Source organism: Hirundo rustica, chromosome 4 (assembly GCF_015227805.2).
Source record: "Hirundo rustica isolate bHirRus1 chromosome 4, bHirRus1.pri.v3, whole genome shotgun sequence".
Classification (NCBI taxonomy): domain Eukaryota; kingdom Metazoa; phylum Chordata; class Aves; order Passeriformes; family Hirundinidae; genus Hirundo; species Hirundo rustica.
The window spans coordinates 63,596,601-63,657,548 of record NC_053453.1 but is presented as its reverse complement, the minus strand read 5'-3'; the positions used below and the strand labels follow the sequence as shown (position 1 = coordinate 63,657,548).

The 60,948-nt window shown below is 46.4% G+C and overlaps 2 protein-coding genes across 3 annotated transcripts; one reads left to right on the top strand and one right to left on the bottom strand.

Moving 5' to 3' along the window:
- Positions 1-209: 209 nt before the first annotated feature.
- On the top strand, positions 210-21,189 carry CREBL2 (cAMP responsive element binding protein like 2). Of its 2 annotated transcripts, none has more exons than XM_040063256.2 (4): positions 210-421; positions 7,914-8,111; positions 9,186-9,333; positions 10,052-11,223. In XM_040063256.2, coding segments are annotated over exons 1-4 (363 nt in total). In that variant the 5' UTR covers positions 210-406; the 3' UTR covers positions 10,054-11,223. The 2 variants fall into 2 exon arrangements, with proteins under 2 accessions (XP_039919190.1, XP_039919189.1); XM_040063255.2 differs by lacking the exon at positions 10,052-11,223 and adding an exon at positions 21,026-21,189 and having other exon boundaries at positions 248-421.
- Positions 21,190-22,441: 1,252 nt separating this feature from the next.
- LOC120752016 (probable G-protein coupled receptor 19) lies at positions 22,442-32,360 on the bottom strand. The gene is made up of 2 exons (XM_040062628.2): positions 32,229-32,360; positions 22,442-23,801 (listed from the first exon to the last, which is right to left on the bottom strand). Exon 2 carries the CDS (start codon positions 23,785-23,787, stop codon positions 22,549-22,551), a length of 1,239 nt encoding a protein of 412 aa, XP_039918562.1. The 5' UTR covers positions 23,788-23,801; positions 32,229-32,360; the 3' UTR covers positions 22,442-22,548.
- Between the last annotated feature and the right edge of the window lie 28,588 nt (positions 32,361-60,948).

The following is a 60,948-nucleotide window of genomic DNA, read 5'->3' as shown; positions in this document are numbered from 1 at the left end:
CCAAAAACCCAAAATACCAACAAAACAACAAATTCAGTTGTTGCTGCGAGGAGGGGGAGCTTCCGCAGCCTCCTGGGAAATGTAGTTCGCGCCGCCGGCGAGGCGAGGACCAATCGCCGCGCCCCACCTCTGCTCGGTCTGCCGGGAGTTGTAGTTTTTCCCGGCCCCATCAGGGCGGCGGCCAAGGACGACGGGTTCGAACAAGACTATACTTCCCAGCGTGCACCGCTCTGCCGGCGCTACCTCGCTCCTCGTCTGTACACAAACATGGCGGCTGGTGATGGCGGTGGCCGCGGGCGGCCCTGAGGTTCTGTGAGCGCAGGTGTCCGCCGGGGCTGCGGGCGGGCGGCTCCGCCTGCTCCTCGTGCAGGGGCTGCGGCGAGGCGGGTCGGGGCTGGCGGCACACATGGATGACAGCAAGGTAAAGGGCTGCGGGGCCCACCCGGGAGCTGGAGCCGAGGGCGGCCGGTGCGGCTCTTGGCGCAGGGAGCTTTCTGAAATCTGCTCTTGAAGGGCTCTGCTTGCTGCAGCCTCCAGAAAGGAAGGGTCGCCCCCTTAGTTCTTGCTTGCAGCACTTCGGTATTGCTTCTGGCGTTTCCTTAAAGCTCCAGGCATGGGCCAGAGGCTGGATACCACCAGTGGTGTGTGGTGCAGTGGCTCATGCTCCCAGTAGCACTCTGAATTGATTAGATAAATAACGCTTGTGCGCAAATACTGTGGTACGAGGGTAGCAGCGTGGGTTGCAGCCTTGTGCTGGGTGCTGGAGCCTGAATTCGTCCAGCATTGGAAGAATCTTATAAAAGCAGCACGGTGGCATCCCTGCAGGTGCAGGGCTTCCACCTGAGCAGAGCCGAACGTGAGAAGATGCACAAGGAACGCAGCTTGTGCCCCTAAAGCCTGCAGGGACAGCTGCTGTGTCCGCTCAGTGCAGCGTTTTGCGGCTCACACTCTCAGCTGAGTTTGGGTGTTTCAGCTCTCTGGAGTGCTGGCTATGGGTTATCCTGGCAGTCGTGCTGGAGACACCACTGGAATTTTACTAGAACAAAATTACACAGCCTATGGTGATCTGCCTTAACTCAAAGGGGGGGGAAATGCTTGACACAATTTCTTAGTAATAAAGGAATTTAGAAGCGATCAGTAATTAGGCAATCCATGGAATGGATGGTAAGGCTGTGAAAGGATTATGGTGATCGGCTATTTTAACAGGTATGCCATTTTATTTCATTAAGGCCTTGTCTGAAAGGTGTGAAGGAGGTTGAGGGAAATCTGCAACACCGATGTCTCTCAACTCTGGGAACTGCATGAAAGTTTGTGTAATTAGGGCAGTAATTTAGAAACCCCAGAAGATTTAGTTCTGGAGGCGTATATGGTTCATGAGCATTATCTGATTTTTATTTCCTTTTGTGTTCTTCTCTATGAGACTTAGGCTGTTTGTACTACCCAAGTTCCAGACTGTCATTTAAAAGTAATTTTTGGTGTCATGTGCAGTCCTGATAGTCTGCCTTTTTTTTTTTTTTTTTTTTCTGAAACATTTTTTGACACATTTACTAAATAAAATAATTTATTGTTATTTATGGTGAGTTGAAAAGGAAAAAAACCAAAAGAGTGGAATATTCATTCTTCTTGCTGTCTTCACTCCCAAGTAGAGTTTTTATAGTTCATGAGGCCGCAGGTGACCCTGAGGGCTTGGTGACTGTTCAAGAGATGCCATTTCCCTTGGGAGGGCTCTTCCCTTTGCAGGGTGCTGTGTCAGGATGAGGCAAGCACTGTTTATACCTTGCTTTATGGCCACTGTGGTTACAACTGGAGCCAGCATGTCCTTGAAATCTCCTAAAAATTCCACTGAGTCATGCTTTCCTCCTTGCTGAGGGGGTTGGCCTGTGAAAAGACTTTGCCTGCAAAAATCCAATCAATGAAATTGTGTTTGTAGTGTAGTAGCCATTCTATAACTGCCTGCAGCCAAGTTCAGCATTTGCCTTCATCTATGTGGCACAAAGAATTTAGAATTGAGCTTGCAAAGTTTTCCCTGATTCATAGTGCACTTTAATTTAGCCTTATCTGGTTTAAGAGAGCATTAGAGGAATGGTTCTTGTTAACACATTCCTGAAAATTGGAAGGAAATAGCAAGAAATAAAGGGAGAGGTAGAATATCTTAATATCAGATCTAGAAAATTTTCATGTTTCGTTTCGGAAGGATGTTCTAAAATTACTCACGCACACTCAAAAAGAACTAACCCAAAATATGACTTTTTATCCCTTTCTTCTATAGAACTGCTTTTAAACAAGGGTGAGGTACTGGCCTCACTTCTCACTTGGTTTGAGCTATTGGGTGTGGAAGGGAAGGAGATAGGGATGTAGCTGTTCCTTGGCAGTTAATTCCCGTTAAAACAACACTTGTGCATCTCTGAAGTATTTGGACAGAGGAAAAAGGAGATCTGTTTTAGTGGTTTCAGCCTTTACAGATGAAATTTCTTGATTAGTTTACAAGACTACACATAACATATTATGGATTTGTTAAATGCATTGGGAAGCAGAAAATAGGGACTAGGGTAAGAAGGTGATAACTCTTGTTAGTCAACATCAAAATACAGTTTGATACATCTAACTGCAGTCTTTTGTGTTAATTACTGAGATTTTTATGGGAGACACTGACAAGACTTATTTGGGTAATTAACTTTTCAGTTTGTGGCTAGAAATGAGAAATAAAATTTTGTAACGTCAGATCACTTTTGTTATTCCAGTGAAGTTAAAAAAAAGTGTACAAAAACCAGACCCCCACCAAAAACGGTTGGGGTCGCTCTCTTTAATTACGATATTCTTGCCTTGCACAGAAAAGATACTGTATTACTATTTTTGTGGATCCAGCAGCTGTTGATGTCTTTCTGCGGTCTTCATGCAGCTTTCCTTCTCGAGGGAACACTTGGTGTTAGAGCAGGGAAGGCGCTCAGCAAAGGGCTACACCCAAGGAGCTGGGTTGCTTTCCACACAGCCTGGCTGTGAGACATCAAATACTCCTCTGTGGTCCTGAGTCATAATAATGGGGGTGCAGGTGTCCCTTGGAGGGAGTGATGGAGCAAGCCAGGTGTGAGATCTTGTGTTTCAAACACAGAGCTTGAGGGGTCTCTGGCCATGAGCTGTCTTGTGGCCTGTGACCCTCGCTGGGGCTGACAGGGATCAGGGAGAGAGAGATCTCCCAGGCAGTCCTGGAGTCAGCCCTGGGTAATGCTCTGAGTGCCACAGCAGAGACAGAGCTATGGTGGAGATCACCTCAGTTGTTAAGGAGGTGGGTTGCTATGTTTTCACCCTTCAGGGCTTTTTCAGAGTTTGCAGGTTCTCAGTGTGCTGGAGAAATCTTCCACCCAGGATCATGTCCAAACATAAAGCATTCTCATTACTGCTTCCTTGGAAATACAAAACCTTAACAGCTTTGGTTATAATTTGATATGAGCAATTTCAAATCATTAAATGTTTTAAGAAGCTCCTGCTCAGCATTGCTCAGATGACATGTCTGCTCATATTTGCAAGGAGTGAGCAAAATGGAGATTAAGGCCTGCAAACGAGAGAACAGTTTCCTCATTGTTACAGTGGGCTGGGAGGATACACGTGGTTAGAGTTAGCTGACCATCCCAGAGCCAAGTTCTGACAGAGGCAGGTTTAGGAAAGTGTCTGGTTTCTGTTGGTGTCAGCTGAGAGAATGTGTAGGGTGTCCACCGTGGTGGACATAATTCCTGTGTGAGGTTGTGAGTCCTTCCTCAGGGAAGAGCAGGGTTGTCACCTCTGGAGTGGCGAGGTGGCATCTGAGGGACTGCTGCCCTGAACTTTAGCACTTACCCTTCTGGGTGCCTGCATAACACCTTAGGGAAACTTGATATTTAGTCCTAGCTCAAGCTTCTGTAAAACAGATGTTGCAGGAAAGACAGACAGTATTCTTTATGCTGAACATGGCATTCTTATGGAACATGAAGCACTTGGTATGGTGAGAGTTTTAGGACTAATTTCAGTTGACACATCTGCTTAAGACTTAGATGGTGTTTGCTCACTAAATAGGATCTTACATTTTTGGATCATTATTGGATGTATTTTGTCTGCCAGTAAAAGTAAAGTAATTGTGTTGGGCATATAAAATGTCATGAAATGGGGGAATAACAACCATGCTCTCTAGCTGGGCTTTGTACTGCTACTGTGAGTGGTCTGCTTTGAATTGGGAGGTCAGAAAACTTCATCTTTATTTGTTGCTAATCATTTTTATAGTTTTATATAAATTCTGTTGATGATCACCAGTTCCATGCTGCATTAAATTCTGCAGCTATACCTTCAGCTGCCAATGCAATGAATAGTCTGTTTAGGATGGATCTCAAGTACTGGTTGATGGAGCTGCTTGTTTATTGGTAAATGAACTCATCTGGGAGATGCTGACCTGCTCAATGTGATCAGCATTGCTGGTCAGTGCTGCTGAGCAGTGCCTGGATAGTGTTGCTTTAATCTGCTAAATTGATTCAAACTTGCAGATGTCACGATGAGGCCAACTTTATCCCAGTCTTCTGTCTGAGGGGCTCAGCTCCTCAGTGCTGTGAATGCTAGTAGCTGTATTATCTGTGCATTTCCTTCCTGAGGAGGACATCTCTGCTGTGTGTTCTGGCAAGGATTTTGGAGAGATCTGCTGCATGCTTCTAATAAAAAAAATCCAGAAGTCTGAGGAATTTTCTATATCACGTCAAGTAATTGCAGCTATTTCCAATTCCAGGTCAAATAACTTTGTGTCTGAACACTGATGGGACGCAAGAATGAGGTTATGATCTAAGCAGGGTATTAAAAGGAAACTGTGGAATCACAGAATAGGCTGAGTTGGAAGGGACCCATCGGGATCATCGAGCCCAACTCTGGCCCCATGCAGGACACCCCAAGAATCACACCATGTGCCTGAGAAAAGAGTTATGTTCTTCTATTTTCTGAAGTCTGAGTGAACTGAAAAGGGAACTTGGTCAGATCTCTAACTAATGCATGCCTTTATTAATATTTCTGTGAAAAGTTTTATGATTAATGTTGTTCTGAGTCCCGATTGCGTATGACTCCCTGAAAAAAAGCCAATTCTCCACTGCTGAATGCTAATAGATCACATCCCTTTATAAACTCCAGAGGAATACAAAGGGACAAAAAATGTTTGCTTGGTCTGTTGCCATGTTCAACATCAACTATCACTTCTGCTTTGTCTTCTTTCTGTCACATCAGCATAGCAACTGGGCAGGCAAACAGCACTAGAAGCCAGGGAGATATGGTAATGCTGGAATGGTGGCAAAGGATTTCTCAGGCCTTTTTTTCCCCAGCTGGGTTGCTTAAGGTTACAGCAGGAGCTTCTAAATATTGGTGAGGAAAAACTGGCGAGGATGCAGGATTTGATTAAATTGCTTACCATTGCTGCCTTTGCAGGGTGCTGTGTAATTGTGTGCTGAATTCCAGGAGCCAAGAAGACACTATGAGTCTTTGGGGTTGGTGTGGAGGCTGATTATTAGGGTGTTAGTGCTTAGAGCCAAAAGGGAAGGAAGCTTTTTCATTTTCTCCATGGTCCTGGTGGTTAAAGTGTTGTCAAGTGATCATGGTTGAATGGTTGAAGAAGGTTGAAGCCTTTTTCCTGCCCTAAGGGACCTTGTGTGCAGGGCTGCTGCAGTGGTAAAAGATCTTGGAGGGAGAGCAGTTGACACACCTCTCTGTAGAAAGCTGTCTGGAATGACCAAAGGGAAAGCAGTTTATGGATAACGGTGGATCCAGGATGCATTTGCCATGTGTTAAACAATCTTTAACTTGCTGATTGTGTGAAATGGTGTGGTGGGAACCATTCACCCACATGAGACTTTGGGGAGAGGGCATGGCTGTCAGTGCTCCGGTGCAGGATTAGGACTTGAGATACTTCACACAGCAATATGGGGTGTGCTGGGGCCCCAACCTCGAGTGCCAGCTCACTCTAGTTCTAGAGGGTCAGAACCCAGAGCGGCCAAGGTTTTTTAAGAGAGCTGCGGTGTATGTCTCTACAAGACCTTATCTAGCTCTTGAATTCAAAGATTAACTTTGAACTACCTGGCATTAGCACAGAAAAATCTCAGGTGCTGTAAGTCTTTGAGAACTGAAGTACTTTGGCTGTAGTGTGTATGACGTAATGTCCATCAATCTCCCAAGTGCAAGTAATAGTAGATAGCAAATTGTGAGTGCCTACGAGCCCATCTGGGCAGATTCTGTGTAGTTTTACCTTCTGCTGAGCTGGGAGAATGGATCACAGCATCCACAGCCAGGAGTGTGTTTCCATGAGGGGACAGACCTTGTCATGCCTGAATGAGGACAGTTGCTTTCCCTTCTTTAGAGCTCTTGCTAGAAAATCTTAAAGGGGAGCACCTTGATGAAGTAAAGAATTATTTTAACTGTATTCAGTAGTTCAAGTATAAAAGAACTTCATTTTTTCCCTTTGCTCTTCTGAATATATTGTGTTTGTTTCATAATCATAGATGTCCATTAAGTACTTTCTGTTCTTTCATTTGCTTATGGTAGGCAGCTACTCCTGAATAAATCAAGAGGGACAATACAGAGAGGGTAGGATTATGTTGGCATGTGATTGTTGACTCACTTTCCAAAGAAAGAATAGGCTCAATTGTATAATCCTTTCTTTTCCTCTTCATTCTGGCACATCAATTCACTATGTTATTGTTTTTGTTGCAGCTTGCTAAGTTTGCAGAACAAGTGACTCCTTTGAATGTTAAAAATGACTTATTTTGTAGCTTTTCACAGTAAAAGTGCCTTTTTTAAAAATGATGAACTCTGATATTTTGAACACTGCCTATTGGAAAAAGTCTGTATCCAGGATTGTGAAATACTAAGGCAGCAGTGAAATTCCTATATGCAGGTGTGTGTGTTAGGTGTATTTCTCTACACTCCCTCCAGTCAAACAGTGTGGTCAGAGTGCAAATAAAGAGAAATCCTCACTTCGGAGGGGAGCTGGGGTGTGTGAGCTGATGTAATGCTTACTGGGTGATACTGCCCAATGACCAGTGAACTAAACTTCCGACCATATTTAAGACTGTGCCATGTCCCCATGTTAAGAGTAAAAGGTTTGAGTGGGGAAACACAGAATAAACACAGAGGAGAGCAGGTTTGTTTGTTTGTTTGTTTATTTTTTTTAGCAGGAGAAGCTCTCAGACCTGTAAAAAAGGCGCCACAAAGATGAGGGGAAAGTGAATGCAAAACCTGCTTTCTGTAGGGCAAAAAAATAGGGAGTTACATTTCTGCAAAGGAATCTACATTAGCAACAGGGAGAGTTCACTAACAGTATGTGTGAGGAGACTTCACCAGGCTGTGGAGTAATATTTTTAATGTGAACATGCCAGAGTGGTGATGTACTACTGGAGCAGAGGAAACAGAGGTAGCACTCGATGTGACTGAGTTCTCTGTTTAGTAAAATGCCTCAAGATTCCTTTGAAAGAAATCTAGCCCAAGGAAGCTCATGTGGCTAGTGAATGATTCTGAATTTAGAGTAGGCTGAAACTGTTGACTGCAGCAAAACTAAGTTTTGCATCATATTGAGAAAAACAAATATATTTTTTTTCTAAAGTGAAGTGTTAATCTCTGTTATATAATATTTCCAGACCTGCTAGAGCAGGTTTGTGATAGGAGAGCAATTTCACTACGACTGATTATGCCTCCTTAAGACCCAGATACCCTCATAGATACCTGAACTAGTGTGTTCAGTTCTGGGCTCCCCAATATGAGAGAGAAATAGGAGAGAATCCTGAAAACTCCGGAGCTCAGCATTCTTATTTCCTCTGTTGCTCCAGAATGTATATGCAAGATTTTATACTTGAGACTCCTACTAGTTCAAATCACAAATTACCTTTGCAGAACAGGATCTTTTTTGTGCCCTTCCTTTCCAGGTGGTTGGAGGCAAGGTAAAGAAACCAGGCAAACGAGGTCGTAAACCAGCCAAAATAGACTTGAAGGCAAAACTTGAAAGAAGTCGTCAGAGTGCAAGAGAGTGCAGAGCCAGGAAGAAACTGAGGTACCAGTACCTGGAAGAGCTGGTTTCGAGCAGAGAGCGAGCCATCTGTGCTCTCAGAGAAGAGCTTGAAATGGTAAGGAACTACCATGTAACCTAACCCTCAGTATTATCTGGGACCTGTCCTCGTGAACACTTGTTCCTCGGGACCACGGTGACTGACAGTGGCATTTGGCTGGGAAGTATCAAAACATCAGATGCATCCAGCTGTTTGCCTGCTGTGGTGTGTAGAATATAAATTCATGTCACAAGTTATCTGCTGGTTCCGAACTGTAAGCAAGAGAAGAAAGTGCCATTACATTTGAGTCTGTTGTCTTAGAAATGTTTGGTTTTGAAAAACTTTTGACAGAGGTAGGTTGTGGCAAGAAGTGCTGAAATATCAAAGGGCAAACGTATATCCACAGGGTGTCATTGTTTCTCTGTTGGGGAGGTGGATTCTTGCAGCATGCTCTCTGTGCAGGTGGCTCTAGGATGTGTAAGATGGAGGTCTTGCCCAGATAAGCAGCATTCACCAAAGAGAATGTTTCATCTGGAAATGCAGACACAGCGGTGTCATTGAAACGTCACCAGCGCTGAGGACACTGCCTTGGCCTGGCTTTAGGTTTGTTTGACTGGGCAGGGCCAATCACTCCAAGTCAGCAGGTTTAGGATCTGCTGAAAAGCCAGCCAACTGTCCACAGGTTTTTGATGTGCTTCAGGGCTTGGCAATGAAGGATTTAAGATGAGGGAAGTAGGAATAAGGCACGTGTGCTTCCACTGTGCCCTGCGCAATGGGAAAGGACCTCTTAATAGTCCATCAGCCCCAGAGTCACGTGAAATACTTGTTTTTAATAGGCCATGAACTGGAACGGTATTCTCGCATGCCAGCAGCGAGAAATTGCACAGAGTGTTCCATGTTGTTTAATAATTACAGTATTCTGTCTAGTGCTGCCTCTGAGTAGCAGTTTATTGACTGAGAGAGGCTCTGCTGAGGGCAGGTATGCGGCCACGTGCTCGGCTCATTAGGGCTCCGCAGTTTCGTAAGAGGCTTCGGCTCGGTACGTTCAGACCTTAAATGAATATATAGCGGAAGGTAAAGATTACAGCCCTGTTTTGTCTGCTGATGTGGTCCTGGCAGTTTGCTAAGGCCTAATGTGTTTGCGTGTTTCAGTACAAGCAGTGGTGCATGGCCATGGACCAAGGGAAAATCCCCTCGGAAATAAAAGCCCTGCTAACTGGAGAGGAGCAAGGCAAAGCACAGCAGAACTCGACCAAACTTGCCAAGGCTGCGAAGACAGAGGCAAACAGCAGCAATCCCTGTAAGTATCCAGCCTGTAATTAATTCCTGTTTTGTTACATCTTTTGTGGTGTAGGAGGATGGCTGTGGTGTAGGAAGAAACATAAGGATGTGCTTTTGGGCACAAATGGTTGATTGAAGCAGAGAGCTTAGTGGGTGGTACAAAGACTCTGTGTAATGTTTACATGGACAACACAGAAATTCCACTATAGAGGAAGCTGGGCAGTTATTTTAAAAGAAGACTCTTTGTGTTTCACCAGAGCCTGTGGAGACCTGTGAAAACCTTAATTTCTTACAGCATTTTCTGTTTTTTTTTAATGCAAGATAAATGGAGCACATAAAACATAATTGAACTTTAAAAACTTCACCAAGAAAACATTATTCTAGCTGCAAGCACTCCAAGAGAGAAATGCTGGACATGGGATTTCCTATGGAGTCTTTTTTCTGACTCCTTTGTGCTTATGCAGGGAATGGAATAGGTTTCTTTTGGGAATTGGAAAGTGAGAAGATGATGTGATATAAAGTCATATTCCTGATATGTAAATGCAAAGGGAGAGAGTTAAGGTGTAGCATGGGCAATTCTGTATCTTCTAATTTTGTAATAGTTTGTGCTACAGGCTAAATTACACTTGAAAAATTTTTTAAAATAGGAGTTTCTAGCTTTATGTTTTTAAGAATCAACATGAAAACCACTTTTTCAACCATAACAATCTTCCCTCCCCCCGGTGCACCATTCTCAGGAGGCCGATGCAGAACCTTCCGCGCTGCAGCAGAGGTGGCTCGGGAGCTGGCAGGAGGAAGAATGCTGTTCTGAAGAGTGGATGCATCCCCAGGTGCAGGGGAGAGGATCCCAGTCTGTTCTCTTCTCTTTGCTCCTCCCCGCATGAAATTCTTTGATTATGGTGTTCCTAAGGCTTCATGGGGTGTGGCTTTTGGGGCAGTGGGTGTTGGTGTACATGAAGCCTTGTTCTTCCTTTCGCTACACTGCCCTCCCCAAATACAGCTGTGGCAGCTTTGGGGCGTTCCCAGCACAAGAGTGGGGCTGCTTTTATATCAGAGCCCAGAATTAGGCTGGCTTTGTGTTTGGTGGTTATGTGGCTGCTAACTGTTGTGGGAATCTGGGTGGTTCTGTAAAAGAAAAGCAAGAGAAGGATCTTGTAACAGCTTTGCTGAAGCCAAACCCAGTACTGTAGGTTGAGGAGAAGGAGCTGGATCAAAAGCTTTCAGTAAGAAGATTTATAGCAATGTCATTTGTAACCTAAATGCAGATGTTGCTCTTGGCATTCATGTGTAATGCAGCATGTCTTTTGTGTGACTGGGATTCTTAAAGAGGTACTAGATACATTTCCTGCTTCTGCCCATACTTCTTCCACTGGGTGCATTTTCCACTCCCAGGAAGACAGTCAAGGCATTTCCCTGCAGCCTGCTTCCAGCAGGGGAACAGCAGCCACTCCCTCTCACCCGCTGGGCCCTGATACCTTTCCATAGCTATCTACATTTTGTACCCTAGTGCCTCTCTGGACAGCATTAATGTGAATTCTGCAGTGCTGTCCTGGTTTCCCAGCCAAAGACAATGCCAGGAAGTGGTAGCAAGGAAAGCAAGTTGCATCAGTTTGGTTTTGTAGTAAGAAAGGTGATGGCAAAACTCTTGTGGGCCGGTGTACTCATCCCGGTTATTGACAGATAACCTGCCACTTTCCTCAGATTGCTCTTTCTCCTGGATATGCTTTTTGTATTCTTACGATGCAGATGATGGAGAGTGGAGCTCTCAGGATTTTCAGAGGGGGTTTGGCTTGCTTATTCTGTTTTGTTTATGACAATGTTTTTCTCTGTATTTTATGAAATGCATGGAACATTTTTTTAATCTCACGTTTTCAGCATTGTTTCATAGAATAAATATTATAATGAATGACTTTGCTAGACCGAGTGTTGCCTTTTTTATTCAACTAATTGGGTGTGTTAAGCATTGTCTCAATTCAGGATGAGGTGAAAGCACTGAAAATAATCAAGTACCATATCTCAGTGTACAGCAAATTGTTTTCAAAATTCCATTCTAAGCACCTGTATATTGGACCTTAATGCATGGGTTTAGGTTTGTTCTTTAGACCCTGCAACCAGTACTCAGTTAGTAATTGCTAAAAATGTTGCACTGGCACACAAGACTGTTAGGAGAGGTTGAGTTACGCTGAAGCAGAGATGGGGAGGGTATGAGGGTTCATGTTGTGTTGTCCTTGTCCTATCCTGCCCACCCCCACCCCCATCATCCACCCTCTGTATCTGAAGGTCTGCACTGCAGTTTGTACTGAAAGAAAGCAATAAAGCCAACCCATAAGTTTGGGGATTTTTGTTGATGTTGAATCCTTACCTGTTCCTTTTCCTGGATTTTCTGGAGGAAGAAAAACCCTAGGCCAAATGTTCCGAACTCTACTCTGCCAACCTTGTTGTTGGACTTCGTATCATGATCATACCAGAAGTGTAATGGATTATTTTGGGTTAGAATTAGTCTTACACAGTCCACTTTCAGATGCAAACAATGTATTGTGATTAGACACATATTTCAAATGTTATACAGATGCTTAAGTGTCTTTCAGAATCAGGGATGTAGAAAACAAGCAGAGGAGTTGTGGTGTGTGACCAGAGCAGCTCTGCCCAGCCCTCGGGAATGTGACAAATGCAGCTCTGATCTCACCAGAAACACTCTGTGTGCTTTCTTCCCTCTTTCTTTGTTTCATGTGCTGTGATACCAAACAAGAGGCCTCTCAGCAGAAAGGTTTCTTTTCTGGAGGAAATGGAGAGCTGGAATTTCTCACTGTGGAGGGCAGCAGTTTCTTCTGTTCTTTGTCATGATGGCTCCTGCTTCTTGGCTTAGTCAGCACTTGACATTACATTTTGTGCCTGGCTCTGTGGCACCAGTAGTGGTATCCATGTTCTGACAGGTTTCTTGTGCTTTTTGCAGATGGACAGGAGGCCTGGTGCTGCCTCCATCCTCCTTGATTTTCCTGCAAGCAAAAATCCATGACACGAGAGTTACAGCTCTAACTACAGCTTTTCCATCTGCTCCAGGTGCTGCAGTCCATTACAAAATGTAGGATTCCCAGCAGCAGTCATTCATTAGAGTTCTGTGGCTTCCATCATGTAGCAGGTCATGCTGTGTTAGATGTTTCTGGCCTTAGATGGATTTCTGGGAGTCCTTTATTTTGAAACTTGAAGTTTTAGCAGTTCCCCTTGAAAACCACCAAGTGTGGTTCCTGCTGGTTTGCTGCTCTAATGCTGATACTCCTCATCCTTGTTGGGACGGCTCCTTGGAGTGATACAGCCAAGTCCTCTGGTCAGGAGTCTCATCTAGTTCCCTAAATAATGTAGGGTGGTATAGTCTTACCCTCTCTCTGTGTAGGCTGGGTACAGCCTTTCACGTTTCTCCTCCAGTGGGTGAGCACAGCTGGTTTTCTCTCACAAGTACTGAAGAAAGGAAATGAGCCTGGAAATGCCTCATTTTCCCACTTGCCATGGAAATCTAATCTTCAGCCAGAGCCATTTGCTGAGCTGAAGGTGGGTATCTCTTGGAAACTGTCCACAGTCTTAAAAAAATGCTGTCTGCTATTTGGTGTTTACACCAACACCAGAACTCCTGTTAGGGTGAGGTGTAGTAAGACTGAGCTCAGTGGATGATGATGGACTAAGTAAGCATTGTGCAGTTGGCACTAGTCCTTTTGGGGAGCGTTACCCAAGGATGGACCTGGTAGTGGCAGCTTGGTAAGAAAAATGTGCAGTAGGTCTTGTCTTTTTGTGTGCTGTGTATGTGCTGCATGTACAAAATCCTGCAGTGGAGGGGATGCATTTCATTAACTCATCACTTAACTGAGAACATTTCGTAATTGTAAAAAAATAATCACAGTCTGCTTTCATAATCTGATAATGTTTGTCAAAGAATCAGTTTCCTGTTAAGTGCTTTTCAAATACTAACTTTTATCAGGGGTTTGTTTTAGACAAATTTCAAAAAACTTTGCTCTTTCTTGACAGCTGAAATTTGGCCATCTTTGAGAGTGCCTGTGGCTGGCTGTTTTTCATTTTCTTTCTGTTTTACATTTTAGGGCAAAGATTAACCTACATCAATAATGAATCTAGTTTTTCCTGAAGAGCTGGAGAAGGTTGGGGATCATAGCTCCATTTGCTACTTTCCAAGAAATTGTAATGTCTATAATTACCTGTAAAATTACTGTTAATGTAAGGAGTGAATGTTTGAGACTAGTCTCAAAATGCATAGAAATCAGAGGAAAAGCTGAAATAAGAAACAGAGTCCTGCTCATTGTGCTCAAGAGTTACGCCATGGGTGACAGAGGATGGCCTGATGTAGAAATCCCTGTTGGAGGTGAGCAGGGGAAAATACCTGTTTGTGAGTTCCTGCTCTGGTGTCACTGAGCATCAATTTCTCCAAAAGTTATATCAATAAATGAATTTCTTACATTCTTCTGACTTCATTGTGAACTTATATGAGAAACCATAAGCTTCTAATCCACAGTAAAACCTGAGGTGTCCCACACTGAACAGCACATCAGTGGACTAAAATTCAACTGTTGCTGTGTTTATGGAATGTACAGATTTTTGTATGTAGATCTATCATGGCCTTCCAGTGCCTGAGGGGAGCCTGCAAGAAAGATGGGGAGAGACTCTTGACAAGGGCCTGGAGTGGCAGAAAAAGGGACAAGGGCTTCAGACTGACAGAGAAGGTTTAGAATAGATATTAAGAAAAGATTCTTTGCTGTGAAGCCTATAACAGATTTCCCAGAGAAGCTGTGGATTCCCCATTCCTGGAGGTGTTCAAGATCAGTTGGATGGAGCTCTGAACAGTCTTTAAATTGCAAATAGAAAATGTTGTCATTGGTTAACTAATGAATTTCAGCAGCACTTCATGAAAAAAAAAAAAAGAAACTAAAATACCTAAAATGTTTTTCGGTTAGCTTTTTTTTTTTTCCTCCATAAGAAGCACTTGGGAGGCAGGAATTTTGCTTCCGTAACTAGTACAAGATTAACTCTGCTTTTTTGTGTGTCAGCCTGTATCTCACAGCTGTCTTAATCAACACTACTGGCACTAACTTGCCTCAAGCAATTCTTGTGTATGATCTCTGTATGTTTGGGTGGGTATTGGTGACGTTCATAACTGTGCTGCAGCTGATTAAATAAATGTGTGAATAAAGGACTACAAGTGGATTATAAAATGTGTGTTTTCATGAGCCAGGCTGTTCAGTGTGAATAGAAATAGCCCATGAAGGGTAACTTACTCCCATACCTTCTTTCTCATGGCAACTTTCAGAATACATTTTGATCAAGTTTAACAGTGATGCCAGCAGCAATGCTGGGTGTTCCTGTGACAGTGAATTCCAGCAGTGTCCTCCAACTTTACCATCCTTATGTGGCATGCTCGGAGTGCCCACTGATGGAAGAACAGTCCTTTCCTGCTCCCTATCAAACACAGAGCTGGCCATGTTGTTAGGTCAGTGTTTTCTGGTTTGCATTTCTGGGCTTTTTCTTTCCTCTCCCCTTTGAAATCTGCTTTTTGGAATGCATTCCTTCTTTGGTACAGGAAAAGACTATTCTTCTTTCTTTCCCAAGTGGCCTGGCAGCTACTTTCAAAAGCTGTCAAGGGTTCCTTTTCCAGAGGACTGTGTATGAGTAACCATGAGTTACTCTGCTGTCTGTGCCTCTGCACATGTGCACCACACCCACCAACTCAGCCCTTCTGCATTTCTCGCTCGGTGACATCCGTGTAAATGCCCCTTCTGCACTGTCCTGAATAATGGCATCACCCTCTGTAGCTCAGGACCTTCTTGTTTCTCACCCTAGCACAAGCAGTGCTGGTACTGGCTTAGCCCAGAGTGGTTTCTGCTTGCTCAGGCATTCTGGTGAGCTTTATGGTCAGGAGGAATGTGACAGCGTTAGCCGACAGCAGTGATGTTCAGTAGATGCTGGGTATGTATTGAGACAGTTCTGCAAAGTTTAATTCTTCCTTCACTTGAAACGCTGGGATTTAGATGATTCTGTAACTTGTATTTCTGTACAATTCTAGGTTGCCCAGCATTTTCAGCAGTGGTTTTGAAAGAAAGGGCAAGTTCAGTTTAGGTTGACATATCCAAAACAGCATGTGGAGTTAAGGGAGGGAAGAATTTAAAAAATCTTGGCCCAAAGTCATTTATCTCATGAACATAGCCCAGAAAAGATTTCATCGAAGTAATGTTCATTTTCCATTTAAATCTGGAATCATGTCTGTATCTACGACAGTGAAAGGGGAAGGAAGTATTTCCCTGCTCTCTAAGTAGCTAATTACTCTTGTGACAAGTCTGTGTGCAAACCTTCCCAAGGTGATGGTGCTGCAGGGATCCCTTGATGAGAACAGTGTTAATATTCTCACTTCAGCAAGCTGCATTTCTCATTGCTTTATTCTTAGGGTTCCTCACTTTCTGAAATAAAATAGTAATTAGCTTTTTAATTACTGGTACACCAGTGGAGCCAATGTTACTTGCTGTGGGTGTTTGAGAAACAGCCAATTAACTGTTTCAGCTTTTTGAATTTACGTAATCTTTATTTTTCCTACTTTTTTTGCAGTATCCACTTAATGTCGTCATTGCAGTCCAGTGCCGCTAAATGAGTGGCATTGTTAATGGGAATGATATTGTCCACACATGCTGGCAGATAAAAAAGGCTGACTGACAGCTGGAGAACAATTATAAAGGTTGTCTGATTTAATTCCTCTGCCCTGAGCTACTTGTGGAATGAGCACAGTTGCTGTTCTGTGAATGTATTCATTAAAAAATGTAGGCAGAATGATGAATGAATGGCCTCTTGTGATTGCTTGCATTCACCTTGCATTTTTGTTCTCATTAATTTCCTTTGCATGAAATAGGGCATTTAAAAAAGCCAAATGTGGCTATTACTGATACAGCTTAGGACTGGTCTGTTAGAAATACTACCACCAGCTGTAACTTTAAGTATCACCTGTTAGCATGGATTAAAATTATTTTCTTTATTACTCTAAAACATCTTTTCTCTTGTCTTTTATTAGCATATAACTGTTTTCAGATATCAGTGAGAATTTTATAAAGTAGCAATTTCAAGTTAATTAAAGGGATGGAGAAAAGTGCAGGGATTGACAAGGATGCTTCTGAGTGCCGATTTCTTCCCTGTGTGCCATTTTTCTGCCATGCTTGATTGGAAGATCTACATGGACATGGTGAGGGTGGAGGATCAACACTGGTGCACTCCAGTTTTGTTTCTGATGTCAGGAGCCTTCCAAGGAACACTGAGAGCCCTTGAGGACACAATTTTACCATAGCAAGGGACAGGGAAAATCTTAGCTAGTAATGTTTGTCCTGTAGTGATCAGGCTACAGGAAAGAGCCAAGTGTGTGGGCCAGTGCTTGGCAGCTGTTGTTTCTCCTGGATAAGGTGACATTTGGAAACCTGGCCTCCTGGAAACTCCTCTTCTGCCCTTCAAAGAAAAATGGAACTTGAGTTGCTTTTCTTCAACTATTTCTCTTAAAGACCAGTCTCCAGTGATTTGTTACCTGGTTAGGAGTTTCTTCTGGCAGTTAACATGATCAACATGCAGCAAGTGATCTTTGAAGATGCAGTTGTGCTAAGGGCCACATCCTCAGCATCCCTCTTCTAACAAAAACAAACCCCATACAAGCCAAGAATGAAGATTCTGACAAAGATGCCCTGAATGGGTGTGAAAGATCAAGTCAGTAATGTGGCAAGAGCTGTTTCAGAGTCTGCAAAAAGTCCGAGGGCAAATGAAGTCCCAGCAGTGAATTAATGCAATCAGGGCTATTCCTGCTGCATTTACAGCTAGCTGGTGACTAATCTGAAATCTTGCTAACTGTGGGTATTTCTTAATCATTTTCCTTCCTGTATTTGGATCAATATGGGGAGGGACTCTGTGGAGTATGTAGAAGTGGAGATGGCAAATCTCCAGGGCTGAAGAGAAGAGCTGTAGTGCCTTTGGAAATAAGGTGGGTAATTCCATCCACCCATGTGTGGCCTCTGCTGCCTAATTCTACATGGCTTCAAAAAAATTCAAGTCCTTGATCAGTCCCTCTTCCCCAAGAGCATCTCTTGCTGATGCATGCAGAGAAGTTTGTGTCTGCCCAGGCATGAGACAAGAACAAAGTTATTTATTTAGCAATGTAATATTTTTTTCTTTTTCTATTCTCCTGCAAACATAGGACCGCATTGAGAGCTGATGTAAAATGTTTGAGATGCTGCACACAAAGGAATTGCTACCATCTTTGTCACTTCTGAATATTATCCAGGGACCATTTTCATGAAACAAATTAAAGACTTTGTGTGTGTTAGCAGTAGTGTAGAAAAAAAAATTCTGTAGTTTAGTCCAGATTGCTCATCAGGAGGTGACATTTATACAACAATCTTCCAGTAGGTGTGTTACGTTTTACTAGGAGCCAGTTCAAATAAAGCTTCTGTAATTTATAATGGCCTATTCCACAACACTTGCTACATTGAAAAGAGCTGACTAATAAAGACATATTAACTTACAGAATCACTTAGGGAGTTAATAACCCTTCCTTTGAGCATATGGGTCTGGCTTTAATAAACTTCGAATCTGCTTTTTGTTCTTTTAAAGAGGAAGGATCTGATATTGAGAAGGGCTGAGCACTCAGAACTTCAGCTGCAATTGATGGCGTGTGTTCAGCACCTTGGAAAACCAACTCCTAAATCAATGTCAGTTAAATCTGAATTTAAATGGGTTGAGTTGAAGAGACTGAAAAAACTCTGGGGATTCGTAAGTGAGCATATGGAAACCCTTAAGTCCAATTATTGGTGATAGCCACTTTGGTGTCACCTCCGTGAGGCTGGTGGAAAAACAGGTACAAGTGATGTGAGTCTCAGCTTCTCACTGGCCCCAACCCTTCAACTGGAAATTTTTAAAATATACTCAACCGAAAATCCAGCTTTCTGCTGAAATAAAAAGGAAGGGACATAATTTAACAATTTGTAATAGGAATTCCCAAGGGCAAGCCACTTAACACCAAGTATAAACAGCAGTGATATAGAATTTCTACCTAACGTGTGTCTGTTTAATGGGGGAAAAAAAAAAAAAAAAAGTCTAATGGTTGGGACTCATGTTCTTACAGAGGAAACATTTAAAACAAAGGGATGGATGGGCAAGAGACTCAGGAGTGCTTTGTCCCAAAACTTCTCCTTTGCAGATGGGGTTGAGATGCGTTTCTGAACTAGGAGTTTATTCTGTTTGTTTTGTGTCTACATTGAGCAGGCAAATGCTACAGAATTTCTTGCTTAGAAAATCCATGATCTGCCTTCTGTCTGTGTCACCTCTGGGGCCTTGGCAAGCCAGGAGGTACCTGGCATTGGTGCTACCCTCTGTCCTAAACCTGTCTGTCCATCTGTCCATCATCTGTCCTAAAATGATGGAAGGAGTGGGAAACTTTCCCCTTGCTCTTGTTTTTTTACCAGTGTAGTCTGGGTTAAAGGAAGCCACGGCAAGCAGAACCGTGCTCACCCTGATATAAATGTGATTGGGATTCCACTGATGTGGAAAGGTGGTTTAAAGGATCCAGCCTCCAGACTTCACTCATGGTTGCAGGGCTGGTTAGAGCCCATGATGTCAGCACAGAACTACCAGCTCTTACAGCCTGGGGACATCGTGTCCCTGGCTGTTTTGTCATGGCAATCCTGGACTTTTCCTGGCCACCTTCTGTAGTGAAAGGTGGGGAAACACTTGAAGAAACAAGTGTCCTGTGTTCCTCTGGACTCTGACCTAGCAGGAGGTGGGTAACCATGACCCTGTGACCTCAGGGCTCATTCTGTTCAGTTCCTTCTCTTTAATAAAACTACTAGCCAAAAAAAAACCCAAAAAACCCCCACAGCTGTTGTGTTTCAATCTCCAATCCAAAGTTAAAAATAATGTTGGGAAGTCGACATGGTCTGCTTAGTCTAGATCCGATTTTACAGTGTCAGAGGCAATTAAATGGCAAAGGAAAACTAAGCATATGGTGGTGTTTCAGCAAGAAACAATGAGATCAGAATATGATCCAGACAGAAAATACTGGTTGTGTCTCACTTTCACAAGGTCCTCTCACCTCCTAATTCGTGAGAGTTTTTTTGCTGGTGGCTTTAATGAGAAATGGCAGATCCTTATTTAATGGGGATTTCTGAATTTGTGAAACACATACTGGAAGTGTTCCTGTGGGCAGTGAGGGTTCTTCCAACGCTACTTTGTGTCGCAGAGGAGGAGGAAGGAAGTTTTTTACCAGACATGTAGGATTATTTCTCAGCAAAAGGGATTCCCCACGTTGCCAGCAGAGATTGAGAGGATGTCAGCTTGGGGCTCCACCACACGTGTGCTCCTGCTCCCTGCTGATGGCAGAGGGAGACATTCAGCCCTGTTTATTACACCCTGTAGTACCTGCTGCTCTTGTTCTATTCACTTCCACTGCTGCAGCACTTCCAGGCTCCAGGCATGAACAGAAACCCAAGTCTGCCACATTTGCTCTGAAAGCAGAAAAAAAGGACAATCCTTCTCTGAGGGGCTTTGTGACTAGGGATGTCTCTTGACAGCAGGGAGCTGGAGATTTTGACACAGGAGTATGAGGAGGGATAGCTGACACCCACACACTGTCTTGCATTGCCTCCTTTAACACCTGGGATCAAAGTGTCCACAAGGCTTTTGGGATGCCTTGAGTGTGAAGTGCTTCTGATAGCCTGGACTCAAGGATGTTTGGCCATGCTCTGAGGAGAGGCTGGTCTGGAGCCAGTTCTGTGCAAGAAAGGAAAAAGTCGGGTAAGAAAATAACTGAGAATTTGTGACAAAGGTTTACAAACCCAAGACTGGCCCAGAGAGAGTAGATGGGGACCAACTATTCACCATGTACTGACTTTGTCAGAGCTAGCTGAGGAGAAGACATAGAATAAGAAGAAAATATATGAGATCCTCAACTGAAAAGAGGTCAAATCCTTGGTTCTCAGGTAAAATGCTCCTAAAATCTGCTCAGATGGGCTCTGAACAAGTAGAGTGGGGATGTTTGTCCTTGTCCTTGCAACTAGGTCATTCTGGACCTGCTGTGGATTTACGGAATCGCACCACTGTTTGGCAGGTACCCTGTGAAAGGTGCTCATTCCTCCCAGTGACAGCTGGAGGCTGGGAGAACGTGTCAGGAGTCCTTTATCTTCTCTGCTCGTCCTCAAGTAACCAAGGCTACAGTAGAAAATGGGTACTGGAATGCTTGTTTAAGGAAGACCTCCACTCTGAACCCTACAGAACTCTCCTGTCAATTTTGTAAGAATTCAAAAAATTCTTTGCAGGAAGAGGAACAGCAGCCTGGGCTAGACCTTCCATGTGCCACATTTATCCAGCAGAGTGAGGGGAATTCACCCACAGGATGCTAGTGTTGCCCTAATTTAGAGGATAAATAGTTACCTGTGTTTTCTGAGGGAGTGCTGTTGTACTTTTGGGCAATGCTATGGGAATTGAGAAAATACATCAATATTCCACACATAGACTCAATCCAATTCTTACTAATGAGATTGATAACTGGGGGGAAAGAAAAAAAAAGGAAAAAAAAAATGCTCTCTGTTTCAGAAAGTATAGATGATTCAGGGTGAAGAAATTTTCATTCAGAAAGTCAATTTGAAATGAAAATGGCTCCGCTTACAGTCCTTTCTTCCTCCTCTTCCTTTCATTAGGTCCTGTTCTTTACCTGCCAGACCCTTGCAGTCCTCCCTCCTGCTTTCCAGCCCCTCCACAGGCATTGCCTTGCCTGAGCACTGACCACACACAGGCTTCATGGGTAGAGAACATCAGCAAACTGGTGGGCACGAGGCAAGAAAAGGGGTGGGAGTGGGGTTGAATGGACAGGATGCATCTGTGAGCTGCCAGCCAGCTCTCTCTCAGATGGATCATAGCTGAGCTTGGGGAACCTTGGCCTTTCCAAGCAGCACAAAGTGGTCATCACACATGGTGAGAGTGCAGCACGCGTTCTCTCATTGCTGACCACACCACCCCCTGAATGATAACACAGTCAATAATCCATCTGCTTCTTAGATGATGTTTTTCCTGCCTGGATGCTCAAGGCACCTCTGTATTTCTGAGCTAGCACTGAAATAGAGCTTCGGGGACCTAGCCATGTTGTTACCTCCTCCCAGTGACACAAGTGGACCTACATCCCCTAGGGAGGAAGCCCAGTTTGCCTCCAGAGCACATCCTTCAAGAGCAGGATCCAAGGTGTCCAGGCCCACTTGTCCATGTCCCCCATGCACAGTGCCTGTTTCCCATGAGCTCATTAACATTTCGGGGAGAGGACAGGGGCCTGCAAAGAAGCTCCTGCCTCTCCCCCTGGTCTCCACTGTCATTCCCCATCCCAGCAGGGCTGAAGACCCAGCCGTTCCCACTGGGTTGTTCTCCTGCTGTGCTGGCACAGAAAGAGCAGCAGGAGTGGGCTCCACCTGCAGCCACAGGTCCCCTGCAGGTTGTGTCCTCCACCCATTAGGTGCCCATGCCCAAACAGTGGAAAATGCTGCCAGGCCAGCGTGGGACTACAGAGCTCGGGTTCCTGCTCCTGTTTGGAAAAGGTCACTCTTTGCTGCAGGTGCCAGAGCCGTGCCTCAGCGGAAGCAGTGCAGCCCAGGAGACACAGCCAGTTTCAGATGTGAGGAGGCCCAGCACAGACATGGTCCCTTTTGCTCAGCAGCTCTTCTCCCCAGCTGTGCCACCTCTGGGTGAGTGCACCAGTCTGGGGTAGAAGGAGCTTGAGGGGCTGGGGAAGGTGAGACCGAGGAGGGGACTTTTCCTGGGTGGTTTAGACCACAAGACCTCCAGAGAGGTGCAAGGACAAAGATGCAGAAGCATCCAGTACTAGCCCAATTCTGACCCTGCTGGGCCAGTGGGAATTTTGTCACTGATGAGGCCAGTGGGATCAGGCTGAAGCCAACAGGGCCCCCATATAGACATATGGAGAGTGTAGGGACCCTCGTTTGGCAGAGAAGCACTGCTTGTGATTCTGGGAGAAGAGTTTCCCAAAGCAGAATGTAGTAACCAGAATGAAATAGAACAAATGCATCAAACCCAAGACATTTAATAAAATAAAACATCTCTTTCCCCCCACCCACTAAAAGCTGGATTAAAAATATGTAGCTATACATTGGTTCGAAAGGAGAGAAAACTCCTTCTTCTGAGGGTACAGAGTAACTTTTCAAAACAATGAAGCCCACTAGACAAAAGTATTTGGGGGATTGGATGGAATAGGCCAGGCAAGTTTTCTTTCCTTGGCTTCTCTGTTAAAAGCATCATAGGTGGAGTCTTTGGCGACACTTTTGGCTGTAGCTGGAATATCTGCAATACCAACGTGATTTTTTTTTGCTATCCTGGAACTGGTGGTGATGGTGTATGCATTGCTTCTGTAGCATTTCATGGCAGACATGCAAAAAGTTTCTTTCATCCCTGTTCTGAAGTTTGCGTTATAGATGGAGTAGAGGGTGGGCTTAGAGGCTGAGGAACTGAAAGAGATCCAGGTGATGGCCAGGAAAAGCAAGGAGCTCTTTCTGTAGTCTGTTTCCTGTGGGTGCCACAACTGTACCGTGAAGAAAGGGAGCCAGGACAGGAGAAACATCGAGTTCAACATTAAGAACATCTTGATGGTTTTCACTTTTGTTCTTGGAACGATGTTTGTTGTTCTCCTGACAGTCATTCCATCCGTTCCTATTCTCCAAATGTACTTAATGACTTTCTGGTAAAAAAGGATAATGAGGAGGGATGGGATAAAAAACACCAGGAGGAGGTGGATGATACTGTAGGCAGATCCTTGCCAAGAACTGGGGAGGAAAAAGTTGCAGTGGTGGTCACTGCTGGAGCCGTAGAGAAAACAGGCCGGTGATGCAAACAGAGCACCCCAGAGCCAAGAGACCAAAATCATTTTTTTGGCTTTCCCCCTGGACACTTTGAAGCTCAGGGGGTAGACAATGGTGTAGAATCGATCCACGCTGATGGCGAGGAGCACGTAGATCTGGACCCCGGGCGTGAGGTACTGGATGTACCTGACCAGCCGGCACACGCCGCTGCCCAGCATCCACCGCCCGGAGCTCAGCTGCAGCAGCAGGAAGGGCGCGCTCCCCACGCTGCTCACCAGGTCTGCACAGGCCATGGACACCACAAAGTAGTTGGTGGTGGACTGTGTCCTCCTGCTCCTGTGGATCACTAAGCAAACGAGGAAGTTTCCCAGGACAGAGATCAGCCACAGCGCTCCCCAAACCACGCTGGCAGCTGCGATTTCCCCCGGGCTCAGCCCGTACTCTACCAGCGAGTGGTTCCTGCTGGAGCCGGCTCCTGGGGGTGGAGGTTCTGCCACCTCGCAGTCAGCAGGAGGGGTGGAGGCTTTGGGACTGCTCATGTTCAGCAGCAGCAAGGTAAGGAGGAGAACAGGACCACTGCTGTTATCCATGCTGTGAGCCATGTCTTTTGCTCAGGCTGCAGAGAGAGAGGAGAGAAAAGGTTCTCTTGAACAGCTGTGTATGAAAAGCCCATCTTAACCTACAAAAGAATATTCTCAGTAGTAGAAATACGTACTGTGACTTCCGTATTTCTGGGCTAACACTGAAATACAGCTTCTGGGCTCCACTGTAGCTGGTGATATGACAGGCTGTGTCCAGGGGATCCCATCCCATTCCCTGGCTGGTTTGAGGTGGCTGCCAGCCTTTCCTGCCCGCTCATGCCCTTTCACTTTTGTTCCTCACAGACCCATTCCACATCTGCGCCATGTGCACCATGACCCCAGCTCTGCCTTCATGGCGGGATGAGAAGGGCAGGACCCCTTGGTCAACCCAGAGGGTCCCCAGGTAATTTCAGGACCATTACCGTGTATGTCCACAAGCCCTGACCAGCCCAGGTTACAGCCCCCTTTTTGTGTGGTTTTCCTTGGAGCAGGATGTCTGCGGTGGGAAGTCCTTGCCTTGGGGCTGGGCCGCTGCCCAAGGACACTTCCTGGGATTGAGCACCCTCACCACCAGCCCCACCTCTGGAAGAATGCCTGTTTTGATCTTGGGTGATCCTTAGAGCCTTGTGGATGAAGTGAGCTGAATTTCTGGGAGCCCTTCAGTGAGAGGCCTTTGGGGTACGCGCTTTGAGCCATTGTTCTTGTCCATGGGATAACGATGTCCCCGACTGGTGACACCAAACCTATCACCTGTCAGATGTCACTGCCTGTGAACAGTGGTTTTTCTGAGGGTATTTCCTGTGTGAAATTGTTCTCCTGGCAGGCTCACCACAAAATGTGATGGGTGTGGTCTCCTGTTCTGTGCCTATATTGCTAGATATTTTCCAGTGTTGAGTTTAGCCAGATGGTTGGGTTGGTCTTAGGTAGGGATAAAATGGAAAAATAGCTAGTTTTAGTGGCTATACATATGCAAACACCCTGCTGCTGTCTGATGTCCTTTCAGTCATCATCCTGACATGCAAAGCCTTTTACTCACTAGACATACAAAGTCTTTTCTATGGGTCTGCTGTGAGAATGTTGAACTCCAGGGCTTGATAACGTGCAAGATAAATCAGCATTCATTCATGAGCAGAAGATCAGAAAGTTCATCCTAGAAGCCAAATAAACAAGCTCAAAAACCCACCACCATCCTCCTCAGCTTTCCAAGTGATCCAAATTCCCAGGTTTGCTTTTTGATGGGCTTTTTTTCAATGCTTCGCTGATGGTTTTTGCTGTGCCTACTTGGGCTTGCATCTATCACCTATTATTTTCTCCTTGTCTGCCTACTCAGAGTGAAGCCTGAAAGCACAGAGCCCCTGGTTGAATTTGGGATGTCACCCTTTGTGCTGTTCTGCATGTCCCCTTCAATAATGCAGTGCAAAAAAATGTCAGGTGTGGAAGAAGAAAAGCTGTATTAATTGCTTGGTGTGGTTATACAAGATTTTTTTTCCTCTAGCTTTTTAGAGCCTGGAATTAGTGTGACACTGTTTGTGCCATGTGAAGGGACACTATCAGCAGCTCATACATTGCCCCTTGTCCCCTCCTCTGCTGGGGAGCCGTGGGTGCTGCCTGGCTTTGGCTTTCCCCTTATCCTTAGTTGTCTTCCCTCATCATTTTCTTAGCGGCTTTGCCTGGCAGATGATTCCTGATTTCTCAGAGGGTTCCTGCAAGTCTTTCCCCACCCTCCTTTGGATTGATCTACTTCCTGGAGGAATCCTGCTGTCACCAGCAGTTGGCAAGGCGTTTGGGAGGCTGTGGCTGGCAGAGTGGCAGGATGCATTGTCAGTGCAACCTGCTAAATTACCTGTTAGGATTGTCTGTAATAAAATAATACACGTGGAGCCTATTTACTAGACAGAAAGGAAGATTATGGGATAATTTTCTCCCTTAATTTCCCTTCTTGTCATGCAGAGGTATGTGCCATTTAAAAATAGCCAGCTGTACAAATTAAACTTCAGAGAAAAATAATCAGATAAACTGTCTTGACCAGTACTGAAGAGCAGTGGAAAGCTGGTACAAGAATGAAATGGCCTTTCTAAGCTGTTAGAGACAGGCAGACTTTCTAACACTGTTCTCATGATATTTCTCCTTGTGAGCCAAATCTGCTGTCCATGTCTGACATGTTCAGTTTTGCCGGTGGGTAGACCCCAGAATAGTTACGGGGTTGTAGTGCCCAGATATATCTTTCTGACCTGTTTTTTTTTTCTTTCCTGATGCATCTTGCCTAAGAGTCAGCCCAGCCACTGCTCACGGGAGAGGTTGGGTTACCTGCAAACATGGCTGGGAGAAGACAGGAATTGAGGAGCCCTGGGCAGAGAACAGTGTGTGACCCCAAAGGAGAGCAACCAGTGGGTGTCCAAAGGAAGGAGGATTCCAGGGGGTGAATCCAACTGCCTTGTGTTGGAGCTTTGCTGGCAGAGGAAGCAACACGAGGGTGGGAAGAGCTGCCCTTGTTCAGCACAGCTGGTTCTGTGGGGTGCTGGTTTCCTTGCTGCCAGTGGAACAGGAGAGGCGCCAAACAGAGGGGCGATGAATGCTGAATTTTTTTGATTCTACTTTGGAAAACTCCCAGGTCATTTAGCGCACTGAAAATGTAGGTGCAATTGTAGGGAGTTTAACTAACTTGAGCCTAGGATTTCACTGGTTGTACAGCAATTGCTTGTTTTATTTTTCAAGAAAGTAAAATGCCATCTGATTAATCACTATACTCTGAGATTCATGCATTCCTAGTCATGGATAATTTTTTCTTCAAATGGACCAGAAACAAATTTTTTTGTTTGTTTTAAGTGATCTCTATTCAAGCCTATTTTCCTTATGTGGCACTGAGATCAGGATCATGCCCTGATTTAGTACTAAGAACCTGAGTAACTATGGCCCAGCATATATTTTTCTTCAGTGAGCAATTCTGGTGTTTTTGATTCTGTTTTTCATAGTGGAAACTTGAACATTATCAGTAATGCTCCAAAAGGAAATCATAAAAAGCTCTGCATAGGCACAACTCTTTATGGGTCTGAGATGCAAATAACTGGATATACCATGACTTGGTATGTCATTTATCCCCAATTCCCAGGTCTGCATTGTTTGCCAAAATATGGTTTAAGTGTTAGTGAACCATTCAACTTGCAAATATCAGATCCATAAAAAACAGTGGATGTTGGAACCCTGGTCACTGAGAATTCTGATGAGTTCTGTCAACTCCCTCTGCCCTGAAGGTCCATAAGCAAAAAATTTAAAAGCACAAGTAAAATTTATGTATAGCAAGTAGGTGAAGCCTAATTACATTTTTAGTTAACAAAGTTGCTTGTATTAATTTTCCCTTTAAACCAATATAATACTGACCTGAATGGCTGCTTTCCAGTAATTACGAGTCTGCATGGATTCAGCAGACTCCACTTTGTCTTTCTCACTTTGTCTTTCAAGCATTTTAGAGTGGGAATCCTTTTAAAACTCGTATGAGGCCTTTCTGTATTCCTGTTTAGAGCCCTACTTTTTTTGTGCATTAGCTCTGGGAAAGAAAGAGCATGCGAGATGACTCATAATCATTGAAGAGGGATTTCCTGGTGCCACAGTTCCATTTTACTGACCTTAATTTGCAGTTTGGAAACCAAATAGCTCCATTTTGAGATGACAGCTCTCCAAAACAGATCTGTTACTTAGAGATTAACTATTTGAGCCGCAAGAACTTCATGACATCGCTGCCACATATACTTGGCTGTTGCACAAGCCCTTAAGGCATGGTCACTGTGTGTTTTCATGTTCACTGTCCTAAAAATGCAGCACCCATTGCAATTTGGGAGACCAAAACCTAATAAGACTACCAAAGGAATTCAGTAAATGGTTTTTTTTAAATGTTTAATAGAAAGAAAAAGTGTTTTGTTTCCCAGCTAGTGTTTTTCAGGATTAGAAATGCAGCTAAATAAGCAGATCATTGTATAACACTTGACCTAAGCGCTAGCAGAGGGGCTTTTTCATTCAATGTTTTACCTCTCTGCATCATAGCTGCAAAACACCAGGCAAGCACTGGCCCAGCAAATCATTTCAAAAGCATTAAGCTGTTCATTCACTCCATAAACTTCCCACTCTGGAGAGCATCTCGGGAAAAGCTGCCAGGCTGGAAGAGAAATGCTTCATCTAACTGGGTGTAATCAACATTTCGAAGTGTGAATAAATTGAATCAGAGTGGGGGAGGGGGGCTTTTATCTGGCTGTGAGATGCTAGAAGGTGACATCCACCCTGCCTAAATTCAAATGAACTGCCCTGTGCGTTTTTCCAGTGCAGGAACCCCTTTGTGGAAGAGCACAGTGCTTTATTCTCTCTCTGTCCCTTGCTGTGCAGCGGTGCCTTGCGCGCATCGAGGTCCTTTAATCCTCCTGCTTCCAGAGGAGGAATGTGGATGCACACGCTTCTGTAAGCACAGAGTTTCCCTGCCAGCCCTTTTCTCTGCTCTGGTGCTCATAAAACTGCTCAGCTCTGTGCCCTGCTCCTCTTACCAAGGCGTTTCTATTCTCTGGGCAGCTCTTCTGAGCAAAGCCTGAAAACCACTCGAGGTGAAGTGTGTTCCTGCTCCCTCTCTGCATTCCAGTGTGTGGAGAGAGGAAACGGCTGCCCCTGTTTCATCAGGAGAATAACATGTTTTGAGTGCAGCGAAGCCTTGGAGGTCCCTACCCACATCTCACGTGCTGCTGCCTGCTCTCCTGCTTCACCCAGCTGGTGGAGATCCCTGTCCTGCAGCGTGGATAACCAAGGATGACATGACTGTAAGCATGGATTGGCTCATGGATGGAGCTCAGTGCTGGTGTGGACACGGCTCAGCTGGTGGTAAAAGCTTCTGAGCTGAACTGATTGAGTGAGCTGACCTGTGTTTTTGCATCTTACATCAGGATCTGAGGGGTGAGGTCATGGGAGCAGGAAATATGGATGGAATCAAGTTAAAGAAGGAAATGTTCAAATTTTCAGCACATCTAAAGGATATCTGCTGTATGCTGGAGGAAATTCAGGGCACCCAGGCAGACTCTCAGCCATCAACCTCCTTTGACTCTTCAAGCTCTTTTCTGACTGTTTTAACAAGGTAATAAAACTGAGGACAAGGGTATACTACTGTAACAACTGCTGGGCTTGGAATCAATTTTTATTTCTTGTATTTCTTGTACTGGCTGCTTGGGGAAGAATCCTTTTTCATCCTCATCCTTCTACCTGAGCTTAGCAAGGGGTGAGACATGCAGTAGGTAACTGGGACAAGAACAGGGTTCGTCTATTCCTTCTGGGTCTGTCAGCTCAGTGACGACTGTGGCCTGGAGCCCTGGGTTAAGGGCAATTCCACAAGGGATGAGCCTGATGGGCAAGCAGGATTCAAACCCGCACACAAGTCACAAGTCACTGCATTATGGGTGAGTCTCCTTAACAGGTGTTGCCATCTCCTGAAGTTCATTGTGGTTTTAAATGTTCTGGGAGCAATGGCTTTCCCCCACCCCTGGAGAATTTTTCTCATGTATTTGCAGGGGGTTAAGACCGACTTAGAAGAAATCACTGCAGGTCTATCAGCCTGGGGTAAGTTGCTAAAACCCAATAATTATTCCTGCACCTAAACCTTGAGATGTTTATTCTCTGTTGGCACAGAGAAGGAGCCTTTGCTGTAGCTGCAGAGTCCTCTTACACCCAACATCCTGCTCTGGTCCAGGTACAGGCAGTGGTAAAATACGAGCCAGATTTGTGCTCAGTGTTACCCACACAGACACCCTCACCTCCTCAGAGGGCACCACACTGTTTACAGACAGGTACACAATGGTTGCAAGTCTCTTCTTAGAGATGTAACTCCTGCCCCTAAAGGACAGCCCCTCAGGTGTAAGTGCTCGAGGGCTTTATTTTATCCTCCTGCTGCTGGGATCAGTATGCAAAACTCCAGATTAGCCCTAAATGTCTAAAAATGATTATCTAAAAATGGTGGCAGAACCCAGATCTGTGCCCAGTCTAACTGTAGAGGCACAAAAAAAGTGGGAGGAAGCAGAAGAAGGACTGACCTAATTTCCAGCTCTGCTGTCACAACAGCTTCCACCTACTGGAATTGTCCAAAAAGACTGTAGAGAAGCTTGAAATACAGTTTTGGAGGGTTTTTGTCCTCCCTAATGGGGATTGAGTCTGTCCTTGGGCATGGCTAAGCTGTACCCTTTCCTGATTCAGAGGTAAAAATATCGATGCTCTCTCCCACGGGCTTGCATTAATTTCTGGCAACACCAATCCCTGCCCACAGCACAGCACATTCTCCTGCTTGATGTGAGGAGCACGGTGCTTACCAGGGCTGCTTTGCCGTGGTGGGTGTTGACAGAATGGTGGTGAATCTCATCCCTGGCTGGTTTCTCTGCCCATCTCTTGGAAATTCTCACCCTCTCCCCCGCAGGGAAAATGAATCAGTGTTACAGCTCACCCTCTCACCAGCAGGGAGCACGAGTTCTCCCTGCTAGGGGAACCAGAGGGATTTTGATATTTTTTTTAATGTTGGTTTTGTGCGAAAAGGTTATGTAGGAAGGAATTCTTGACAGGAAATCTTGTGAAAAATGCCTTCCCGTCACACAAGACGTGAATGTGGCAAGAGGATTCTGGCAGCGGTGTGAACGTTTGTGCTGGGATGCAGGAGATCCTGTCACGTGGCTCTTGACCCTGCTTGGCAACATGGACCTGGTGCTCACAGAGCACAGAGAGTGGGGTGGCAGAGGTGGCTTATAACCAGGGATGCCTGAGATGCTTCCAGGAGGACTCACCTGGTGGGATTAAGAGGAGCAGACCTGCACAAGCAGGAGAACAACATTCCCATGAGCCTCTGCCGGGGGATACGGCCGTTAGTGAGAGCACTTCAGCCTTCCAGCTTGGCTGGAGAAGCTGGGAGGGCTGAAGGCCATGCACAGCCCAAAGCTGGGTTGGAAATCTGATGTGGAGATGATTGTGGGAAGGGAGTGTCTCTGCTGGGCAAGGCTAGGGGAGGATAAAAGCCTAGGAGAAGGCACTGAGGCGAGGGGTCAGCCTGCTGATAGCCCCTGATCTGGAGATGCCTTCATGGACAGGGTGCCAGTTGCAAGAACTCTTTGCTGCCTGCCAGAGGGAGAGCCTAGGGAAAGATGGAAGCTGCTGGAATGCAGAAATCCCAAACACACAAGGGCTGCATCGTGTTTTGGTGCTGGGAGAACTGGTGGGGAAGGCAAGCAGACTCCACCTGGGGATGTGAGGGGTTTGTTCCGCATTGTCTGACTGAAATTCCTCTCTGCTAAACACCTCAGGGAGGGTACTCGGTGGGGTTGCAAAGGAAAATGCAGATGGAGGTGGTATGGTGTGACCCAGGTGCGGGAATTGCACCGCACAGCTCTGCAAGCTCTTACTTTGAGACAAGCAGCACAGCTCCCCAAATGTGTCTGAGGTGTAGAGATTCCTCCCCTTACTGACTCATCTGAGACCAGAACGCTTAAAATAAATCAGAAATCAAGCTTCCTCATAAATCAAGTTTCCAAAAAGCACGTATTTAGGCACCCAAATAAGCTTTTAAGGATGCCTCTGGGTTGGCAACCAGTCTTCCTGCAAACCAAGCCCCTTGTTTAAGAGGTTAAGAGTGACTTTAACAACAAACCTGCAAGAACCACATCTGAGAACCTTTGCCAGAAAGAACCGGCTCTGAATCCTGCCTCATACACACGAACGACCCTTTGAAGGCAGAAGGCAGCTTTGCTTCCCCGTTTCTCCGTGGAGCCAACATCCTGTTTGACATGCTGGAAGCCAGCTGGATAAATGAGAAATATTGCCGTGCATTCTTAAGAGAGTCTGTGTCTGAATTAGCTAAACCAGAGCAGCCCTCTTGCCTGTGCTGGCTATGAGATTGCTCTGCCTGTGGGGTTTCCCTGAGTAGCTGCACCGAGGCACAGCTTGGAAAAAGGGAGACGGCGCTTTCAGAAAGGATGGTTTCAAATTAATCACAAAAATTCAAAAGCAGCTGTTCTATGGCAATAACACGAGGCAGGAAGGAGCTGTTTGAATGTGTTTAGAGACCAAAAAAGCCAGAGGAGCAGATCAGTCTGCTCCATTGCCATAAAGTGATTCTCTGCTTTCACCGAACTGATGATGTCAGGAGATTGTTTCAAACAAATAAGTGACACAATTAAAAGATAATGAATATAAATAGAGAGAATACAGATTTGTCCTGAAAATATAGGGAGTTTTTCTGCAGCAATTCTACACGCTCCCTGCTTTCGGCAGAATAAGCTTAAAATTCAAGCCCCACAGAACATTTTCTCCTGAGGAATGAGCCCTCCTGGCTAATCCCCGAGTGATTCGAATGCACATAAGTAAATACACGCAAGGTAAATTACTGGAAAAGACCACGTCGTTTCCCTCCGCAGGGAGAATCACCCCTTCAGCTCCAGCCCTGCCCTGCATCCACATACCTGCTCCAAAGCGTAACCCCAGAGGCGCCGCTCTCCTCCCTGCTCTGCTGGTTCTCCCAAGTGAAGCCACGTCTGGGAAGGTCCCGGTCATGCTGGGAACCACGGTCTCCCTCCAGGTCTGCGCAGCTCTTTGCAAAGCCTCCCGAGGGGAGGCACGGGGCATTCCACCCCTCTTCTTCACCGAAGGAAAAAAAAAAAAAAAAAAAAAAAAAAAAAAAAAAAAAAAAAAGAAGAGATAAAAAATGACGTTTCCGTGGGGTGGCCGCTGCCCGGCTCCTTTCTGTGTCATGTGGGATGCGGATCATGCGGCCGCCCCCCGGCAGGAACCGGGCGCTCCTCCCGCCCCGTCGGGGACATCAGCACCGCGGACAGCGCCGGGCGCGGCCGCGCCGGGGACACCGGGGGGACACCGGGGGGACACCGAGGGGACACGGGGGGACACCGGGGGACACGGTGGGACACCGGGGGACACCGAGGGGACACAGGGAGGGCCCGGCTGCCGGCGCTGACGTGCCGGTTGCCATGGCGAGCGCGGCGGCTGGAGAGGATGCTTTTCTCCCACGATGGTCGCCATGGGACCCCGCCGATTGAAAGGATCGGAGCGAATGAATAAGAGGAGGGAGGTGGAGGGAATATTTAACTAGTTTCCACCGGGAATCTGTTGGTGGTGGGGTTTTTTTTTGTTTGTTTTTTTGTTTTTTTTTTTTTTTTTTTTTTTTTTAATTCCCTTGTGGATACTGAAACTCAGACAGCTTCCCCTGCTTTGCCCTCGATTTAAAATTCGCCAGCTTTTTTCTTTTTTTTTTTTTTTTAAATGCGGAATGGCACCCACGCCGTTTCCTTATGTTCTCTGCCACATACACTTCATTAAGCAAGCTGGAATAATAACAACCCTCCCCAAATCTTAACCTGTCGTCTCTCACAAATGTTTTGTTTTGTTTTTTTTTTTTTTTTCCCCCCGCAGAATTACAACGCCTCCATAAATTGTATTACAGGGCAAGTTTAAGAAAGGAAGGGATCATTTTAGTCCTGACAAACTTTCTGCCTGTGAACTAAGCAAGAAATTTGTTTAGAGCACAGATTTCTATTATTTTGGGATTTTTGACTAGAAATGCATTGGTAAACTAAACCAACAAAGGCTCAGTGTTTTCCTTTGTTTTCCCTCTTTTTTCAGTGGAGACCTCCAAGTACTTTTTAATATATATATATATATATATATATATATATATATTTACTAGATGTCTTTAGTGGAGAAAAAGTACAGTTTTTTATTGAAAAATACTGTCAAGGAAGAAATAATCAGTGTGGATTTTCCCCCACTAATTGCCACGGTATAGTTCAGTTTGCTATACTTTACGCTTTCAAGTTACATTACTAACAGTGGAGTGTGCACCCTGGGAATGAGGTCAGAAACACAGAACAATAGACTAGGCTAGAAATAGGTACGGTGTGGGCAGAATTTTTTGACTGAATGACATAGAGAGTGTCAACAGGAGTTATCTGTTCATCTTCCAGTAGAAAGATTTGGAAGGGAGCATCAGATCAAGGAACCTCGTTCAGAACACAAAAAGGGGGAGTGGAGGGGAGTTCCTCAAAGTATGGGTGCAACCTCCTGGGGTTCCTTGCCAAAGGATGGTGTGAGTGCAGGATTTCACGTGAAATTCAGGAGAGATTGAACAAATGTAAGGAAAAACGCTACACAGAACTCTTATCTCTAAACTAATAAAACACAGTGCTTTCAGAAAACCATCTGAGCTAAGTGCATTGGAGGTTGGGAAAACTCCTGGAGAAAGGATTGTACTGAGGTTCAGTGAAAGTTATTTTTATAAACAAACCAATAATTTTATGAAGTTTGGGCTGGGAGTGTGACTTTCTAAACACACCTAAAATAAGCCTTTGGCCTGTTTGAGAAAGGCAATAGTGAGGGCAGCTTGGCTGTACATCAGCTTCATTGACAAATACTTCACACAGTGATTTTCAAAGTTTACTGGGTTTTTCCAAGCAAGTTGGGTTTTATGTTTTGTGGTTTTGTTTGTTTGGGTTTGTTTTTGTTTTGTTTTGGGGTTTTTTTTACTGTTTTCCTATTATCAGTATTAGAGGAAGATAACTTTTGCCTGCTTTCCAGCTTGGTTTTCCTGACAGGGTGGGAGGGTGAAGGAAAGTTGCCTGATATCTGTATTAAGGAAGTGTTGCCCAGGGAGATGGAAACTACTCGAGTGACTGACACCTCAGTTCCTCCAGTTCAGGGCAGGAACCTTTGGCAGTTGTAAATGAACCATGTTTTGAAAGAAAGCATAAAACGCTGACAGTTGCTTTGGGTTTCACTTTCTCCTTCTCACCCCACAGACATAAGGATGAGGGCTTGATGTATTTAGTGATACTAGTTTTTCCATGAGCTTTGTTTACATTGTCTTCTCCAGTGGCTGTTGGATTGCTCAAGCCTCTATAAAATCTGAGCAGATCATTTTGTTATCGATAAACTGGAAGAGGGTGAGGATGTACACCTCCCTCAGTATATCCAGAGAGCCTAAGACATCAAATCATTGTTGCTTGGAGATTTGTTTCTCTGACAAGACCTAAGCAATTTTCTCAAAGTTTTCCCAAACCACCCCTGTTATTCCAAATCTGATGTCAGTTGTTGCCAGAGCCACAGCTGCTGTAGATTATTTTGAAACTGCTTTTGCAGGGCAAAGCAATTTTCATTCAGCATCGATCTGGTTTTATTGTGGGGGGTTTTTTTTGAACAAACCTGAAAGTAAATCTCAGGGTTTTTTTATTATTATTATTATTATTTTTTCACCTGTAGTCATCCTGGTATTAAGGAAGCTTTTATTCCTGCCAGTGAATCCAGGGACAAACCCCAAACAGAGATGGCAAATGCCCCAACTGACACTTGGCAAGTGTCAGTTCACTTCACCAGTCACTTCACCACCAGGAAGTTTGCTGTGGGGAGGGGGAGCAGAGAAATGAATCTTGTGAAGGATGAGAGATAATAGGTGCAAATCAAAATGTACAGAGTGTTGTGCCTTCCGTGCATTGGGATCACTATGGCTGAGTTACTCCCTGGGGAGCAAATTCACATGGAGTCTGTGTTTGCAGGGGCAGGCAGGGGGAAATCATTGTCATTTTTGAACAGGGTTAAACCCTGGGCTGGCCTTGATAGTCCTTATGGGTCCCTTCCAGCTCAGGATATTCTCATAATAACTCCTTCTGAGTTTTCCATTTTGTTCAGGGGGATCAGGCTCTGGGGCTGGGTTCACAAAAGTCACCAGCCCCAGGGGGCTGGAAGCAGCTCTGGGGTTGCACCAAGAAAAGTCTGTCTTAAATTCCTGCCTCTGTTGGTGCCCCAGAGGTTCTGAGGCAGTTCTGGACCCATTGTTTAATGTCACTGGGCCAAAGTCTGGTCAGGAGAATCTGCACTGGGTTGAAGGGAAGCTGCTGCCCACTGGAGCCCTGTGGCAAAGCCCAGCCTCTTACTGGTTAAACACATCTCCACCGGTTGTTCTGGGGCTGAATTTGGCTCAGGGCCTCGAGAACTTGGACCAGTGCATGAATGACTCCAGACTCTCTAAGAGCACTGCATTTCAGCCTGGTCTTGTCTCAGGCATGCACAAGGGTCGCTCAGTGTGAATTGTCCCACTAGAGGGTAACCCAAGAGCAAGGCTTTGTGTTTTTCTGTCCTGTTTGCTGTTTTCACCTGTTTCAATCCCAACAGTGGTTCAGAGAGTAGTGAGAAATGCCCCACAGCTGAGCTAAACCCATATCTTTTCTTGGCTGTGCTCAGACCCCTCCAAGGTCTGACCTTGCCCTTCTGGGGTCTGAGCACAGACATGTGAAAAGAAAGTGAAATTCTGGGATAACAAGCTCTGGGAACACCTTGTATTGAGCTTGGGGTGGAAAATAGTGTCTTGCCTGGAGGAAAAATGACTCACTCTCAGCGGTGTTTGGGACTGTAGGGGGATCTCTAGGTTTCTGTTCAATTAAAGCTCGTGATGAACTCTCTTACTTTGCCTCGTCCCCAAGCATTGCATGCAGAGCAGGAGTCAATGGCCCTTGGAGTGAATACAGTGTACTGTGCATCCTATGGATGTCATTCCGTGTGACCTGCATGCACACAGAGCAGCTGGGATGAGTCAGATCTCCCTGCCCCGGGCTGCCACAGCTCCTGTATTCTTGAATTAATGCAAATGTTTGAAACAGAGCAGGACTGATGTCAGCCGTTCATTGAGCAGTAAGGTGTGTAGCAGCCTTAGAGAGGAAATCATTCCCTGGAGACCTTGATCCCTTGCCTCTTACTCAGAGAGAGTTTCCAATCATGTGGTGATGTCAAAGTCAGATCAAGAGGCCGAGAACAGAAGGGATTGCTGGCAATGCCAGTCAGGGAATCCTAAACAGGGCGGGTGCCACAGCAAGCACATGAAACAGGGATAATCCAGTGCTAAGGAAAACAGAGTCACAATTTATTATTTCAGTCTGCACCCACTCTTGGCTGAACATGACTGATCTGGTTGTTGGGGTGGTTGCCCCCTGCTCAGCAGAACAAAATCTGTTTTGCTTTCCTGATAGGGCCAGAGAACCCAGCATGGCTCAGATGTGGTCAGCGTAGTTTGGGGCCCTTGTATAGAGCAGAACTGGGGATGTGAGCTTGCCTTAAACCAAACCAAAGCAAAACAATCCCCATCAACCCCCAAATTTATGAATTTGTCTCACCTGCCTACCTTCAGATAAGAAACTTGGATCCCTGCAGGCTTCCATGGCTCTCCTTGGAAGAGCTATTCCCACCAGAAATTTAACATTCTTATCAACAGGCAGGAGTAGTTCCCCACAGTGCCAACCCAGCTTTGCAGCCTGAGGGGCTGCAGAGATGGGGACTACCTCTACATCCACGCTGCAAGAGGTGACACTCTTCCCGAGAGCAGATCTGGTTTCCCAGGGATGTGGAGGGTGAGAGGAGCTGGTTTTTAGCTGCTGTGGTCCATGTCCTTGGTTGGGCCAGGTCATGCCCAGCCCTGAGTGTGTGCTCCAGCTTGGCACAGCAGCTCGGGGGTCAGCCTGGCTGGGGCAGGTATCTGTCCTATAACAAAGGGACGGGTATTTAAACAGATAATCTTACCCCAGAGCTGTCTCTGGTACCACACAGACCTGCTGCAGCCAAAAAGGCATCCTGTCAGACAGGGGCCCTCAGTCCTCAGCCTCTTTCAGCCAGCTAAGAATTTTACACAAAACTTTGCCCTGTGAGCCAAAAATGAGCTAAGCATTGAAGAGACCAAGCCTTCCTTGCAGCAGAGGTAATTAATCTCTTTGGTGCTGAAGTGTCTCCTGAAAATAGAGTGAGAGTCTTGCTATGCTGATGAGAGCAATGGTGAAATAGATGCCAGAATCTGGGCTAAATTCTGATGAGCTCTCTCTTATGGCTGGGGAAACAGAAGCAAAAGGAAGTGAAATGGTAGAACTGTGAATTGAGCCCTGATCACCCAGGCCAGGGTAGGGAACATGCTTCTCACTTGGCCTAGGGAAATTAAGAAATGGAAATATCCTTGAAGTACTGAAATTTTACTCTTTTGAATAATCACCAAGATTTTGCATATAAAAATTCCCATAAACGTTTTCACATGTTCACATTTAATGCATTGGCTATTTTCAGATATTTTTCAGAAAGTCCTTGCCCCGTCTCGTCTTTGGTGAAGGAGAGCGAGGGGTCCCCATAACTTTCTCATCTTATGTGCTTTCCTTCCTCATGCTGCCTTTTCAAACACAAAGACACTTGCCTATGCTGTGATGGGGTCTGTTCAGCAACTCTGGCACTGAGCTTGGGAATTCCATGTGCTCCAGCTGTCCTTGTTCACATTCCTCCGGTCAGGGCTGGCTGCTGCTGATGGCTGGCAAACCATGTCCACCTGTTCCCTCCAAAAGATGCAGCAGAGTGGCTTTACAAGGCAAACACACCTAAGAAGTGCGCAGGTGTGTTTGCTTTGAGCCTGACGGCAATCTCATTAAAACCATTGAAAAGGCTGCCCCTGACTCCAGGAGGGAGGGAATTTCCTCCTCTGGAGTTGTCTGGTTCAGTTACGCAAAGGAAGCAAGGTCAGGCTTTATCCTAAAGTTGTTTACAGAAATAACTTATTCCAGGGTTAATAACTGATGAGTCAATCCTTGTACAGCCCCAGAGGTCAAAGGGTTGCTTATGAAAACTGATAAACCACCCCTGAGTGATGCTGCTGATAGGCATGTCATGCTTATCTCTCAGCCTTTTATGGGCTGGTTGTAAATGCCACATCACTGAGGATCCAAACTAGCAAAACAAGCAACCCCCGCGTCAGAAAGCCGCACACAAAGTTTGGGAACTTACTGGAGTGATTTTTGGCATTTGCAGAAGGCTCTGTTGGTGGATTGGATGTGGTGAAAAGTGTTTTTGGGAGAGGATGAGAGATGCTCCAGCCACAAGGCTTCCTAATGTGCCATTAGAAGGTCAACTTATTTTCTGGCTTAACATTACCATTGTAAAAAAAAAAAAAAAAAAAAAAAAAAAAGTATGTGGAGGCAGACAGGGATGGAACAACTTCCTTATTTTGTACAAAAATGCAACAAATGACAGACAAGCCCTGAGAACGGACACCAGGCTTTGCCACATATTGGCTGTTTCCCCCCATCACCTCAGAATTTGCTTTTGAAAATGACTGTGAGGCCATTATACGTGTCTGTTATGAAAACAGCCATCATCTGTCACTCACTGGGGACACCAGATTTTCTTCCTTGAGGAGGCACGGTAAATTCTTTCCCCTCACTGCACAGAGAACTGAAGTAATTTGTGAAGCACTCCAGCCCTTAGTTTGAATCCTGTCTGGGAGCACCCTAAACGGAGTCACCCTTTGAAGTGCTAACGCGCTGGACTGGGACCTTTTTTCCTTCCCTGTGTGAAGCGGCGGCTGCACACCCACTCCCAGTGCCAGAGGGAGGAGGGGATGGTGCAGGAAGCTTGGGGATGGCTGTGGGGACATTGTTCCCCCTTAGCCAAGCCTGGGGGGCGGTGATCCCGGAGTGACCCCACAGCGCAGGGGTATTTGGTGCGGTGACACCTGTGTGTCCTAGGGTAACTTTATGATGCTTGTATCCCCAATCGTCTGTTCTGTTTGTGCTGTATATTGAGTCCTGTGCCTTTCAGACTGGTTCTAAGAGCAAGGAGAAGCGCGGAGTTTGTTTTGAGAAAACTGCCCGACTCCTCCACATTCTGCTGCGGACAGCGTGTTCGGCGGAGGCTTGGAGAGACTGCAGGACAGAGATCTTTTTTTTGCTTTTAGTTAGTTTCAGCTAGCTAGGGCAGAGAAGTTCCCTGGACTGTTTTTTTTTCCTTTTTCTTGGAACTGTTTAAACCTGCTCTGGACTGAAAACCTGCTCTGGACTGAAAACCCAGGGGAGCACTGGGGGCTGCACCTGCGGCCCACTGGGGCCTGGAGCTCGGCATTTTCCAGCAGCGCCGGAGGGACTGGGACTGAGGAGAGGCTGAGAGAGAGAGAGAGCTGAACTACACCCATGGCAAGGACTTTCTCAATTTGCCATCTCACTTCAGAAGGAGAGGTTTTATTGTTTCATATTATTCATTATTTATACTTGTATGCACTTCATTTGTTTAGTAAAATAGTTTTTTCCACTTTTCTCCAAAGGGTTGTTTTGTTTTTTTTTTTTTACCGGACCGGTTGGAGGGAGGGGCCACTTGGGTTTGCTTCCTTAGAGGGATCCTATACAGGGGTTTTTCTCCCAAATTTGTCCCAAACCAGGACACTGTGTCAAGGTGTAAATTCCTCTCCGAGCATCACCTGAGCACGCAGGTCACTAATCCTCTCTGGGACAGGCTCAGGTTTTACTGGGAGAGCTCACAGACCCCTGTGGCTCTTAGGAGCAGCTCCAGCAGGGCCCCGGCAGCTCTCAGCTTCCCTGGGGGAAGGGCAGAGGAGGATGCACATCACAGGGACTTCCCCCTCTCCCCTGCCCTCCCAACGGGTTTTCACAACCGTGGCAGGGAAAATTCTCACGTGAACAAAACCGTACGAGGGAGAAATGGATCATTCCAAAGAGAGAAAACAGCGGCCGCAGGTGGTTATAGTCACTTGCTTTCTGGAAGGGATCTGTTCAAAGGGATCTGTTCCATGTCCCAGCCTCCCGGCCAGCAAGGCTCCACCGGCAGGAGTTTGAGCCCAAGGGTTTATGAAGCAGAACGCCGCGGTAACTCTCCGCACATCCCCTCAGACAAAGCCCGTGTGCCGGTGGCGGCCCAGCCCCGGCGGTTTCGGGCCGCGGGTCGCTGCTGCCCTCCCGCGGCCCCGGCCCTGCGCGCCCGGGACACGCTCCGCCCGTCCCGCACGGCTCCTCCGCCCCGCGGGGACCGGGAACAGCCCCCGGCCGCGGGGATCTCCTCGCCGGGGCTTCCCGCACCTCCTCCCACTCGGAGACATGAGCTTGAACCCTCGTTTTTTAAAATCAAAGAGCGGCGACGGCTTAACCGGGTTGGTCATCGCTCTTCGGAGGGACGTGCCTCTCTGATTGAGAGGGTGGTGAGGTCAAGACCGTCATTGAATCCGTGCAATGACGGTGGCAACCAGGACGAGGTTTCCCTGAAACTATTTTTTTTCCCCTGCATTTGCCTATTAGGCCTTCCCAGTGACTCCCAGTGTTGGAGGCCGTGTTGTCTCATTTCTCTGCCCTGTCTCGCACATTTGCACTCATTTCTTGCGGCACCAAGGGCCAGAGGTGCCTACATTGCTATAATGAGACTTCAGGAAAGGAGAATTATTATTATTGAAGGACTGTCAAGACAACAGCAGTTGCAGATTAAACGAATGCACCGTGCTGGGTGAGCTGGTGATGAGTTAGGGCTAAATTCTGTACTGAGTTTGTCTGGAGTAACTACTCCAAAATAAGTAAAGTAGCTTTGGTCTGACTCCAGCCTATTGGGGAGCAAAACTGGCCTTGCAATCTTGTGAAAAAGTGCAGCACACGAAGAGCTTCAGAAAAAGCTCAGTCGTGAGAGGGTTGGCCAAAGCTGTTGGATTTTATTCTGTCTTCTCTTTTCTGGTAGCATTTCTGGGTCTGGCTTCTCATACCACATTTCCCTGTTTTCGGAGGGATTTTTGGATTTGCTTTTATAAAAGAGGCCTGGACTCTGCTCTCACTTACCCTGTTGTATGCCTGTCTATTCCAGTGTAGTTCATCTCTACTCGAGCTTTCATAAGCAAGATCAAAAAAAAAAATCACAATTTCTCAAAGATCACCAAAAAATCACAATTGGTCTTGTTGCTGGGCAGCAGGTGAGTCACAGCTGGCTCAACAGACACTTGGATGCTGTGAACAGAAAGACCTGGGGCTGACTTCTGTCCTCACACACACACCCTGCTGACATCAACATCCAAGGGTAAAATTCGGCATCCCTTGCCTCTGCTTTGTAGTTGGCACTGGCTTTGAGAACACAGGTCAAATCTCACTGCTGGCAACTTTGTGCTGGGGCCATGGCACAAATGATCTGTCCCTCCTCACCTCTTCCTCACGTTCTGATGGTGATGACAGTGCTATTTCTCTTCTTCCAAACCAGCAGCATGCAGAAACCCCTCTGCTGGCACCAGTCTTCATTTGCAAATGACCCCGAGTTTCTCCCAAGTCACTGGTGCTGTGTTGCTTTGTGCAGCTGGGGCTCTGGAGCGCTGAAGTTATGGGAATTTTAAAATTCTCAGGGAAGGAAAATGGAGGCGGATGTCTCTCCTGTTGTTAATACAATCTGACCTTTTTTCCTGCATGTTCTCCAGCGTCTCATTTAGCAAGTGAGCACTTCAGGGAAGAGGAGAGGAAGGAAATATCCTTAGTGGGCTCTTTTGTGCAATGAGGTAGATTTGGTGATTTTTTTTTTTTTTCCCCCCATGGGCACCTGTAGATTTAACACTGTGGACTTTGCTCTTTCAAAGTGTTCAGCCCTCCCTTAAACTGTGAACTTGGCTTAGAAAATGCTGTAGTTCTTACCCCTGAGTGAGGTTAAATCCTACCTTTTCACTTGTAACGGATGGTATATTTTTCAGGCAATATGCCTGAAATCTGTGCAGAGGCACATGGCCTGTCAGGTATGAGTCTCTGTAGATGGAAATGATGGATAATCTTATTGGAAGGGATTGAAAATGATTTGTCTTCTGAAATAGATTGGTCCCAAGACACCGTAATGTTGTTCTGTACATTGTCTGTGTTCTTATCCTCCCTGGACTGACCTGCAGCCACTTTGCCAGCTTGGAAAGACAGCTGATAAATGTATTTAGGGGGCAATGCTGCTTCTGCAGACAAGCTGTGCAGCCCATGGTGAGTATCTTTCTGGATCTGGACTCAGTAATTGAATGGGTGCAGGTATAATCAAGTTGCCCCGCTCTGGGCTGGGGGTGGCTGCCTGCAGCAGGGTGATGGATGTGATCCAGTTGAGCAAACACTGCTTCTGAAGTGGTGAGCTAATGAAATGTCTGTGGCAGTGATGGACTGAGTCAGAGGGGATTTTGAATCTGCTCCTGCCAGTGCTCTCCTGTTATCTGCAGTGAATCGTGCACAGCTGTGGCTGCTGGAAGATGAGCTCCGGGGTCTGGGCTGAAAAAGGAGCAATGAGAAGTTCTCAGCTCCCGCTCTTCAGGCAAGAGAAAAATTATTTTTATATGATGAGATGTGTTGCCTTGTGCTAAGTTAGTCAGAGAAAGGAACAGAATACAACTCTTATTTCTTTATAATGGCTCCTTGCAGGGAGCTAAAACCTGGCAGCCTGGGAACAGGAGGTCTAAACACTCCTTCAGTCTCCCAAATCACAGAAATATGTCTCTTAGAGATGCCTCAGTAGGTGGTTTAACTATAGCCTTTAATCCCCATGTGCCTCAGCTCCCTATTTTTTAAGATACAGATATACTTTGCAGCCATGCTGGTAGTATAAATATCCCAGGAACTGTGATATTTTCTGCTATCTTGTTACTGTGGTGGCAAAACATAGAGGCAGGGCATTACTCTTTATTGTTACATTTCCAGAGCTGGCATTTTAAAATAGTGTATGTTTTGGAAACAGAGTGAGGCAGGGCTAGAGACAGAGGGGACTTGCTCAGCCTGGACAGGGGATGGGTAAAAAGGCTGCTCCCAATCTTCCCCTCTGGTTATGGGGCTGTGCTGATGGATTTTGAGGGGAAAACCTGCAGGACTCCCAGGCGGTTTGCTGCTGCAGCACGGCGGTCAGAAGGTCTGGAGCTGTGGAGCAGAGGTGTCAGAAAGCTTGTCAAAACCCACCACGAATCTGCTCAAAGAGCCCTCATAAAATAATAAAAGATGCACCTTGACATTTCTGAGCAGGAGGGACGAGAGGAGGTCACCGAAATTTGGGGTCCTGCAGCAATGGCCTTACAGGTCAGTAGTATTTTGGAGCTTTACTGTTTTGTGCTGTATCCTATAGAAGGTGAGTGATTAATCTGCTTTTCTTGTGGGTACCAAACTCTTGACTTAAGGAGAGAAAGGATCTAATATGGGGCCTAACACCTTGAGTGGATTTCCTGGCAAGCCTAGGCATGAGATTTTCCTTAACAGAGATTAGTTGGATTGCTTGGTAGAAATGGAAATCAGAAGACTTGGGCATGGTTAAAGGAGGAAACAAGGAAGGGATGGTGTAGCTTCAGGTTTTTCTAAGGGCCATGGGAAGATAAGAATGTATTTTGGGAAGTGGAAGGCACTTTTTTGGTGATGGGAAAGTACTGTGCTTTGAAAAGCCATGATATGAGAGGGATGGAAAGGGAGGATAAGTAGAAAGAAAAGGCTCTGAGACCAGGAGAGCATATTTATGAAATGTAGCCAAGTGAAGAATAATATAACAATGAGAAAGAAAAGAGATCAGCAGCTACAGCAGCTCATTCTTACTTTTCTTCAACAGTTTCCTGGCATAACATGGAAGAATCACAAAATAAAATCGCCACTTCATGCTATGTTTCAGCTTCTGTCTGGGACAACACTTGCTTCTGCATCAGAAGCCTCCAAACTCTGCTTTGAAACTGAGGGGTCATTAAATGCCTGTGTTAGTAACAGCATCTCTGCAGGTGACCAGAGCGGTGTTTGAGGAGCTGCTGGCAGTTCCACAGCCCGGCCAGGGAGGCTCCTGAGCCTTATCCTTCGGTGGAACCGCATCAGAGATCTTTAACAGGAATCTGGAGATGTGCAGGCGTTTGCAGCACGGTACGTGCGCACATTACGCGTTCATCCGGGGAGAATTTCCACCAGCGCTGGCCTTGTCCTGTTCTCCACCTCCGGCTCTTTCTCCCCTGCTGGAGGAGGAGGATGAGAGGTCCCGCTGCGGCTGCTGGCGAATGTTTCGGAAGCTCTCGGAGCGCTGGGTGCCGCAGACATCCGCTGTGCGGCAGACTCGGCAGAGGGAGCCCCGCGTTCAGGCTGGAGCTGAGCGGGGAGCAGACCTGGCGCATCTCGGAAGGGAGGGTCGCCTTCCTTTTCCCCCGTCCTGGGGAGCCTGAGCTCACGGCTGGCGTGGGAATACCTCGGCAGGATGGCACGGGCTCCCCGTGTGAGTGTTTTGGGCTGCTCTCCCGCCGCATCCCGGGGGCAGCTGGAAAAAGCGACGGAGGAGGAGGAGAGCGCTACACGGAGCTGGTCCGCATTGTCCAAACTTGCTATTCAGGCGGGGTCTTTTACTCGGACACTGCCCAAACCTCCTGCTGCCTGGCACTGGCTCTGCCACCGAAGAGCTGTGTGTGCCCGCTGGGGAGGGGGGTGTTTCTCTTATGTGGCAGCTCCTGAGCAGCCTCCCCGTGTTAAATATTAACCTGTTGCTGCTGATCTTCCAGGCCATTCTACTCTGCCTCCAGTTCTCTCGACACGCAAGGAGAATATTTGGAGTGTAATTTGAATTTTCAATGCCCGGCTGCTTCACTGTTCATTTTTTTTTTTTTTTTTGATTGAAAAATGAGGCTTACAGCTAAATGAGTATTTTTAAGAAAACGTCTTACTACCCATAAAATATTTTTGGTCAAAATCTTAACATGTTTTAACTTTCATCTGCAAGGCTTTCATATTTGCGACAGTCGTTGTGTGAAAACGTTTGCTTCTCATGATTCCCCCCCAACAACAACAATTAGGACTTCATTTTGGAAAAATCCTGTTTTCCAAAGAGTTTTCTGTTTGAGCAGCCCATGTGCCCAGCCCTGGTTCAACAAAAGCTGCTCATATTCCCGGCCAAGAGGCAGAGGAGAGGATGGGCAGCAGCGGTGTTTTTGTGGCTGTGCATTGTTCAGGACTGCAATAGTTAAGAAAAGATGACTCTAAAAGAAAACAAGCAAAGAACCAACCTCGGTGACGTATGTAATGAAAACCATTTCCTGCTTCTTTATCCCAGAACTTCAAGTTCTGAGACATTTTCAGGTGGGTCTGGTTTGTTTGTTTACACATTCATGAACTCACCTGAGCCGAAGGAGTTGCTGTGTCACTGGCGGGCAGGAGGTGAAGCCCAGGGCATCAGATGTGATGTTCCTGTCAGCTCATTTTTCGTTTCCCTCACTTCTTGCCTCTCTTTTGTCTTTGCAGTGAAGGAGGAGTCTGTCCTCTATGGGGTCCCAAACTGAGTTTTGACAGTCACCTTGCAACTTGAGCTAAAACTGGTTTGCCTGTGATTTTAAACACAATTTGGCATGTCATTGGCCCTTTAGAACAGGCCAGCTGGTAAAATTCTAGCTCTAACAGGCACTTGAGAGGAATCTCAGCAAGTTAACATGCTTTTAACACACCCTGCTCCTTCATTCACAAAGACCTGCTGGAGAGCAGGCAATCGTGCTCTCCGATGGGGCTGTCTGCTCTGCTGGAGCACAGCAGGCACTTTCCAGTCTCTGCCACCACCCTCTCTTCTGAAACAGAGAGCAATAAACCCGAGGAGCAGCTTGTGAGCCTCTGTCTCACGTTCAGCTGTGACCTGGCTGAACCAGGAGAGCTTCCACCCTTGAATGACAGCGCCCGTGCAAGCATGGCCGCTTTGGTGGATGCATCTCCCTGCAGAGCTTTCACCCTTGGTCAGAGCAAGTCAGCCACCACCATCGTGCGCAATTGCTGTCCTGGGAGGGCAGCAAGGACTCCAAAATGCTGGTGGGAGAAAAGAGGGACCTTGAACCCCCTGCCCCCTCTGAACTAATACAGTTTGATTTTCCCTGCAAGCACACCAGATCTCCTCAGGGGACCACAGAACATCTCTGAAGCTGAACTGGCTGAGCCCGTGGGGGCTAAAACCCTCATGGGCGCTCCTGCCTGGGCTGGCAGCTCGTCCCTCAGGGAGTAACAGCTTCGTGGCATTCCTTCCTGGATGTGGGGAGCTAGCACAGGTTTCTCCCACAGAACAGGCAAAATGGGAACACTGAGGTGGGAAACAGGGGAAATACAGAGGGACTTTGTTTATCTGCTTGGATAAACAGGAGGAAACAGCTCTTTTTCCCAGTGCCCTGCAGTGCTCCCTGCCTGAGGCAGGACATCTTTGCCAGCCCTTCACCACCTGCTCTTCTGCCCTTCCACCAGCCCAGCCAACGTGCAGTGCGAGGCTGCCTTTGCATTTCACCCACGCCTGTCCCAAAACCAAATTGGAGCTCTGTAGGGCTGACTTGCACCCTTGACTCGCCCCCCCATGCCCTACATATTCCCTGCACGGATGGGCAGACCCCCAGGCACTGCTGGCAGTGCGGAGCACAGCCCTGCTGGAAACCCCCGAGGTGAGGGAGTCCAAACCACTCTCTGAGTGCTGGAGAGCGTGAAGATGTGACCAGCAATCCCAGGAGGAAGATGGCAGCATTTCCAAGCGAACAGCAGCGCTCACCACCAGCCCAAATGGCTTTCTTTAGCCGGGCTGAGTGAAGGGTGAAGAGGATGGGCTTGGACCAATCTCCTGAGCTGCCTGCAGGCAGAGCAGCCCCTCTGGGCACCCCAAGGCTGGCAGGGCTGGTTCCCAGCTCTCTGCCTCACAGGGCAGGGCCTGCAGCCCTTGCTGGGGGGGTGCTGGGTGTGCAGCCCAGCTGGCTCAGCCCCCAGCACGGTGTGGGAGGATTTTGTGGCACCTGCAAGGGAAGGGGGAAGAGCTGTGGGGCCAGTGCCACCCCCGAGGAGGCTGAGACACTGAGGGTGTTTGGCCCAGAGCCTGGTGGCTGCACTAAGTGTAGCCACTGGGAGGTCATTTGTCATATCCTGTGCAAGCAGCCACCCTTCAGCAGCAATTACTGCTCTTTAACAGCTTCCAAACAACGCTCCCTGCGAGCTGTGCTCGCTGGCAGATCCTAAAAGCAGAGGGTGAAAAATCCCAAACCTAACCAAACAAAACCACGGCTTTGCAGTGCTTTTCTTTTAAACTCAACAGGTGTTCCTGGTCACCCTGCAAAACCACAGGGAAAATATCTGCATGCCACTGGAATGAAGCAACTCCAAACCAAACTCTGCGAAGACAATCCCATCTTTTGCTTTTGTTTGGTAGAAAATGAATGGGGGAAAAAGAAGAGAAAAAAAGCTTCAGCTCTGGGTTTTCACATGATAGAGGGGGAGCTTTCACCACCATCCCAGTTTTGGACTGCATCTGATGCAGGCTCACGGAGACAGGGGACTGTTATTAGAGCTGCGTGAATAATCTACAGCAAGAAACTGAATGGAAGTGTTTGGCCTTTTATCTGTTTGCAAACTATCTCTGAGCCTGCCTGGATGTTCTTGAATGTGTTTGTTGTTTGAGATAATGCTGCCCGTAATTTCTGTGAATAATCATTTATTTGTGGCCTGCCTACGAGCATTTAGATAGTCAAAATGTCATTTTTGTTCCATGGTTACATGAGTGCAACCCTGAGACTTCCACCAAGAGTACCCACAGGCAGGAGTGGTAAATTCACTTTCTGTAAAACCCTATTGAAATCCTCTTGGGAAATGTAAGTTCATCTGCAATTTTTGTTTGGGGGGGGGGAAGGAGAAAAATGCAATTAAATAACAGGGTGGGGGTTGGTAAAGTGTTAGAAAGCATTTCCAGGAGATTCCCTTATGTCCCCGCAGCCCACGGAGGTCTGTGGGGATGCAGAGATCCACTTGCAGCTCCTGGAGAAGTCCACATGGAGCAGGGGATGCCCAAAGGAGGCTGTGACCCCCTGGGAAATCTGTGTTGGGACCACACTGGAGCAGGTTTGCTGGCAGGACTTGTGACCCTCTGGAGGAGCCAGGCTGGAGCAGTCTGTTCCTGAGGGACTGCCCCTGTGGAAGAGTGATCCTGGTGCAGCAGGATCTGTGCAGGGCTGCTGCCCGTGAGATGGAGCCACGCTGGAGGAGCTCATGGAGGATCTGTCCTGTGGGAGGGAGCCCGTGGTGGAGCAGAGGCAGGACTCCTCTCCCCGAGCAGCAGCAGGAACACCGTGTGATGAACGGACTGGAGCCCCCATTCCATCTCCCTGCAGCACTGGGGAGGGGAGGAGGGAGGGAGAAGGTATTTTTTAAGGTTTTGTTTTCCTTCTCTGCTGTCCTGCTCCGGCCTTGTCAGGAGTAAATTCAGTCATTGTCTCTAATTCCAGCCTGTTTTGCCCATGATGTATTTGGGAGGGACCTCTCTCTGCCTGTGAACCCTCAGTCGTGTTTCCCCTCGTGTGCTCACGGGGCCAAGGCAAGGACACAGCAAACATTCCCCCCACGTGCTCCATGAGCCACCAGGGCTGGACAGCAGAGGGGTTCCACAGCCACCTTGTCCTCCAAAAGACTGGTGCAAACCCCATGCCTGGAGCGCTCTGAGCCCTGCCATGGTGTGACAGCCTGTCCAGGAGCATCCCAGCCAGGTCTTTGGTGGCCACCAGACCCTGCTAGCAGCTTGGAGAGGAGTTTCTCTGGCAGCAGTGCGGGCAGGGGCAGCTCTTGTGTTTGCCTTCATCCCCCTGAGGGGTCGGATGGCTTTGTGATAAGGGCACCTTGAGGGATAAATTGCATAGGGGTATTAAGTAGACAGGTGCTTGCACCACAAATGGAGATTTATTTCCAGGGGAAAACCAATATTTTGCAAACAAAACAGGGCATGGATTAATTTTGGGCATCTGCAAAACTTTCTTCTTCAATTCCTTCAACACAGGCTTGTTGTTTATCCATTGCATTCTGAAAGCAATGTACTACAGCAAATTATTTCTTCTGCCAGTATTTCCCGACTCCTGAGCCCTTGGTTTCCAAACAGCTTTTTTCTGAGCTGTTGTATGTGGGTAGGCATTTCTAAAACATTAGGTCTCTTCTGGCTCCCCAAGGAGCAGTGTGGGCTCCACTTTTCTGTTACCTTGTCACAGGCTGCTTAGAAAGCTGATGGACAGCACATCAGCGACAGTAAAATCTAAAGTGGTGTGGGTTTGGGAGATGAAACAGGCTGTGACCTGATGCAACACTACTCTGCTTCCTTTCCCAGGCTTTGTCTTTACCACTTAAAACCATGAACGTGTGGGGTTTTCTACAACAGATGAAGAAAAGAAAATTAAACTTTCTATAATGGGAGGGGGAGAAAAAAAAAATAACACTGTTCTTCCTTTCATCCTTTCTGCTCTCTCTCTCTCTCTGTCATTTTGCTAGGTACTTTCATCCTCTTCTCTTCTGTTCTACCCCTCATTGTGACTCGTTTATTGTCCCTCTTCCTTGTCTTATCCTTTCTCCCCCAGGCAGATTTTAGTGCAGGGGAGTCATTTGAGGGAGTAAATATCTGCCCATCCAGCTTGGGACCAGTACAGACTGAAATGAGAGTTGCACTCTTTTTGTGGAACATGAGAACAACAATAACTTTTTCTCATATTATTGACATTTTTCAGAGGGTATCGTCATTGGTAGAGTGGACTAAAGCCAGAATTTCGGCTTTGGCTATTGAAATGTTTAGATGAAAATTTGCCAAACTCCTAATTTATTTTTCCAATTCTCCAATTAAAGACACCCCCCCTCCCCCCCCATGATTATTTAAAGACTCTTGCCCACACAGCTCCCTCCTCCCCCTGCCTTTATTTTTTTTCCATTTTGGTCAAAGAACCAATTTTCCACTTGCACTAATTCAATACACTCGTTTTGTTTCAGAAGCCACACTGCAGTAATGCTGAGAGAGGGATCCAGAGCCAGCTGATTTAAAGCCCTGCCCACGGCCATTTGCACCCTTTTTATTTTGCTTTACCTGATTTTGAGCTGCACTTGGTGGGGGATGTTTTATAAGTACAGACAGCACCCTGCAATCCTGTTTTAATCTGAGCTGTATCACCTGAGCCGTGGCTGCAGGGGTGCGCTGTGAGGTCACCCCATCTCTCAGCCAGCTGGTAGCTGATGGTGGAGGTTCATGCATGCATGACCTGTAGTTTTTCTTCCTGTGAAGGAAAAAAAAAACCCCAACATTAAACTGTTCTCAGTGTGTTAGGCTGAAAGACAGTCTGTCATTTTGGGCTCTGCATGATCTGCATGTGTGTGGAGGGTGACGGAGGGCTGAGATTGATTTGGACCTGACAAAAAATAGTGTCAAAGGTTGGTAGTGAAGTCATGGAGCTCCAGACCAATAATTAAGCTGTGTGAAGGCTTCCTCCTTTCCTCTCGTGTAGAGGAAATTAATTAATGTAATTTACTTTGAAAATCTCAGGTTCTGTTTTATTTAAGTGATAAAAGGCCTTGGGATCTTGTTTAAAAGTGAGCTCTGTGAAGGGATGCGGTGATGGGATCCAAAGCAGTTGTAAAGGACTGCAGAGGATCCTTGTGCACAGTGTTTCCTTGGGGGATGAGAAAGATTTATTTAAAAGCAGCACCGACTTGCACCTTAGGCAGGCTGCACACTCCTTGCCTTGCTTCAGCACATCACCAGCTCACGGCACATCACAGCACCAGCCTGGATGCCGAGGGCTCTGCCTCAGCCTTAGAGCATGATGCACACTCTTCAAGCAAGGTAAAGGATGCTGGTTCTGGGGGAGCTGCTCCTTCCTTGGTTGTGACCCTGAGGGATTTGGGAAGGGGGCTCTGAAGTGGAGCACAGCCTGAGTGCAGGAAGCGTCAGGAGGCAGCAAGGGGGGAGCAGGGGAGCAGGGGCTCAGTGCCAGAATATCCTTAACAACTGTTGATATTTGACAACATGTTGGACTGAACCATCCCCAGGACAAAACTTATAGCCCCAGGGATTTGGGAACAGTGCTTGAATGGGGCTGCAGTGAGGTTACAGAGCCTAAGGCACTAAGTCACCTTAATTTCCAGCTAGGACAATGATGCCAGTGTCATTTGCAAAGAAAGGAAGGAGCTGGATGGTTGGCTTTGGTGCCCCTAGGCACACCTGGTTTGTGGGGATGCCATGGTCAGGTCACCAGGAAGGTTAAATTCCATTTCTTAGGTGTGACAGAGACTTGGCCCAAGATGCCCAGCAGCGCCCAGGGCAAGGAGTTAACGATGGAGATGGCAAAGTGGGTGTCTGGCTGCTTCCTCCTCATTAGTTAGGGACACTTGGTCACAGCAGGGCAGCTCAGGCCAGGCTAGGAGAGGTAACTATGGAAAAAGGTCGGACTCTAACCCCTGCTAAGCATAACTGTGTTTCTTTCACAGGGGGTATCCAAGACTGAAGCGTATTTTGTGAGAAAATTGTTCTCCAACTTTGTATCTGTAGCGATTTGTGGCACAATCTGGAAATACAACAGGGAGAGGCTCTGGGGCTCTGGGTGCCACAGTGTTCCTGTGACTCTGAAGCAGTATTTAAACCCTGCCCAATTCCTGACTCTTGCAACATCACGTTTTTTCTTAATATGACTCTAAATATCACAAACTTCTGTCTTAAGCTGCTACTGATTAGTTAAAGACACAGTTCTGGAGCAGAATCGGAGCACGTGGACAGGATGGTCAAGGCCAAGACATTCAATAGTCCTTGTGGTTCTGTCTCCAAACTTTCTCCTCACAGCCTGTGCCAGCATGGGCATTCTGTAAATGGGCACTCAGGACGTGCCCAGCATGGAGAGAGGCTGGAACAGTCGTTCATGTTGCAATCTTACCACCGGATGATTTCCACCTGGACAACAAGCTTCGTTATCTTTCCAGTCACTGTCCAGGAGAGGCTGTGCAGACAAGAATTATGTGCTCGCAGTTATGTCTCCCAGACCTTCAGGTTTCAGCTGCAAAGACAAAAATCAGTGGCTGAAATGCCCCTCCTGAAAACCACGGGTCTTTTGTGTTGGGGCTTCGCGATCCCAGAAAAGCTGTCGAGCTTGGCAGGACTGGCCTAAAACCATCCTCAGACCAGGATGGAAGTTTGCTGACCAAACAATATGGAAGAAAGCTTGACTTTGCTTTCATTTACTGTCTTGCACTGCTGGCAAAGCTAGGTGCATAAATCATAGTGATTAATAAATCTGTTGTGTCCTCCTTTATTTCCTATTTGCAAACTGCCCAAGCAATTTTCTCAACTGCATTTGTTATTCAGAATTTTTCACTGAGTAATTTCTGGAGATAATTCTTGTGTTTTTATCTTGTCTGGGAAGTTGTGCTGAGTCTGACATTGGAGCTGTTTTCATTAGAGACATAAATCTTTCTTTTGTTGTTTCAAAATCACATTTCCCATGCTACCATTTGCAATTACAGATATGAAACTTGCTTTCTTTGACTGCTCTTCAACATCCATTTATCACTGGCTGCTTCAGCTGCTGTTGAAATGCTGGCAAACTGTGTCACCCTCACATTTGGGACCAAACACCGTACACAGAAGCAGGAATTTACTTGCACAGAGGTTAAAAAGACTGAATGAAATTTTGAGGACGGGGTGGTGGGTAAAAAAAAAAAAGAAAGTGAACGTGGACTATTACTTCATTCTGTACTTTAAAAGAAAGTGTTGCCTGCCATGGCCTTTTGGAGGGAGGAGAATCCTGAAAATATACCCTGAGAATGGTTTCTAGGTCAGGAGTCCCAGGGTAAAGCGGAGGGGAAATGTTCTGTTCCTTGCTTGTGACTTGGCCTAGGCACTGACCTGCTCAGAGAACTTTGGGAAGGCAGAAATGGAGATTACTTGTTTCTGGGATCGGCATTCAGTGAAGAAATAGGTTCTCCAAGACAATTTTTGTAACTGGGTACCCAAATTCCTCCGAGGTCTCGCTGGCTACAGCCTCTTTGGCCTTGTCTGATGTAAGGCTTTGGGGCACACTCTTGTGAAAGGAGAGGCTGGGACAGAGAAGCTGCAGGAAGGCTCCTTAGTGGAGGAATTTTATTGTTGCATATTTTAGTGGGGTAGGAACAGGGAAATTTCCTGACAAGCTTGAATTCTAGGGCATTCACTGGAATTAAGCAAAGGGTGGCAGTTGCAGTTGCTGGAATAAGAGTCTCTGAACTCAAAAGCAAGCCAATGCATGCATGCAAAAACATTTGCAATTGTTTAGTGGAACAACAACAGCCTTAATAGCACAGCATTAGGCAGAGGGCCAGGAGGCAAAAATATTTGTAAATAGGGTTTGCTAATTTTTTCCACTGGCAAACATAGCAAAAGAAGGAGGGGGGAGTTAGTGCTCTGAAGAGACAGTCAGACTGGGAGCACAGGTCCCTCTCGGTTTTTGAACAGAATCCCTCTGCAATCCACGTCCCAAATGTAAATAAGAAGTTTATCTCTGGGTGTTCGTGGTTTTGTGTGTGTGTGTGTACATAGCAGGGGGATATGAGAAGACGTGGTAAGGAGACATTCCTCCAGCTCAGAAACAGGAGCTGTAGGGTAGCAGGAAATACAGAAGGAACTTCCCTTTCCCTGAAAGGATGTCAAGGACTAATTGGGAAGCAGTCAATGCCGGGTGTTTCATCCTGGAGACCTGCTCTTTGGAAGGCTCTCTCACGTGTTGGTGCTGGGGAGCTGATGGGGTGGCTGTGTCCCTGCCCCAGCTCTCCTTCCTCCCCTCCACACCTTCCTCCTGGCTGTGGAAGGAATTCTCACCCTCGAGGAACACTGGAGCACACCGAGATGAGGGGATTTGGGAGTTCAGCAGCAGCCGGCCCTGGGGAGGGTTTGCTGTCTCCCTGTGACACGTGGCTCAGAGATGTCCCTTCCACAACCCCTTTTCACTCAGAGAAAATCCCCTGGGCAGGTTCTGTCCCTTCGGTGGCTGCTGCTGCTGCTCACAGCTGTGTGCTGAACCTGAGCTGTGTCCTGTGGACAGACAAACGCGTGGAAGTCATCAGGGTCGTCCCTTCTATGGAAACTGAGTGCTCAGCCTTTGATTATGAGCTAACAGAGGCTCTTCCAGTTTGTTTTTTTGGTTGCAAATAGAAGAGCTTTTCACGGGAATACCGAAGTACGGGCTGAAATTTTGCAAGAGCATTAATTTGTCTCCATTCTGACACTTGCTCATCGGATGTACTTCTGCACCCGCCTGTGTCGCTCCTTGCCACAGCAAGAATAGCCTTGACTGAGACACAGCTTTACTGCAGAAAAGAACAGGCTACAAAGATTTTTTTTTTTAAATTGAATAGTCTCCTCCAATTCAACATCCTGCTGTTAATGTTTCTTCTTGACCTTGGAGCACAATAATTAATCCCTTTGATGTGCACACGTTTCAGTATCCAAACAGGTGATACTTGTATCTTAACTGGACAAACCGAAGCCTTTTGAGGTTCCCTTTTGAGGTGGAGCTTATCTGGAGACTGAAATCGGTTTGGCTTCAGATTAGTCAAAACTGGAGCTGTGAATAATTTGTATCTAAGCAGTGAAAAAAGGAATCTTGCGACACACACTGTTCATGTGAATAATATAAGCTCTTACAAAAACCCAAATGTAGTTAATGATAAACCTCCACTTAACATTCACCTAAAAAAAAAGGGCATCTTAAAGGTGATGAGAAGGAACTAATGTTTTACACAAATGATGCCAGTAGTTCAGCAGAACTCTCCAAATCAGGATCTGCCGTTCTCCCTTCCTCTGAAACAGTCTGACCATGTACAAATGAAAAAAAAAAAAAAAAAAAAAAAAAGGAAGAAAAATCCAAGGGAGGGCTTGGACACATAGCACCACTTTCAGAGGGGACTGGGAGCAGAAGAAAGCCAAAATGTGTTAAGCTAAAATCATCACATGACGGCTAACAATGTCCTGCTGGCATATTTAGATTTTCTGTAAAATGTTTTGCACCACAAAGTCCTTAATTCCATAAGAGCAGAGAAAATGTGCGACTGTGAAAGAGCTAAAGAGCTTTGAGTGTCCCTCCTTTTTATAACCAAACACTGTGCTGCATCCTCGATGGTGTATGGAAGTGAGGAGTGGGTTCTTGGGGCAGTCAGGCAGCTTGGTGAAGGTCCAAGCACAGGTTTTTACATCTCCTTTTCCACTTCTCCGCTGCATGCCTGAAGACCTCATGTTTTACCCATCTGGTTGTGGGAGGATGAGCCAAACTCCCTCTCCAGCTCACTGATGTTGCACTAATTAGGTGAGCATGCAGCTCCTTTGCAGGTTCCTGATTTGGGAGGGGTTGTGGGAGCCACACAGGAACGAGGCAAGGTGGCTGAAACACCTTTGGCCCCCACCAGACCTCTCCTGTTCCTCCAGTTTGGTCTGGGGGCTCTGCCACTCGTGTTTGCCCCCAGACTTGGGGCTGCAGAAGCCCAGATCCTGTGAGTTCAAGTTGTGCTTATTTAATAATACATTTAATAAATATTGAAAGAGGAAAGGGTTGTGGGCTGACCCTGATGTGAAGGTTTTGCTCTTTTCAGAGAGTACAGAAAGCTGCTCACCGGGAGATCGAGAAGTAACCCCCCAGCTCACTGCTTTTGTGGCTTGTGACGGAATCCCACTAAAAACAACTTGTGATTTATTTCAACTGCATAATAATATTACAAAGTAATAAAAATAACGGCATATTTAATGATGTCCTTCCATTAAATGGTACGCCCTGGCTGTCTACCAATGGCTCTACAGACCTACTGGCGCCTGTGTCAAGACTCTTTTCTTTCAGCGTGGGGAGGGGCATTAAATACCATGATAGAGTCCTATGTACCACCAGGTTATGCTGCACAATTCATTTCCATTAGGCAAAGTCATTTTTTTTTTTTTCTTTTCCTTGGCCATCGCTGTTTTGTTATGCTAATAAATATGCTTGTGCAGTGGGACCCAATTTAAACAAAGACTTGACAGTAACTTTGCTGGACACGGCCAGAATGGGACATCTGGGTCTCATCACAGCCAAAGGTCTCTTCCCTCACCCTCTCATCTTCACAGCATCTCAGTGCTCTCGAGCACAGCTCTCTTCGAGTCTCCAGAATGCATTTGTTATTTTCATTATTAGCTGGAAAAAAAATCAGGCAATCCCCGTTCAGAAGCGGAGAGGAAGAAGGATTTTCAATTGTAAAGGAAACTGGAGGAAAAAATGAGGAGAGGAATTACCACAGTAGGATAGAAATCAGTTGTTGACATCCTCCTCCTCAAAGTTTTCGGAAGCATTTTACGAACTGCATCGGATCATTTCTCCAACATGCAAAATGCTGTGTTCTCTTGGGCGAGAGCACAGGGGCTGTGCTTGCTGTCCTGGTATGCAACGAGATGCACGAGGTGCATCCTACCCCAAAGAGCAGCGCAGCAGGGGAGGGCTGAGCAGGCAGCATTACAGCTCACCAAAGGTTCAGAGCGTCAAAACCCAGTTTCTGGGCAAAGTGCTCTTGCATGTGCTTGCTGGAATCTCCATTTTCTGTCTTTTCTGGGCTGTTTGGGAAAGGCTGGAAGTTTCACTCAAGCGGTCAGAGCGAGGTGAGCAGCTCACACTCCCTTGTGCAGGCTGGCTGCAGAAAGAAATGGAATTGTGTATTCTCACATGTTGTGCAGTGTGAGGTTAAAGGTATCCCCAGGAGTGGCAGTGCCATGAAGGTCCTTTCTGCCGTGGAAAGGGATCTGTTCATCTCTGGCTCAGGGATGGTTTCCCACAGAGTTGTCAGAACCACTTTGGTAGGGCTTGTGCTTTCCTTGAAGGTTTCCCGTTAAAGGATCCAGCAATTTTGACCTTGGTTAATTATTCCTAGAGGGAGCCTATGTACACAGCATCCTCCCACATGAAACTGCTCTGCCAAATGAATCCCAGCCTGTTCCAGAGGAGAACAAGGAGCCCAGGGGCAGCGAGAGCAGCTCTGCCCACTTGCTGCATCTTGGCTTCCCCCATTCTTAAGCCAGACCTAGAGCTACCCATGCTTTTAGGCTGAAGAGGCAAGTGAGTTTGGCATCTGTCACTTTTCCATTTACAAATTAGTAGCCAATGCTGAATTCATTTTTTATCCTCTTCTCATAAGATATTGTTTGCTTAGTCATAGGAACAAAGCATAAATGATTACAACAAGGTTTCTGCCAAGCGATTTTGGTGTACTCCAGGGAGAGCCCCCTCTCATGCCAGGATTGTATCCAGTTATCAGTAGTGGAGACCTTTTTTGAGAGGGGCAAAAAGATGAATTCTACAAAGACTCTTCTGGCTCTTCAGGTCCTAAGCAGTAGATGAGGAGGAGGAGGCAGAGGAGGAGAAGGAAAAGGGGAAAGGGAAGGAGGAGTGAGGAAGGAGAAGGGGGAAAAGAGAAGGGGTAGGAGAAGGAGGAAGACAGAAGGGGGAAAGAGGGAGAAGGAGAAGAAAAAGTGAGAAAGAAGGAGGAGAAGGAGAAGGAGAAGGAGAAGGAGAAGGAGAAGGAGAAGGAGAAGGAGAAGGAGAAGGAGAAGGAGAAGGAGAAGGAGAAGGAGAAGGAGAAGGAGAAGGAGAAGGAGAAGGAGAAGGAGAAGGAGAAAGGAGAAGAAAGAGAAGGAGAAGAGAAGGATGAGGAGAAGGAGGAAGACAGAAGGGGGAAAGAGGGAGAAGGAGAAGAAAAAGTGAGAAAGAAGGAGGAGAAGGAGAAGGAGAAGGAGAAGGAGAAAGGAGAAGAAAGAGAAGGAGAAGAGAAGGATGAGGAGAAGGGAGAGCCCGGCAATTTCCCTTGCCACTTTGCATGTTAGTGAAATTGCAGGTCTGCCCGGCCCCTTGATAAAAACACAGGATCCCGAGCGGGGCGTGTGTGACTCGGGGAGATTGGCTCGCCTGGTGCAGGGCCTAACCTTTAATCTGCCTCGATCGCTCCTCCACGACCTCTTTCAAAAGCTCTTTTTCTGCGCTGTAATGTTCTGCCAATCATAATTTGCATCTCTGAACGCATGAAAGAACCGTTTCCTGTCTCTGGTGGAAAAAGGGAGGGGGGAGGGGAAAAAAAATATATATTTAAAGTCAAACTGAGACTTTTCTTTTCCAGCCTACTACGGGAAAAACAAAAGGCGTTTCCATTCCGGGCACAGCTCTGGAAGCGGGAGGTGTTAACAAGCCGTGTGCGCGTTAATTCTTTAATTCTGCTTTAAATACCCCGGTCCCGCTCTGCCAGCTCTGCCGTGGGGACCGGTGATCCCTGGCCGGGCACATCGCGCAGCTCTGATGTCACGGCCACTCCATCCATCCATCCATCCATCCATCCATCCATCCATCTATCCATCCATCCATCCATCCGTCCGTCCGTCCGTCCGTCCATCCCCGGCCCCGCCGGTCAATCCCTGCCGGGGAGGGCAGCGCAGAGATCCCCGAGCCGGAGCGCTGGGAATTCTCCTCTCAGCCCGGCACCGAGCCCTGGAGCAGGTTCTGGGAGCCGGCGGGGAGCAGGAGCCCCGGACGGCGCTGCGATGCCGGGTCCCGGTGCGGAGGTGCCGGTGTGAGCGCTGCAGCTCCCCCCAGCACTCGGCTAATCTCTATTACATATCTACAGACAAAACAGCTACTTGGCATCGTGTGGCGGATGTCTGCAACTCCTGCCAGGACGCTGAACAGGGGCCAGGAACTTGGGTGGAGACAGGAGCCAGGAGGTCATCTGGGGTTGCTGCTCTTTGTTAGAGCTCAATAACGTTGTGAGCGTATTAAGCTCCTTTCCACGCACCGATTTTTTTATTTTTTTTTAATGCCTTCAATAGTATTTTTTTTTCCCCCCACTAGGCTGGATTCATGTACAAATACGCGAGGCAGAAAGGCAGAGCAGTCTGCTCATTTGCACTTAGCATGAAACCCTGAGTTTGACCTTTTTTTTTTTTTCCTTTTTTTTTTTTTTTTTCCCTTTTTTTTTTTTTTTTTTTCTTTTCAGAAAAATGAACCAACATACTCCCCACAAAAGTTTGCTCTCTGAGAACAACAGCTTGGGTGCTTTGTCATATCCTCACTTTTAGACACCGATCAGACAGTCACCTTCACAAAACTATCAGGTGATCTCATCATTGTTCCCTAAGAGAAGAAGGTTGGTGGTTTTTTTTATTTTTTTATTTTTTATTTTATTTTATTTTAAGGAAGTTGGAAGTGGGCCGAAGCAAATTGTGGCACCTGGAATTGCAAAGCCGCGGCTGGATCCCAAATCCCTGCTGAGCACAGGAACTTTGCTGGAACCTGTGGGGACTGAAAAATGGCAAGAGTGAGACCTGCATTTTGTACAACTGATGCTGTTAAATGAGTTCTGTGGCTGCATGGACGTATCTGCTTGTTCTGACCTGCTAGATGCCGGAGTGTATATTTATACATATATATAAACATTTAAATCATTTGTGTGGACCTCCTTCTTGAAAGAGCCTGCAGATGAAAGGAGGTTAACAGCTCAGCCATCCAAATTACAGGTTTTTTCCCTGACAAATTACAGGAAAATGGTGATTTACATGGAAAGAGTAAACCATTTACTATCAAGAAAATCACATTTTCTTTTGGACATCCTGAGAAGTGCCTGGATGGGTGAACACGTGGAGTTCAGGGTTTCATGGCAAAGTCTCCACTGCTGAGACTGATGCTCCTGTGGCTTCTTCCTTTCTTTGGTCAGGTATTCTTTTACCCAAACATGTGCTGGCTATTGAATTTCACCTATCCCCTGCTGCCCTGCCTAAAGTTCACAGTCACAGGAGAAGTGCTGTTAAGGTTGACATAACCAGGCTTTTTGGTGGTGGGCAACAGCTATAGTCTTCTCCAGACTGAACAACGTATGTGGACATCCCCATTCTATTCTTCTTGCAGCCCCTGTTATTTTACCCAGTCCTTTCCCTGACAGACAGCACAGAGTAAGACAGAAAAATCACCGGCCCTAAAACATCACAGGTGCTCTCTGCTGTCACCTCTGCTGAGCCTGACATGATGTGTTTGGGCTGGGATGCAAAAAAGTCCCATCATGGATGTCCTTGGCAGTCCTGGGCGAGGTTGTAGCCCATCTTCTGCGAGGCCCCTCTCTCAGGACAAGCTTTGTGCTGCTTCCTTGTTATACAAAAGGCATCACAAGCATCATGTGTCACCCACCTGCTGCTCCTTTCACCCCTGGAACAGGATTGCTTTGTATCAGACCAAAAAGTTCTTGAGTCTGAGATGCAAATACACCTGTATCTCCCTATGTTTACATAATGATATGAAACATCTCGTTATTTCTTAAATAATAAATATGTGCTCTTATAGGTTTCTTTTTTTTCCCCTGGAGCCTTGCTGGATGAAACGTGTCATTGCATAAAATATTTTATTCATGGCTATGTTTATCCAGACTGTGACACGCTATTCCAGAGACATTATCTAATTCCAGCATCTGAGAGAATCTTTGAATAAGATTTTGTGGTAACCACAAATAACAAAGGGAGGAAGATTCTGGAAAGGTAAAAAGGCTGATCTTGATTTGCAGCAAGTGAGCTAAAAATTCCCTGCAGTCCTCGATCCTACATCCCAGTCTCTTTGTGCTGCTTTGC

What these genes read in the sequence shown, in the direction of transcription:
- CREBL2 (XM_040063255.2), top strand. An exon ending in TCAGAGAAGAGCTTGAAATG is followed by an intron (nt 8,112 to 9,185) that starts GTAAGGAACTAC and finishes TGCGTGTTTCAG; the next exon opens with TACAAGCAGTGGTGCATGGC. An exon ending in GGCAAACAGCAGCAATCCCT is followed by an intron (nt 9,334 to 21,025) that starts GTAAGTATCCAG and finishes TCCTTTCATTAG; the next exon opens with GTCCTGTTCTTTACCTGCCA.
- LOC120752016 (XM_040062628.2), bottom strand. Translation starts at nt 23,787, where the DNA reads ATGGCTCACAGCATGGATAACAGCAGTGGTCCTGTTCTCCTCCTTACC.